A 57,931-nucleotide genomic window follows, 5' to 3' on the forward strand; every position below is an offset into this window, starting at 1 on the left:
AAAATTAACAAAAAAATAAAAATAATAATAAAAAAAAGGAAAACTGATAAAAAACATAAAAATTTCATAAATAAAATAATAACATGTATGAAGAGTAGGGTTATTATAAAAATTTCATACAAATAAAATAATAACATGTATGAAGAATAGGGTTAGTAGAAGGGAATTAAAGAAACTTAGAAGTTAGTCAGTGAAATCCAAAAACTAGGATTTGTTGCTTCTTATAAACGTGGAATAAGTATAGAATCACCCAAAAATTGAAGCGTTCAAAAAATTTGAACTTACTTCAACAAACACATCCTTAAATTAAATTCAAGTCCAAGAGCACAGCAGGGGTGGCAACGGGTAGACTAGAATAGGATTTGGAGTCTACTCTAATATTATTTGTGAGTTGAGAATATCTCAACTCTAAATCAGGGGTGGAGCTAGAAGAAACATTAGAGGGGGCTAAAAATATTTACACAATAAAATAATATTAAAATAAATTTTTGAGAGGGGCTAAACTGAAATTTACATATAATTTACATGTAAAAAATTAAAATTAGGGGGCCGTTGCCCCCCTTTCGCAGTATGTAGCTCCGCCCCTGACTCTAATCCTACCCATTATTAACTCGTGGATACGTGACTTTACCCACGAGTTAAAAAAAATACAACATTATTATATAACTTGATGATAATTTAAAATAGAAGTGACTTTTATGTAAAAAAAAATATTAAATTATTAATTAATGATTTTTTTTAGTGGCTAAGGATCTTTTGTATTTACTATTTAGTGAGAGGTTTTTGGTTCAACATCTACTTAAAACATTTTTATAGGGAGCCACTAAGATAAAGACGTCTAAAATGTCTTTTTTTAAAAATGTTTACTAATAATTAAAATTTAACACATAAAATCCATTAAATCGTATTATTTTTGTCAAAATTAGGTCATATAAATTAATTTGACCGAAAAAATGGTGAATCAAATCTTGAATCGGTCTAAATTAATAATATTTTTTTTAAAAAAATGACTACAATATCCTTATTATAGAAAATGACTAAAATACTTTTATTATATATATAAATTTTGAAAATTCTAAATCCTAACCCTATCATAGCAGAGAAGTAAAGAGTTAGAATTTAGAATTTTCAAAATTAATATATATAATAGGAATATTTTAGTTATTTTTTATAATAAATATATTGTAGTTATTTTCTATAAAAAATAATATTAATTTAGACCAGTTTAAAATTTGATTCACCATTGTTTCGGTTAAATTAATTTGTCTAGTATAATTTTAACAAAAATAACACAATTTAATCGATTATATGTGTTAAATTTTAATTATTAAAAAACATATTTAAAAAAAGACATTTTAAATGTCTTTATCTGAGTGGCTCTATATAATATATATGATTATATAGGATGTGGGTTCACAGTAACAAAAATGCAGAATTTTTTTTGTCAAGAAAATGAACCTTTTTTTTCCCTCCAAATACTTAAAATTTCTATAAAATAAAGAATGCAATGTTTTTTAAAAATGACCTATTATTAAAAATAATAAATAAATTAGCATATTACAAACTTTAATTTTTCTCTCTTTTTTGTAAAAAAGTAAATGTAGCCTATTTGAAATATTTTAAAAAATATAATTAATCTGAATAACAGGTTATTTAAAAAAATCCATTTATATAAAATATAACTAAATAGAAAATTAAGATTTTTTTAATTAAGATTGCAACACTCTCTAGTCTTTAGTAAAAAAATGTTCAAGAATAACCTAAAAGATGATATTTAAGTATATTAGTGTGTAGTGATTATCATTAAACTTTTTTCTTAGACTTTTATGTAGTTGTGTTTGTGTGAGTTGTGACCCTTAATTGGTTCCACTTGGGTGCTTTTGGTTAACATGTTTAGAATTTGCATTTGGTTTAATTCGGATGATGCAACTTTTGTATTGTTGTGGTCAAGAATTATGACATGCTTTTGTTTACTCCGCTTGCTTGAAAATGTAACTAACTGTTCTTCTCCTTAAGTAGCTCGAGTTGGCTTAATCAAGCTCTTAATAATGCTAGCAAACCAGTCTTGCTGAATAATAATAAATAATAATAACTGTTCTTTACGCCTTAACAACCTTTGAAAATTATTTTCTGTCGGCACGTGCGATAGTGACTGAAAACCCAGCTTCCAAAAATCAAAACTATGTGCTCCAATTCTTCTTTTTCACCACCTCAAATAGAAGGTGGAATATTTTTGCAACGCCCCCATTAAAGTATCCAATTGCCAGGTAAACGGGTAGTTGGGACTAATTTAATTAAAAAATAAATAAATTCTTGACTTTTTAATACGCATACATTTAAATTTTTTAAAATTTAAAAATATATTTAAATTTTTTATCTTTTTAAAATTGGACATATCCATCCCTCATGTTTATTTAGGTCTGTCAAACTCAATAGAAAAATTAAACGTGACTCCCGTTATACTAACCTGGTTGATATAGATGGATACGTGACAGAGTTTTTAAAATTAGACAAATTAAACTCAGAGATCGATATGTCCAGATTTTGAAGAGATCAGAAATTTAAATGTAATTTTAAATTCTCAAAGATTTAAATGTTTGCAAACAAAAAATTCAGAAATCGATTTATCCTTTTTTTAGGGGTGAGCACGGGTCGGTTTGGTTCGGGTTCAAGGTAAAATTAGAATCGAACCGATCAAAAAGTAATTGGTTCGGTTTGGTTCGGATTTACGTTTTTTTGTGCTTGTACCCGAACCAAACCAAACCGATTAAGACCGGATTGGTTCGATTCGGGTAGCGGATATCCGATGACTTTGAAATTCATAAAAAAACCAAATTGGCAAATTTTTATCTTAAAAATTCAACAAATACAATAAACATGTAACATCAACAGAAATAATGCAAACATATTAAACACCAAATACATTAAAAACTAAACTCAACAAAATCCAAACATATTAATAGTGAATAATCTTGTCTAATGAAAATATAAAAGTGCAATAGAAATATTATAAGTTAATTACAAAAGTCTAGTGAATAATCTTTGAAAGAAGCTAAAACCAAAACACATTAAAATCTAAACATTAGAAGTTAAATACAAAAGTGCAATAGAAATATTTGTCTAGTTTTCAAAGTCTTCACTCCATAATCTTTCACTCCATCAACCAAGCATATTCAAGAGTTTACTCCATGGTTGCGCCGTTAGTGAGATAGTATTAGGGTTATGAGTTGGAAAACCGATACCCGAACCAATCATATTTTATTTAATTAATTATGATCGGGTATACGGGTTGGTTCGCGTTCTGCGCCCCCAAAACCGATACCCGAACCAATCACAAGTAAATGTCATCAGTTTGGTTCGAGTTGGACCCGATTACCCGTCGGTTCCAGAACCAATTTAATTGGTTCGGAATCGAATTCGGGTGAATAATCGGGTATCCGTTACCCGTGCTCACCCCTATTTTTTTTTTAATTAAATCCAGACTTAATTCTAATATTTTATAGAGTATATTTTAAATATTTAAATCTAATTCTAAATTAATCAAACATAAATTGAATTAAATCAGATTGACCTAATACATAATTAGTGTATATACTTATAAATTTTATACGATTAATTATTAAAATCTTACTCTTAAAGATGAATTTAATAATTATATAATATTTATACTAAAATAAATTATTGTAAATAAAAAAATAACAAAATATAATATAAAAATATTAATTAAAATATAAACTTATAACATTTCATTAATAATTTCATTGTAAAATTTGTATTTTAGTTATAAAACATAACTTTGGATCGGACCAAATTTACTCGAAACATAATTCGAATTTGAGTCGAAAATTACATCAAATAAAAATGAGAAATCTAAATCCTACAAGGCTAGGGTAGAGTTTCAAAGCGAATCAGGTCTTAAATACCCCCTCAATTCCAAACGATTCTTGATGTAACGTTACATTATTTTTCCTCTCAATAATAATATAATCTTGAAGAGTTCAACGGCGTAATGTTATTTATTTATGGTCCAAAGTCTTCAGTAATATAATTCGTTACTGTACAATGGTCCCAGACCAATGGCTTTGTGAAGTACTTTGAAATATCGTAAGAGTCAACAAAGAAGAAAGGAGGAAATTACAGCATCCTAAATAGTCAATTGATTTTCATATCATAGTATAAATTACATTATACTATACCTGGTCATATTTTCCTTCCCCACACCCACGCATTAATTATGTCCAGTGTATAGTATAAGGTCTGAGGTTGATATTTAAATTTATATGCCAACTTCTTATAAAAGGCACTAAGATAAACTTTGACCAAGTACTATGTTTCAATAAGAAATGCTTTAAGGCAAAAACAGCACTAAAATATTTTAAGTGAGGGATCATACTCAAAGGAAAAAAAATTACTCCTCATACCTAGTTTATTATTTAACGACACCCAAAATAATAAAGTCCAATTAATAAAAATCGGTAGGACGGACACCTATTCGATCTCATAGAGGTCGAATATAACGATACGAGTTTAGTTTTATTTATCTAAATAAGTAATCGATTTTTACTATCTTTTTATTTATCTAAAAATGAGATCTCAACAACTTTTTTAACAAAAATAAATAACAAACTCACCATAAAAAATAAAATTATTTTAAAAGTAATTATTAACTCTACATCTACACTTATTATCTTGACACTCAAGTATTTTTCGAATTTCAATATACTGAAAAAATCTGTTTAAAATCCTTACTAACTTAAATATCGAAATTTCTTATAAGTATCATCCATACCTCCTCACTAGGGTTGGCAATGGGTAGGATAGAGTAAGGTTTGGACCCTACCCTAACCCTATCCGCGGGTTGAGAATCTCTCAACCCTAACCCTACCTGTACCATAAAATTCTAAACCCTACCCTATCCTACCCTATCCGCAGAAATATCAAATTTTTTTAAAATAAATATAAAATTCAATCATTTTGAATTTTATACATATTAATAACATAAAAAATAAAAACTAATGCTCTAAATTACTAAATTAACTAACTAGTTTAGTGGTTGTTCACTTATTGTAAGTCATTACATAAGGGAGGTTGTAGATTTAACTCTTACTTCCTTCACTATAAATCTAATTTTTAAAAAATATGTGTTGTATATGAAGTGCGAGTAGGGTAGAGTAGGATACACCCTAAACCTGTACCCTACCTACCTGCAGCGGATAGGATAGCCTACTCTAACTGAACGAGTTGGACCGAATTAAGTACCGCGGATAGGATATGAATTACCAGCCCTACTCCTCACGAAAAACTCGGACATTACTCCAACAGCTTCATCCTTACAAAAAAAACATCGAACTTTTCGTCCAAAAGCATCTAAACTTCACGTTCAGTCCAAACCACTCTGATTCTAAATAAGCCTTAAAACAATTACCAATATGATGTTCAAACTAATTCAATTATAAACGAACTAAACTAAAAAAAGAAACAGAGAGTATATGAAGTGTGAATACGTTGCAATAGACAATAGTTATATATAGAAAGATGACTTGGTTTGCATGATGAGGCTGTTGCCCATTGGCCAGTATTAATAATCATATTAAAAAGACCGAAAAAACCCAGAAAAAAAATAACAAATCCAAAAATTTAAAAGTTATCATATAAAATTTTGTTAGTTCTCTAAGTTTATCCATATAAAAAAGGTCTTAATTTGGTAAACCCCAAGTGATGTGAGGATGATACGATGAGGTGTAGAATTATCGAAACCTAACCATTTATTGACTCTTGGCAGCCACATATATATGAATCCTAACTTTTGTTGGCCTCACAAGTTATTTTAATTGAAACTAGAACTTTCTGTCTTATAAACATGTTCATCATGAAATTCACGACCAAAATAAAGAATGTATACGCTAAATCCTGGATTAGGCACGTCATTATTATTAGCTATTAAGTATATGATAATTTAATGACCATTATTTTGGGGGCAGGGGTGAATATGTATTTCCTTATCACACGCGTTAACCACTTTTAAGTAGTGTTTGTTTTGAGGTACTGACACAGAGATTGAGAGACTGAAATTTAGTATTGTATTTCTTAGTCGAGAGACTGATACTAAAATGTCTCTAAAATTTCAGTACCTCCAAAAAGTATCAACACAGAAATTGAAATATTTAGAGATAAAGACTGAAACTTTAATAACATTTTATACCTAAAATACTTTCATTTCAATTAATTAATTCTAATTTTACCCTTTGTGCAAATTAAATTAGAATTTCATTCTTATTTCAATTTCTGTCTTTCATTTTGCACCAAACACAATACTGATATTTATTTCAATCCTTATCTCTTAATCTCTGTCTTTCAGTCTCAGTCTTTCTGTCTCTTCACCAATAGCTAATTATATAAGTTCTTGTTCTATGCTTTTTGTTGCTAGAAATACCAAAGAATGACTTAGATGTAATAAATTTATGGATTAAATATATATATATATATATATATATATATATTATTCTTAACAATAAAGTATTAATATAAAAATTATACTAAAACTAGTCTCTCATATATAATATATTTTAAAATCATAAAAAAGTAATACATATAATGTAAATATATAGTAACTATTTTTTTTATCATAATATAATATTTTTTAATATAAATTTGATTTTCAAGCTTTCAAGTACACATTTTGTTGACCAAGACCACCTCAACATACATAGCTGCAATGAAACCCAACAATGAGTTCAAAGAGTGATGCATTAACAAGGAGACAACCTCAACACATTTTCTTTAATTTTGATGTATTAATTATTTAATTATATTTTTTTATATTATTCACATAATAAATTTAAAAAATAATTATTTTTAATAATATAATAATACATAATTAGATACACAATTAACTTATATTTTGATATATAAAACCCCCCTGATTAGCGTCACTGATATGAACACATGTTACTTCCTGGAAGCTACCCTCTCCACTTTTTGGATTTTAGTTTCATTCTCAATTCATAGAATAGTCAAAGCCTGAGACAATCTTAACCTTTGACCAAACACAAGCTACTATAAATCCATACACTACCAAACCCACCATCCTTTCTTTCAACCAACAACCACTACTCTTCTCTCTTAGCTTCTTAATCAACTCATAGTTAGAGTAACTATATATATATATATATATATTCATGAGTGGTGCCATGGCTGCTACTACTACTGATCATCATAAGTGGATGATGCAGTTGTATGAGCAGCCTCAGATGGATTGTGATGGAAGCAACATGGCTCCTCCTATCATGGAAGCATTTTCTGATGCAACTGTGGTGACAACTATGTCACCAGAGAGCAGCAGCATGATGATGTTGAGCCAAATAAGCAATAGTAGTAGTAGTACTAGTATTAGTAATGTTCAGTTGTTAAGTCCAAAGAGAAATAATAATAATAATAGTGCATTCAAACCAATCAGAAAGAGATCAAGAGCTTCTAGGAGAACCCCAACAACCCTACTCAATGCTAATACCAATAACTTTAGGGAATTAGTTCAGAAATTTACAGGCTGTGGTAGCACTCACATGTCTCTATCAATCCATAAGGGACCTATTACCTTGAATTTCCAACAAGGAAGCAATAATAATGATAATAATCACAAGATGATTCTTCATCATTATCATCATCAGCAGCAGCAGCAGCAGAATAGTACAACAACAAGTGGAACAGTTTCACCATTTGGCACCAGAACTAGTAATTATTATTTCCATAATCAACAAGCTCATAATCATGATGTAGCTGCAGTGATGCCATCATCACAAGAACAGCAAAGTGGTGGTGGTGGCTTAATCTCTACCTCCTTGGACTCTAATCTTCCTTCTTATGATGTTGATTACTTATCATCATCAAGGCCTACCAGCATGGATGCCTCTGAAGACTTTGGTTTGCATCAACTAACTGTGAATGATTTCTCCAACAATGGAATTAAGGGGAGTGGTTTCTTCATGTGATGATTGGTTTTGATTCATTTATGAAGAAAAAAAAAAAAAACACATATATATATATGTCTTAGTTATTTATTAGCAAGAGAAGTATGCACTTCTCTTTAGTCAACTGTTGTATGCATATGCTACATATACATAAAACAAGAATAATTCCTGTTTCTTTTATTATTATCAGTTCAATTCAATTTGTTTTGTTGTGCTGCTTTTCTAATGGAGTTCAATTTGTTCTCCTTCAATACAACAATTTCTTATTCTGTTGTTTGTACAGTATGTAGTTTATATATATGAATATTGTTTCTTTATTTGTAATCTCCATTGATATAAAAAAAAAAGAGCTTCCATTATCCAGCAATTGAATTGATATTATATTTTATTGATATGATAACTAAAATTGTGAAGATAAGATCATACTCTTTGTCTACAAGCAAATAGCATAATTTAAAGTTGAGTAACTTTATATTATATTGCTCCAGATGAATTATTGGTCACTTTGCATGGAGTTGTTGTGAAAGAGTGTGTGTGTGTGTGTGTGAGAAGCTTTCCATCATAGTTGTCTTGATTCATGAAGCAGGTTTCAAATATTCAGTAAGATTGAATAGAAGAGGTTTCAGAAAGTGATGTGATTGAGTAGTCATAAGGTATGGTTTACTTGGTAAATTAACTACTAAGAGTAACTTTGACCATAATTAACTTAGGAATAAAAACTCTTATAAATAGATTTATAATAAGGGAAGAATTCCTAGAGATTTGTGTTTATAATGATTAGAGGTTGAGAAGAAAATTTTTAAAGATGGTGTGTGAACAAAAACACTCTACATTTGATCTAATGACAGCATAAAAATTTTATTATTATCATCATTATATCATAACTTATCTTTTGTTGTAATATTTTATTGAACCCAAAGTTGCACCCCATTTGTTTTAAATTTAAAAAAAGAAAAAAATGGATGGAGTTTTGGTCAACAAATGGACAAATTCAAGTGAGGAAGGTTGCAATGTTGCAGAATTGAATTGGAATTGCTAACTGGTTTTGGCTTCATCTGTATATAATTCCTTATCCCACAAGTCTACCCTTATCTTCTTATTCAAGCCATCATATTCATATTTGTCTTTTGTTATGCCGCTTAGTTAAATTTTAGATAATTCCAAGTTTGATTAGTTTAGTTTCACGTGCAGTTTACAATATAACGTTATTCTAATCTTTGAAAATAACAATAATGTTTGTTTATTTGTTCCCCCAAATTAAAAGATGAGTAATTATCTCCACAATTCTTATTTATTAGTAAGAGAGTCAATTTGTTACAAGACGTACAACGTGATGTCTTTATTTATTTATTTCATAGTCTTTTGAACAGAAACTACTTACTATGCTTTACATCTCATCAAATTTGTATTTATAATAGTCAACGAAAAAGAAAAAAAATTATTTGTAATTATAATTTTTAATGTAAAACTAAGAGAGTACTAACTAAAAAAATCATTACTATTAAAACTTAAAAAGGCATATTCTTTCTTTACGTTTACGACGTAAATAGTTATAAAAAAACATATATAATTAAATGATTGTGTAAAATATTTTATACTAATAATACATTAAAATTAAATTTATTTTCAAATTATATTATTATAGATAAAATACTATTTTAAATCTTAATATTTGAGTTAATTTTTACTTTTGTCTCTATCATTAAATTTTTTTATATTTACCCCAAATACTTTAATTCATCTTATTTTTATTCTCATCAAAATTAAAACTTTAAACAAAAAATATCATTTTTCTCTTGTTGTTATCTTTTTTTCCTACCAATTTCATTCTCATATCAAAGTATATTTAGTCTAGTATATTTTCGACGCAAAATTTTAAAGATAAAGACTAATTGAAATAGCGATTAACAACATAATTAACTTTGTTAAAGCTGCGTTTATTCTCTGAGACTAGAACTGAATATTATGTTTGGTGGTTGCAGATTAAAACTAAAATTTTAGTCTTGGGACACAAAATTTCAATCCCTTTAATACATTCAAAAAATAAAGACACAAAAAAATAAAATTTTGAGACAAAGACTAAAACCTTAATATTTATTTTCAAAAATATTCTTATTTGACTTTTCAAATCTCAAATCTATCCCTCAATTTCATATTTATTTTAAATCAAACATGGTATTGAAATATAACTCGGTCTATTGTATTTTATATTAAATATAATATAGAGACTTAATTTAATTTCTGTCTCTCAGTCTCTATTTTCTAGTATTTGTCTCTCAATCTCAATTTCTCTTCCAAACAAAGCTTAAGAGACTATAATAAAAGACATTTCATTGACATCTATATTCTTACTAACAAAAAGATTATAAGTGAGAACTATTTGAAGAGGAGAATTTTATAAATGTTAGTAATATATCATATAACTATTCATGTTGTCTCTTCTTATCGACTTAAACTTTAGAAAAAGTAATATCATGATATTCCAAAAGAAGAAAAATAACATAAAGCAAATAAAAGAAATCTATAAAAAAATAAAGCAAACTTAAAAGAAAACTCTTGCTTAAAAAGAAATATTAAAAATATAATTATTTATATTTTCTTTTTCTATCCGCATAAGTTTTTGAAAAAAAATTGTATAATAACAATAAACTTTCAGAATCTATTTTATTTTGCATCATAATAACTGAAAAAAAAAATTGAGTTTTAACTATTCTTTCACTTAAAAATCCCTATTCAAAGTGTCTATCAAATGACTAGTCAAATTTCTTAGACACCAAAAAAAAAAAAAAAAAGAATGATTAGTCAGATTAATGATTATTCCACCTTGCAAATTGTTTGAATCTGGAGCAATTTTTCCAGTGAATTAGACAATGGGATCCAGCACATACCTAAGAAAAAAGATAACCTTTCGTTGTTTGTTTCCCAAATCCACGTTGCTCTGCTAAGTCAACTCTTCTAGATATGTTTCCGTACTAAACGAGTCTTAACTCTTAAGTCTTAAGCAACTAAACTTCACAAATTTTGTGAAGTTTCATATTTTGAGAGACAACAAAACTCTATTTTCAATTACAAAACTGCTTCCTTTTTATTATACTTTTCATTCTCACGTTAACAAGCAAAATCATCGGCAACCTTCTGATGGAATTAACAACAGAAAATGTTCAACCAAAATATGAGAGAAAAGACAAGGGAAAGAAAAAAATAAGGAAAGGAGAGGGGGGGGGGGGGATAATAGAAATAAATAATGTATAACGGCATAAAATTGATTCCCGATTATTCAACTTAACAGCATGCCCATGTAGATATCAAATTTTTTAAAACCAAAATGGAGTTTGAATCATCTTCTGCTCGTTGTGGCCTGTAATAGGCTAAGAAGATATGATAGAGTAGCATGAGATGAACAGTTACAAGATTGGTAACGAGCATTATGACTACTTCAGATGGTGCTCAAACAAAGATGCCATCTCAATCTGTATCACAATTCATGACACGTTACTCAAAATAACTACTTAAAAGCCTGCAAACTTTACAAGCAGCCAAACAAATTGGTAAATGACATTTCTTCAACCAATGCTGCTTAGATCTTTACCAAGTTCATGAATAATTGAGAATGTTTGCAATCTCTGGATAATTATTGTCACACTTCGAATTCATGATTCACTACAACCACATTGAGTAAGTTGCATAATACTTATCCATCAATTTAGAATGAGAATTTATTTATGCTTTGATTGTGTAGGCTTAGATTAACTTGATGCACTTCTACAATTACCAGTTTATCCCAAAGCTAGTTGAAGCTCTAGGTTAAACCGGAAAAACCTAACTAACATGCCCCATACACCCTTCCTAAATCTAAAAGCACACATACTAGGGTGTCGTCAGTGGGTGACATAATGTAAGATGACGTAAACAACTAACAAGAGATAGCTTCATATAAAAAAATTAGATGATTATTGCATAATAAAATTATACTATGAAAGCTAAAAACTTACAGCAGTCAGTGCGGCCTCTGCACCCTTATTCCCAGATTTTCCACCAGCACGATTTAGGGCCTGCAGTCGGCAGAAAGAAAGAATAAAAAAACTAAATGATCTTAATAATCATTAGCAATACAGAAAATTTCTAAGCTAAATATATGGTACAGCATAAGTTTACCTGATCCATATCTTCACAAGTTAGGACGCCAAAAATGCATGGAACCCCTGCAGTCACCCCAAAATGCATCAGTTTCCAAGTTGCATATTAATGCAAAAAAAAAGGTAGCTGAACAACAATCACTGACAATCGTAATTTACATCCCAAATAAAAAAGAACATGGGCAGGGGGCCTCAATCGTTCTCATCTATATTAAGACCGAACAAGCTTGCATTGAATTAAACGTTTCAATATTTTGCTTAGTGAGGACCAAGTGAAGTGAATTTACCAAGGCATTTGATGTAACCCTCACACTTTTACAGTCTCTTTCCAACCTAAATTCTACTTAACATTTGAAGGATCAATATGCCAGTTGAATACTCAAACATGATTTGTTTGTATCTGAATATTACAATTGACATTAACAGAAAACAACCTGAATTGAGACCAGCTGAAAGCACTCCAGATGCTGCAGAGTTAGCAACTGCATCATAATGGGTTGTATCTCCTCTTACCTGTTAACAGCAAATATTGGTCACAACAGAACTACAAAATATTAAAAAAAAAATAAAGACTATTAAAAGTTTTCATATATTTGTAGATATTTATCATACCACAGCTCCTATGCATACAACTGCATGATATTTGCCTGATTTTCCCAGTCTTGCTGCAACAACACCAATTTCAAAACTGCCAGGAACCCACACAACCTAAGGGAGAAGGGAAACAAACAAAGTTTCAGTCAACATTCACCCCAAAAGATAGGAACACTGAAATTTCTAACAGACTGAACAGAAAAAATATGACTCCCTTTGCTCTTGTGATTTATTTAGTACAATCTAAGCACTACCATAACATTTCAAAGAGAAGGGATCATTTGTAATCCGGAAACAGGGACTTCTTGTGGGTCAGAACAACTTACATCTATCACAACTTATGTACTGCAACTGACTTTTTTTTTTTGAATATATTGATGTCGACATAATATGATAACAAACACACCGAATTAGACATGCATAAATGAAGTAAATAGAAAAATATTTCATTAAGGGTAGAGAATGATAAATGCTTTCCAACGTTTCATTTTAGATTACTACAGAAAGCATGCACAATTTTGTATAGATTCCACTGAAAACACATTTGTCTTAGCTTATCATGTATATTGAATCCAAAATAAAGAAATGGAAAAAATATTGAACTCAAAACCATAGAAAAACAGAAGGGAAAAATGTAAAACAAAATAAATTTTTAGAGATCAAATCAAACGATACTAAGACGAATTCCATGAAGTTTAAATAAGATAGCTTACTAACATCAATGTCCTCGTCTTTAACTGAATAATTTTTGAAAGTACCCAAAGCTCCCTCCAATAGCGGCTTCGTAACAATTTCATTAAACCGTGCAACAACCTAAAAGTAAAAATTAGAAATGAGCAAAGAAGCATAAAACAAAAATACTCATGACTACAATCTTGAAAACTCCTTTTAAAAAAAGTTGAGGAAGGGTGTTTCTTCTATTAGGAGGTAGAATTACTCCCATCCAAGCCTTGTTATCTAGCATCCCATTGTTAGCCTTTGCTACTTATCTTTCTTTGATATTCTAGGCTTGGGGTGGTGGCATCCTCTATACCAAAGGTAAACTTCATGGGTCAGTAATCTTTGTTTCTCTGCTACTACACAACTCCTGTCTTCTTATTATTTATCAGCCCTCAACCATTCTCCATTTGAAATTTCTTTTTTCTCGTTCTTGGTATTTCCATTGTATTCAAAACCTTAGTCAATCACCACAAAGCTTAGAATTGGAGTATCCACTTGTTCTGCCACTATAATTATCCATCTTCACTCCTCTACTATGTCCAAACTGATGAATTTATTCATTAATTCAAAAGTTCAGGAATGCAAGATACCCTCTCAGGCGAGGTATTTCATTAACTCTCTCCTAATGTTTGATTCATTCAAAGGCAGGTAAATAGATTTGTAACGAAGGCATCTTAGCATTAACATTGTGGATTACTTATTTACTCACCACAGCAAAACGAAGTCCCTGCGTTTTGGTAACAGAACCAGTCAGATGCCGCACAGCAGCCGTCTGGACAGAGGATGATCGACCCTTTCTCCGAACAGCAACTTGAGGCTTAATATCTGAATCAAAATTAAGAAGCTAATCTACATAATTAATATTCCAACCAGCAAGAATAAACAAATTGGATTCTTCCTTATATTTATCACAATACAGAAATCATTAAAATAGACAAAAGAACAAAGAACACCACCTCGCAGGGAACCCGCAAATGAGAGAGACTGTGGAGTTTTAGAGGCATCTTGAAAGTTTACGATGCTATTGCCAAAAAAAGAACGATCTTGAGCCTCATGATGCACAAATCCAAGCTGAGATTGATGGGTAGGAAGGAAACATTCGGTAGAAACAAATAACGCCATTCTGTCGATCTCCAAAAGTTAGCACCAAGAACGAAAACTGCAAAATAAACAACCCAAAACGAATCAGAGAACCAAAGTGTTTAGCTCAAAACAGAGTATCCTGTATAAAACTAATATCCACGCTAAAAAATAAATAAAAAATGGGTCATAGTCATAGCACATTAGCACTTCACAGCTGAAATTATTTTCTGTCAGAAAAATCAGGAAATCAATTAAGAAAGAATAACATTTCGAATTTGAAATTCATAAATTGTGCTGAGTATAACATAAATCACATATTTTTTCCAGCTTGAATTAGCATGAGCTAACAATCCAACAGCACGCTTCATGGAGAAAACGTCACATTATGAATAGTGAAGCATACAAAATCAAATAGAGAAAACTCACCGTAGAATGTAGTAAAAGGCGACGCTCCAAGTGTGGACTAAGGAGTAAGGAGAGTGCGAATAAAGATGATGATAATTGATGTGTGTAAAAAGGGGCAGGGTTTTGACTTTTGATGAAACTCGAAACGCACCGTTTTCGGTTTCTGGGAAAAGCGGGGGAAAGGTAAATAAAAGAGACTTATTTTCAATTATAGAAGTTGGCATTCATTGGATCTTTTTTCAGATTGATTAAATCCAATTAACACCGATTTACTGTAAATTCAACCAATACCCTTTTTTTGGTTTCTATGGTATTTTTCAATCCCCCAGACTAAAAACGGATTTATCACATATAGAAACTCTATTTACAAATTGAATAATGTTAGGGAACCAAAAGATATTAGCTAAAAATCAGTCAAATATTTTGGGTAAATCTAAAATTTCTACAAGTTAATATATATGGATGTTTTTTCTGTTAAGTATCAGAATATTTTTTTTTCATACTAAATGGATGTTCTTTTATATATTTTTCGAATCTTTTTGTATTGCAAATGTGAATGTCTCTATTTCTTTAAGAATTTCATATATTTTTTAAAATTTTATAGATATTTAATTATTTTTGCTAAAATATAACTTAATATTTTTTTTGTTAAGTATTAGGATGTTTTTTTTATATTAAATGAATGTTTTTTTTTATATTTCTGTAAGTGTGTAGTTTGCAGTCTCTTTAATCATCAAAACGGCATCTAATAAACCCTAATTACAAACATGTGTGTTGAATACAAACCAATCCCATCTTCCTCCATCTTCTCCAAAACTCTGGCAGAGGCAGCCATGTCTCCAGCGTAGCAGTGTGCAACGAGGAAGTAGTTGTGTCTCGTCAGATCCAGATTCACGCTAAGCGTGGTCCACCACGCTCCGCGCGTGGTCTATGACTTTCTGGCGCGTTAGGATGTTCAGGACGAGGTAGGAGGTGGTCGCACTGGGGCAGCAGCCTCCAGCGTCGATACATACCATATATTCGATGACGTGGAGCGCGTCATCGACGCGCTGGAGCTTGCAGAGGCGCGTGATGAGTGAATCGAACGCGTTCTTGCGAGTGAGGCAGCGGTTGAGGGTGGATAGGGTTTGAAGGAGGTGGTTGAGGAGGAAAGAGGAGAAGGTTTCGTCGGTGACGAAGTCGAAGGTGGACTTCGTGTTGAAGCAGTTGTCTTGGATGCGCTTGTTAAGGGCGTCGCGGAGAGCATGGAAGTCGCCGGAGAGGTCTGTGTGTGTGATTGTTGGAGGTGAGTAGGTTAATGTGAGAGAGAAGAGGAATGTTTTTATAGGTTTTAATTAGATTTACTTAATCAATTTTAAATTTTTTAAATTTTGAATTTAAAAAATTTAAAATTAATTATTAATATAAATTAATGTGGTTTTGTTTAGTTTTTACTGGTAACTTCTTGGTTCCAAATATTTTTTCTTAAAAATTTGTTGATAGCCAATGAATTACTACATATGTAAAACGAGATTTAAACTACGAATACTTACTTAAACATACTAGAGAGTTATTTACTATATCAACTCAACTTAATTAAATTCAACCAATACCTATTTAAATTTTTTTCTGTATTTTACATTTGATTTAGACTATATCATAAATATTTTTTTATACGATTGAAATGAGAAATTTGTATAAAATGTATTAAAGTATAAAATTCATAACAAAACTAAATTCAAAATAGATAAGATTAACATCAAATTGTTCTTTAGATGAAGGTTAAAATGTTTTATTCTCAAAAGATATAGAAATAAGATTATGATATTAATTTTCTTATGTTAATATAAATCTGTTTAATTTACCCTCACATAAAATAATTATATAAAATATATTTTAATTTTCATTGAACAAATACAAAATATTGATAGCTAGCTACTATAAAAAATGTCTTTTAAATAGTATAACAAGAAGCATGCACTGGGGTTACAATTTAATTTCAATATGTGGGAAAGATAAAAATGCTTTAGACAAATATTTAGTATGTAGTATTTATCGTGCATTATTGTGCTAGTAAAATTATTGAAAAATCCAATAATTAATCTAAAAATATTATTAATGATAATTAAATAATAGTGAAATCTTTTGATATTGACACTACGTCATTTTCTTATGTTCCTAACATAATTTTTTATTCGTCAAAATATGATTTGTTAAGGTAAGGGATAATTTTTTAATTAAAAAAATCCTTATTTTTTTTCTTTGTTGGAATAGAAGTTTCCTTAGCATATACGTTTTCCTCGTCTTTTCTTTTATAGAGTCCTTAACATACACGTTGCAAAATTACCCCCTATACTGAACTAATTTAATGGGTTTATGAACCGATAAAATAATTCAAATCTCAAAATTAAGATGCACCCTAAATATTTATTCTATTTATTTTATTTTTATTTATGTTTTTGGACAAAATAAAAAATTATTGACACATAAGAGTAACAATACAACTTTTGAACAATCAGTAAGAAACAAACAACGCCAACAGTTGTAAGATGTGGAATGGGAGAGATACATCCAGAAGAGAAAATATATTTATCCTTGTGAACATATATTGTTAATTTGTTATTGTGTGCTTATCTTTTATAATTACGTGATTAACTCAGAGTTTCAACAAATTAATTAAATTCACAGAGTTTAAAATTATCAATTTAATCAGTTATGATCAGATAAATCATAAAATATTTTAAAGTTGAAATAAAAATATTTCTCTCATTAAGACTTTGTTTGAATAGAGAAAAAAAATAAAAAGAAAGAAAAAAAAAAAAGAAGAAAGAGTGGAATTATTGAAAGAAAAAACCATTTTCACCAAAATATCAATTTAATTATCATTATCATCATACATTTTTTTTTCTAAAATTAGCTAGGGAGCATCATGTTAAGTACATTTCTATTTATTATTGTATACTCATTAATTATTATTATTATTAGCTAAGCAGTCATAACTCATAACTACATTTCTAAGTTCTAATTTTCACTCCTAAGTAACTACATTATTGCATTAATTTTTGTTTTTCTTTTCAAAAGAAAAAACATGAAGCATACGAACATACGTGTTATAATAAACCCATTTCAACGCATATATAACTTTTAAAAATAAAATTATTTTAATGTATAACCAAAATATACTATTTTATTATATAATTAAATATTATTATATAAATACCTTTTAAAACAATAATTATTAAAATTTAATACAATGCAACTAATAATATATTAATTACTAATGAATTATAACTCAAATAGCTATAATTTTTCCATACTCATTTAAAAAATTACATGTTTAACTCTCTATCTTTAATTAAAAAACAAAAACTAATAATACACTAATTCAATTACTCAATATCTTATAAATATTATTATCCATACTTATAATAAATTTATACATCTATACAACTTTTGAGAAAATTCTATAAGAATCCAACTTTTATGATTTAAAAATTATATCTTTAACAAGATCTTAACTCTTAAGTTTATTTATTTTTAATTATTAGTGACAAGAGAATGTATCCAAAAGAAGTTTTATCATAAAAGGACTAAGATTGAGTTTGGGGAATTTTCTTCCACTTTTAAATTTTGATGTTTTTTATTCTTCTAAATTATATTATGATGATAAAAAACATACATGTATAAATTAATTCCAACTTCTCATTTTGATATTAACATTTTATTTTTCAAACTTAATTACTATATTCTTATTTATATTTTACTTTGCGTGTAATTATTATGTTTGTTTTGGTCTAATATTAAAATTTAATCGAATTTAAAGAATTTAAATTTTTTAAATTTTAAATTTTATTTTAAAATATAAAATATAATTTTTACTATTTATTTCATAAATAAAACTAAAAAAATATAAAAAAATATTTAAAAATAAAAAATTATACTTATACTCTCAAATAAAAATTCAAAATTTAGATGATTTAAATTAAAATTTAAAATTTAGTAATTAATTTGTTTGGTTCTCCAATAAATATAGGTGAAGATGGAATTGTGAACCACGCTATTTATATTTTCTCTTCTTTTTCATATTTGTTTATTGAGCTTCTTTTTCCCATTCTTCACTTGCACTTGGGTTTTTTTTCTCCTCAAATCCCTCTCTCCTTTCTTTCTCTCTCTACTTTCAACTCTCACTCCCAACAATCACTCCAATTCCCTCATTCCTCCCTTCAGGAATTGGGGTTTTTCCTCTGATTGATTGCACGATCAATTTCGATTGATCCACTCCCTCAATCTCAATCAATCTCTTATTTTCTGTTTGGTTCTGCGATGCTCTGTCCGAGATGAAGCTCAAGAGAAAGCGGGCACTTGAAGTGGTAAGCTTTTTTTTTTCCCTTATTTTTGGGGATTTTTTAAAATTTGTTTATTTTATACTTTGATTCTATTATCTGATTGTGCCGGTATTTGATTTTATTTTTTCCCAAATTTATGATTTTTTTTTCTTATCAATGGAGTCTTTTTTTTTTTTTTTTCATTGGGGTTTATGATGTTCATTCTCTTTTTGTATAGCTGATTTTGGGAGGTTTAAGCTGTTCTACAGTGTGGTTTTTGGTGGCTAATAAAGTTTGTGTCTTTTCTGTTCCCCGTTAATTTGCTTTAGTGGTTCCTGTTTCTTGATTGAGTTTCTGATGTTTACTTTTGGGGCTTGGAATATTTAGATTTTTTTTGCATGGATTTTACATTTTTCTAAGCTCCATTCATAACAAAATTGTTGAAATTCTTGTTGGAATCTGGATGACTCTTCCGTGCACGATATACATGATCTATTTTCTGAAGAGTTAACGTGCAAGGCTTTTTGATTATTTGGTCGTTTTGTTGATTAAATTTTATCTGAAGAGATTTTTAGCTAAATGGACCCTGCCATTGGCATTGAGTACTGGAAAAATAAGTCGATACTTTTTATATATTTACAATTTTATGGTGATCAATTGTTGTGATGATAGTTCGTTGGGCTTGACTTGCTAAGTGCTTCATAGGATGGAATATTTCTTCTTCTTGTTCTTCTTCCCCCCTTTTTTTTCTGCTGCAATGTAATCAATGTAGAAATGACACTTGAACGACAGCATGTACATTTTATTCATAAATTCATTTATCTTGGTGAAACAACCACACATGAAAGGTAGGGTTTGCTTTGCTTGTTGTATACTGTGTTCAAACAATTGATGGCCTCAACATCTGTCCACTTGTTTGTGTTGTTGTTTTTCTTGTTTTCATATGGCGAAGAGCAATTAACTACATTTGTTGGCCTGATTTGCATCAATACTCAGTATTGCAATTCTTAATGCATTGCACTTACAAATATCCATATTTTAATGTTGATCAAAATATATTTAAGTATTTAACTTATAATGCTGAGTTAATTGAAGTGTGTAGGTGACACCTTCAAAGATGCATTATATATTGATATTAGGCTTCATGTTGTTGATGCATTTTATTATTTATTATTGTTGGAAATGTCGATGAAATCCATATTTATAATCAATGCATTTACCAGTGAATTCATGCTGCTATATGCTTTTTCCTGGTAATGCATTTAGCTTAAGCTGTCTCTTATTTCAAATCTTAAATGTGTTTATTGCTCCAGATGTAACCAACTTACAGTCCTTCATATGTAATTATGTTCTTAATTTATTGCTCATTGTACTTCGTCATCTTTAAATTTGTGTATGAGTTTTGCCGAAGTTATGTTGATACACTGTTTCACTTCTCTAATATGAGAGAATGTACACATCATTTAACCAATGAAGATATAATAACTTTTCTTTTTTACTTTGACTTGTTGCAGCCTCCGAAAATTCGTTCCTTCATTAATTCTGTTACATCAGTCCCATTTGAGAAGATAGAAGAACCTTTAAAAGGCTTCATTTGGGAGTTTGATAAGGTGCCATTACGGCCTTCTCGTCTTATGTTACTAAATGTGTATGTATATATTTGCTTTGACGTGTATGATTCATTGGCATTTTTTTTCTCTGAACAGGGAGATTTTCATCACTGGGTTGAACTATTTAACCATTTTGATTCATTCTTTGAGAAGTACATAAAACCCAGGAAGGATCTACAGATTGATGATGAATTTTTGAACTCTGATCCTCCCTTCCCTAGGGAAGCTGTTCTTCAAATTCTTCGTGTCATTAGAATAATTTTGGATAATTGCACAAATAAGCACTTCTATAGTTCTTATGAGGTATGACATCTTCCTCGTACAATATATATATATATATATATATATCTTGGTTATCTTCAGAGGAGAGCCAAGGCAGGCTTATTGCTTTTGAGTGTGTTTAGAGTTAGTTTAAATTTTTATGTTCTCTTTCTTGTGGTGATTTGAATATTTTGTTGAAACTAATCATATAACCTGCTAGAGATATCTTACTATTTACTGTTTCATGTCCTACCACTGATATTATGGCTTTTTTAATTCGCAGCAACATCTTTCAGCGTTGCTTGCTTCTACTGACCCTGACGTGGTTGAGGCTAGCCTTGACACATTGGCTGCATTTTTGAAGAAAACAGTTGGAAAGTACTCAATAAGAGATGCTTCTTTTAATTCAAAATTGTATTCTCTTGCGCAAGGATGGGGTGGAAAAGAAGAGGGACTTGGATTAATTGCATCAGCAACTCCTAATGGCTGTGATCCTGATCCTACTACGTTGGAACTGGGTTGTACTCTTCATTTTGAGTTTTATGCAGTAAATGAATCAGAAAGAGACATCAAGGGAGCTGAAGCCTCTGCCCAAGGGTTGCAAATTATTCATTTATCTAACATCAACAAATGTGTGGAAAATGATCTGGAGCTTTTGCACAAGTTAGTTACAGAGTATAACGTACCTGCTAGTTTAAGATTTTCTTTATTGACAAGATTGCGGTTTGCTCGTGCTTTTGGTTCTTTGCCTTCAAGACAGCAACATACTTGCATTCGCCTGTATGCTTTTATAGTTCTGATTCAAGCATGTGCTGATGCTGATGACTTAGTCTCATTCTTCAATGCTGAGCCTGGATTTATCAATGAATTAGTTTCATTGCTGAGCTATGAGGATGCAGTTTTGGAGAAAATTCGTATTTTATGTTTGCACTCATTAGCTGCTCTTTGCCAAGATCGTTCCCGCCAACCTTCAGTGTTGACTGCAGTTACATCTGGTGGGCACCGTGGCATTTTATCTAGCCTGATGCAAAAAGCCATCGATTCTGTTATTAGTGATACCCCACGATGGTCAGTTCATTTTGCAGAAGCTCTACTCTCTCTTATCACTGTGCTGGTTTCGTCATCGTCAGGGTGCTCTGCGATGCGTGAAGCAGGATTTATTCCTACTCTACTACCTCTCCTGAAAGATACAAATCCGCAGCACTTGCATCTGGTTGAAAAAGCTGTGCGCATTTTAGAAGCATTTATGGATTACAGTAATCCAGCTGCTGCATTATTCAGAGACCTGGGTGGTTTAGATGACACCATCTCTCGCCTAAAGATTGAAGTCTCCTTTGTAGAAAATGGTGGAAAGCATCTTGATGAAACTTCTGTTTCTAGCGGAAGGAGTGCACAAATGGTTGAAGATTCTTCAACTGGGCAAGATGCCACACAACCCTTGTGTTCTCAACCCTTAATTTCTTATCACCGTCGATTGCTGATGAAGGCCTTGTTGCGTGCTATATCTTTGGGAACGTATGCTCCTGGGAATACTGCCCGTATCTATGGATCTGAAGAGAATGTTCTGCCTCATTGTTTATCTATTATTTTCAGAAGAGCAAAAGATTTTGGTGGTGGAGTTTTCTCGCTTGCAGCAACTGTCATGAGTGACTTGATACAAAAGGACCCTACCTGTTTTCCTGTCTTGGATGCTGCTGGTCTTCCATCTGCCTTCTTGGATGCTATTATGGATGATGTTCTCAATTCTGCAGAAGCTATTACATGCATTCCCCAGTGTTTGGATGCTTTATGCCTTAATAGTAATGGTCTCCAGGCTGTGAAAGATAGGAATTCATTGAGGTGTTTCGTGAAGGTGTTCACTTCTAGAATGTATTTGCGTGCTCTTACAGGTGACACACCTGCATCTTTGTCTAGTGGACTGGATGAATTAATGCGACATGCTTCTTCATTACGTGGACCGGGAGTGGACATGTTAATTGAGATTCTGGAAACCATCTCAAAAGTTGGTTCTGGAGCAGATTCCTCATCTTGTCCTGATCCTTCCACTTCAACCTCAGTTCCTATGGAAATGGATAGTGATGACAAGAATTTGTTATTGCCTGATAATAAGGAGTCAACCAAGGTGGATAGGACAGAGCACTTTAGTGAGCCATCTCCTGATGCATCAATAACGAATATTGAGTCATTTCTTCCAGATTGTGTAAATAATGTTGCTCGCTTACTCGAGACAGTTCTTCAGAATGCTGATACATGTCGAATATTTGTTGAGAAAAAGGGGATTGAAGCTGTTCTCCAGTTATTTACCTTGCCTTTAATGCCTCCTTCTGTTTCTGTTGGGCAAAGCATATCTGTTGCCTTCAAGAACTTCTCCCCCCAGCATTATGTTTCTCTTGCTCGGGCTGTGTGCTCCTTCTTGAGAGAGCATTTGAAATCTACTAATGAACTTTTAGATTTGGTGGGAGGAACTCAGCTAGCTCTAGTTGAATCTGCAAAGCAGACAAAGGTGTTGAAATATCTTTCTAGCCTTGAAGGTGTCTTATCTCTTTCCGTATTTTTGTTGAAGGGAACAACTACAGTGGTCTCTGAGCTAAGCACTTCGGATGCTGATGTATTGACAGATATTGGGAAAACTTATAAAGAAATAATTTGGCAAATATCTTTGTGTAATGATTCCAAAGAAGATGAAAAGAAGAACACTGATCCAGAACCTGAGACATCACAGGTGGCTTCATCTACTGCTGTTGAAAGAGAGAGTGATGATGATGCAAATATTCAGACACTGAGATACACAAATCCAGTTTTTGCTAGGAATGGTTCACATTCCCTGTGGAGTGGAGATCGTGATTTTCTTTCTGTAGTTCGTTCTGGAGACAGTTTGCATCGTCGTAGTCGGCATGGGTTATCTCGTATACGGGCAGGAAGGACTGGTCGTCACTTAGAAGCTCTAAATATCGATTCTGAAGCATCTTCTAGTGCACTTGAGGCACCTTCATCCCAAGATCTTAAAAAGAAAAGCCCTGAGGTTCTTGTTTTGGAGATTCTTAATAAGCTGGCTTCCACTTTGCGCTCTTTCTTCACTGCTCTTGTAAAAGGATTCACTTCACCCAACCGGCGCAGAGCTGACTCAGGGTCACTGACTTCAGCTTCAAAGACTCTTGGAGCAGTCCTAGCTAAGAATTTTCATGGGGCTCTTAGTTTTTCTGGGCACTCTACTTCTGCCGGACTTGAGACGTCGCTTTCTGTAAAATGTAGATATCTTGGGAAGGTCGTGGACGATATGGCGGCACTAACATTTGACAGCAGGCGCCGGAGTTGTTATACTGCCATGGTAAACAATTTTTATGTCCACGAGACATTCAAAGAGTTACTCACAACATTCGAAGCTACTAGTCAGTTACTTTGGACACTTCCATGTCCTTTCCCATCATCAGATACTGACATGGAAAAGAAAGGGGAAGGAACTAAACTGTCCCATAACACATGGCTGCTTGATACATTACAAAGCTACTGCCGCTTGCTTGAGTATTTTGTAAACTCTTCTTTACTGTTATCCCCAACATCAGCATCTCAGGCAGAGCTTCTTGTTCTTCAGCCAGTTACTCAAAACCTGTCAATTGGGCTCTTTCCAGTTCCTAGAGACCCAGAAGCTTTTGTTAGAATGCTGCAATCTCAGGTTCTGGATGTGATCCTACCAGTGTGGAATCATCCCATGTTCTCCAATTGTAGTCCTGGATTTATTGCGTCTATTATTTCACTTGTTACCCATATATATTCTGGTGTTGGAGAAGTGAAGCGAAACCGTAGCAACATTATGGGAAGCACAAACCACCGGTTCATTCCCCCACCACCTGATGAGGCAACTATTGCCACTATTGTTGAGATGGGTTTTTCAAGAGCAAGGGCTGAGGAAGCACTAAGAAGAGTTGAAACAAATAGTGTTGAAATGGCCATGGAGTGGCTATTTAGTCATGCAGATGATCCTGTCCAGGAAGATGATGAACTTGCACGGGCACTTGCCCTTTCCCTTGGAAGTAGTTCTGAAACTGCTAAAGTTGATAGTGCAGAGAAGACTACAGATGTGCTAACCGAAGAGGGGTGTGTAAAGAAACCACCAGTTGATGATATCCTTGCTGCATCAATGAAGTTGTTTCAGAGTAGTGATTCAGTGGCATTTCAGTTGACAGATTTACTTGTAACACTTTGCAGTCAGAACAAAGGCGAAGACCGTCCAAAAGTAATATCTTATCTTCTGCAGCAGCTAAAAATTTGTCCATTGGACTTCTCCAAGGATAACTGTGCATTGAGTGTGTTAGCACATATTATAGCATTGCTTCTTTTTGAGGATGGAAATACAAGGGAAATTGCAGCTGAGAATGGCATTATATCTACCATCATAAATATCTTGTCAAACTTCAACAGCACACACTTGGCAGGGAAAGAGATACTGGCCCCGAAGTGCATCAGTGCTTTATTGCTTATATTAGAACAGATGCTGCAATCGAGACCAAAAACTGAAAACACTGAAGGAACCAAAACTGGCTCCCTGCCTGATTCATCTGGTGACCATGGTTCTCTGCAAATTTCCGGTACAGCTGGGCAGAAGGATAATAACATTAATGTGAATGAGAAAGAACCGGGCATGGATTTGGAGAATATACTGGGGAAATCTACTGGCTTTGCATCTATTGATGAGAGTCACAAGTTGCTGGATATAGCATGTGACTTGATAAAACTGCATGTACCTGCTGTGGTTATGCAGGCTGTTTTACAGTTATGTGCTCGGTTAACCAAAACACATGCTTTAGCTTTACAGTTCCTTGAAAATGGAGGCCTGGCTGCACTTTTCAACCTTCCAAAGAATTGCTTTTTTCCGGGGTATGACGCTGTTGTATCTGCTATAGTACGTCACCTCCTTGAAGATCCACAAACATTGCAAACAGCTATGGAATTGGAGATACGTCAAACGCTTAGTGGAAATCGGCATTCTGGGCGTGTTTCTCCTCGATCATTTTTGACATCATTGGCACCTGTTATCTCTAGGGATCCCGTGGTTTTCATGAAAGCTGCAGCTGCAGTTTGTCAGTTAGAGACATCAGCAGGGAGGGCAGTAGTTGTATTATCAAAAGAAAAAGAAAAGGAAAAATCAAAAGCATCAGGTGTTGAGGTTGGTTTATCTTCAAATGAATGTGTCCGAATTCCTGAAAGCAAATCTCAAGATGGATCTGGTAAATGTTTGAAGAGCCACAAAAAAGTTCCTGTTAATCTCACTCAAGTAATTGATCAGCTTCTTGAGATTGTGCTTAAGTACCCGCCCTTGAAAGGACAGGAAGAATCTGAGTGTGGTTCAACTCTCATGGATATAGATGAACCTACCTTGAAGGTGAAGGGTAAATCAAAGGTTGAAGAGACAGGGATGTTAGAACCTGATTCTGAAAAATCTACGGGACTGGTGAAGGTGACTTTTGTGCTTAAGTTATTGAGTGACATTCTTTTAATGTATGGACATGCAGTTGGTGTTATACTGAGACGTGATACTGAAATGTGTCAATTTCGTGGATCCAATCAGCCAGCTGGACATTGTGGTATTATCCATCATGTTTTGCACCGTTTGTTACCCCTCTCTGTTGAAAAGTCTGCAGGACCTGATGATTGGAGAGGTAAATTGTCTGAAAAAGCTTCATGGTTCCTTGTAGTCCTGTGTGGGCGGTCTGGTGAAGGGCGCAAGCGAGTAACAAATGAACTTGTTAAAGAGCTGACATCTTTCTCAAATCTGGAAAGCAATTCAATGAAAAGCACCTTATTGCCTGATAAAAGGCTTTTTACTTTAGTTGATCTTGTATATTCTATTTTGTCCAAAAATTCATCATCCGGTAGCCTACCTGGTTCTGGATATTCACCTGAAATTGCAAAAAGCATGATAGATGGTGGGATCATTCAGTGTCTAACTAGCATCCTGCAAGTGGTTGATTTAGATCATCCTGAAGCACCAAAAATTGTGAATCTTATACTGAAAGGTTTAGAAGGCCTTACTCGGGCTGCTAATGCTAGTGAACAAATCTTTAAATCTGATGAAATTGAGAAGAGAAGATCTACTAGTCTAAATGACAGACCTGATGATCAAGTAACAACTCCCTCTGCTCCTGTAGCAGGGACACATGATCAGAATGTGAGCAATCAAGAAGCACTGAGAGATGGAATGGATAATGCACAACATCATAATGAAACTTCTCAAGGTGATGATCATGCTGAGGATAATACAAATCATACCGAGGAACAAGATATGAGAAGAGAAGAGGAGGAGACAATGGCTCAAAACCCATCAATGGATCTTGGAATGGAATTTATGCGTGAAGAGATGGGTGAGGGTGGTGTCTTGCACAATCCGGAACAAATTGAGATGACTTTTCATGTCGAGAATAGGGCAGATGATGATATGGGTGATGAAGATGATGATATGGGAGATGAGGGTGACGATGATGAGGATGATGATGAGGGAGAGGATGAAGATGAGGATATAGCTGAAGATGGTGGGGGCATGATGTCCTTGGCGGATACTGATGTTGAGGATCATGATGATACTGGCTTGGGAGATGAATACAATGATGAGATGATTGATGAAGATGATGATGATTTTCATGAGAATCGTGTAATAGAAGTGAGGTGGAGGGAAGCTCTTGATGGGTTGGATCACTTGCAGATACTTGGGCAACCTGGAACAACAGGTGGCCTTATAGATGTGACTGCTGAACCTTTCGAAGGGGTCAATGTGGATGATCTGTTCCGGCTTCAAGGTTTTGAAAGGCGCCGGCAGACAGGTAGGTCTTCCTTTGAGAGATCTGCTTCTGAAGTTAATGGTTTTCAACATCCTTTGCTTGTAAGGCCACCACCATCTGGGGATGTTCTCTCAATGTGGTCATCAGGTGGAAACTCTGCTTCCAGGGATTCCGAAACTTTGTCATCTGGCAACCTTGATGTGGCCCACTTCTACATGTTTGATGCACCTATTCTTCCATATGATCATGTGCCAAGTAGTCTCTTTGGAGATCGTCTGGGTGGTGCAGCACCTCCTCCCCTGACTGATTATTCTGTGGGTATGGGCTCATTGCACCTTCCTGGAAGAAGAGTCCTAGGTAATGGTAGGTGGACTGATGATGGTCAGCCACAAGGAGGTGCTCAAGCAGCTGCCATTGCTCAAGCAGTGGAGGAACAATTCTTAGCTCAATTGAGCAATGCAGCTCCAACAAGTAGTCCTGTTGAACGACAGTTACAGAATTCTGGAGAGCAAGAGAAGCAATCTGACACTCTTCAGTCACATGATGGTCCAATTTTGGGTGCAGGGACTGCTTCTACTTGTCAGCGGATTGAAGGTCAGGAACAAGAGAATGTTAATGGAACCACTGTTCAGCAAGACAACGTTGCAGTTGGCAGTATTCCTTTTGTGGAAGAGATAAATGCAGACTCTGGTATTCGAGATATCAGTGAAAACCTGCAAGAAAATGAGCCTATGTCAGTGCAGCCACTTTCACTGAACATCATGCCAACTGATGTTGAGTGCGCAGAAGCTGGAGGAAGTGTCACTGCTGGTGAGTGTGCAACCACAGATCGAGCTTTTGTTGACTCATCTATAAATTGTAATGCTGATGTACAATGCGAAAGGGGTGCTGACATACCTGCTATGGACAATAATGTGCCAGATGTGCCCATGGGGTGCAATGGGTCATCTGTTGATGGGAATCCTGCTAATATTGATCTAGTGGGTTCTGATTTGGAGACACCTAATCGAGGTAATTGTCATGTATCATCAATTGATGCTAGTGATGATGTTAATATGGATGGTGTTGATGCTGAGGGAAATCAACCAGAGCAGCCAACTGTTTCTGAACAGGGGGGCGATCAACCTTTACCAACGCAAAACCCAGAGGTTGCCCCTAATGCCACCCAGGCAGATCAAACTAGTGCCAATAATGAAGCTTCTGGTGCTAATACGATTGATCCTACCTTTTTGGAGGCTCTTCCTGAAGATCTTCGAGCAGAGGTACTTGCTTCACAGCAAGCTCAATCTGTACAACCCCCAGCTTATGCACCACCTTCTGCTGATGATATTGATCCCGAGTTTCTAGCTGCTCTTCCTCCTGATATTCAAGCAGAAGTTTTGGCCCAACAAAGAGCTCAGAGAGTTGCTCAACAGGCTGAAGGACAGCCAGTTGATATGGATAATGCATCTATAATTGCCACTTTTCCTGCTGATTTGCGTGAAGAGGTTGAAGTCTTAATTCTTTCTGTTTTCAGCTTAAATGAGTTTCTATTCTCTATTATGAATTATAATGCTTGTATTTTGCTGTATACTAGGTTCTTTTAACTTCTTCCGAAGCAGTTTTGTCAGCACTGCCATCTCCATTGCTTGCTGAAGCTCAAATATTACGGGATCGAGCAATGAGCCATTATCAAGCTCGCAGCCTTTTTGGGGGCAGTCACAGGCTTAACAATCGGAGAAATGGGCTTGGATTTGACCGGAGGCCTGTGATGGATAGGGGTGTTGGAGTTACTATAGGGAGGAGATCTGCTCTCACAGATAACTTGAAGGTGAAGGAGATTGAAGGTGAGCCATTACTTGATGCAAATGCTTTGAAAGCTCTGATCCGACTTCTGCGATTGGCACAGGTAACTTCATTTCTTTTATATACGCCCTTTATTTAAAAATAAAACAAGAAATTCTAATGTACAGTTTTTATGGTGACTTGCTAATATATTTGTGCCAATTTTGCCAGCCCCTTGGAAAAGGTCTTCTGCAGAGGCTCTTGTTAAACTTATGTGCACATAGCATCACAAGGGTGACTCTTATTTATCTTTTGCTGGATATGATTAAGCCTGAAGCTGAAGGGTCTGTATGTAGACCGGCAACATCAAATTCCCAGAGACTTTATGGTTGTCACTCAAATACAGTTTATGGCCGATCTCAATTGTTGGATGGTAATGTTTTCACCTAGGGAGGGATAGGAACTTCATGTGTTAATCTCAATAATATTGTCTACTGTGCACTGATCACACTCATTATGCCTTCATTGCAGGTCTTCCTCCTCTTGTGTTCCGCCGAATTCTTGAGATTCTGACTTATTTGGCTACCAATCATTCTGCTGTTGCAAAGATGTTGTTTCACTTTGACCCATCAGTTATTCCAAATTCTTCAAGTATGGCTTCGATGAATGAGAAAGGGAAGGAGAAGGTTATCGAAGGAGAGCCATTGCCAAAGCCATCTGGAGCTCAGGCTGTAGACGTTCCACTAATCCTCTTTTTGAAGCTGTTAAATCGACCTCTGTTTTTACGCAGCGCTGCACATCTTGAGCAGGTCATGGGTCTGATTCAAGTTGTAGTTGATACTGCAGCATCAAAATTAGAAAGTCAATCCGTCTCTGAAAAAGGAACGGTAAACACCCAAACTATGCCAGTCAATGAAGCCGTGAATAATATCGAGAAGGATCCTTCCTCAGTTGATTCAGACTCTAATAAACAAGATAAGAAAGATGATACAAATCCATCTCATTCTCATGGGAGGAAAAATGTTGACATGTACAATATCTTCTCGCAATTGCCACAGGCTGATTTACGGAATTTGTGCAGCCTTCTTGGTCGTGAAGGGTACTGTTCCCAACCTTAAAAACTTGTTTTCTTTTTGTTTGGATTCTTCATTTGTTTGGCTTCCATCGATTATCTTCATAATTCTTGGCTGCAAGTTTGCATTCCTTAGTAATATTCTACCTGTTTCTGGTTTTGACGTATATATATTTTTCTAGGCTTTCGGATAAAATGTATATGCTTGCTGGTGAGGTGCTGAAGAAGTTGGCCTGCATCGTTCCTTCCCATCGAAACTTCTTCACTGTAGAGCTTTCGGAGTCGGCTCATGCCTTGACAGGTTCGGCTGTCAGTGAGCTTGTTACCTTGCAGAAAACAAATATGCTCGGCTTGAGTGCTGGCTCCATGGCTGGTGCTGCCATTCTACGTGTGCTGCAAGCTCTGAGTTCACTCATTTCATATAATGGTACTGGTGATATAGAAACCGAGAATGATGCAGATCGGCATGAAGATCTAGCAACTATTTGGAACTTGAATAGTGCACTTGAGCCATTGTGGCAGGAACTTAGTAATTGTATTAGTGCAGCTGAGATGCAACTTGGTCAGAGCTCTCTCTCCCCTACAATGTCAAACATAAATGTTGCTGATAATCTCCAAGGTTCCTCTACTTCACCACCTCTTCCTCCTGGAACACAGAGACTCTTGCCTTTCATCGAAGCTTTCTTTGTTTTGTGTGAAAAGCTACAAGCTAATGAAGCCATCATGCAGCAAGACCATGACAATGCTACTGCTAGGGAAGTCAAAGAGTCTACTGGTTCTTCTTCTTCAATGAGTGTAAAATTTGGTGGAGATTCACAACGAAGGCTTGATGGTACTGTTACATTTACAAGGTTTGCCGAGAAGCATCGTCGACTTGCAAATGCTTTCGTTAGGCAGAATCCTGGCTTGTTGGAGAAATCACTTTCCATGATGCTCAAGGTACCAAGGCTTATTGACTTTGATAATAAACGAGCCTATTTCCGCTCAAGAATCAGGCAACAACATGACCAACACCTGTCTGGGCCACTGCGTATAAGCGTAAGAAGAGCTTACATTTTGGAGGATTCGTATAATCAGTTAAGGATGCGTCCTACTCAAGATCTCAAGGGGAGATTAAATGTGCAATTTCAAGGTGAAGAGGGTATTGATGCTGGTGGTCTCACTAGAGAATGGTATCAGTTACTGTCAAGGGTCATATTTGACAAGAATGCTTTGCTTTTTACAACGGTGGGCAACAATGCAACTTTCCAGCCAAACCCTAACTCTGTGTATCAGACTGAACATCTCTCATACTTCAAGTTTGTTGGCCGAGTGGTAAATTGATGATATTTATATTTTGTTCTTTTTTCTTTTTTTTTTTGCGAGGGGGGAAAAAAGGAAAAGGGGGGGGGTGGGTGGGTGTTGGAATTGATCTCAGAATGATTCCCTCGCTTCTTTGAATCCCTTAATTGTACTGGCCTTCATTTGGCTTGTGTTATTGTGTGGTTCTTTGACAGTTGTTATGATATTAAATGCAGGTGGGAAAGGCTTTGTTTGATGGTCAACTGTTGGATGTTTATTTTACCCGATCTTTCTATAAGCATATACTGGGTGTCAAGGTGACATACCATGATATTGAAGCAGTTGATCCTGATTACTACAAGAATTTGAAATGGGTGTTGGAGGTGAGTGTTGATCGACAATCTTCACTCTCTTTTGTCCTTGTTCTCTTTAGAGGCTTAGACGCCATGTAAAATATAAAGGTCATGGAACAGTGAATCATGAATTATCTACTGGATAATAATCTTTTACGGCCCCGTGTTTTTTTGTAACCTTGTGGATGACACTACTATCTCCCTTCTATTTATAATATCATTTCGTTTGCGTGGCTTTGTTTTTTACATGAATCACTCAGTTGTTCTACCCTTGTATGCATATAACAGAATGATGTGAGCGATGTTCTTGACCTGACATTTAGCATGGATGCTGATGAGGAAAAGCACATACTTTATGAGAAGAACGAGGTAAATGAACATTTTATTTTTGTCCATGATGTTTTCTTTTTGTGCATAAAGGCTGGAAAATTTCACTTGTTCTTTAGAGTCTTGTCAAAGCTTTAATCATCTTTCATATTATAAATTTTTTGGGTGATATTCATATTTATTTATCCCATGGTAGATTCTGATGTGCTCATTGTTGATTGATTGGTTCGTTTCCTCTCAATATTGTGAAACAGGTCACTGACTATGAGCTTAAACCTGGAGGAAGGAACATAAAGGTCACAGAAGAAACAAAGCACGAGTATGTAGACCTTGTTGCTGATCATATTCTGACAAATGCAATCCGTCCACAAATAAATTCTTTTCTAGAAGGTTTTACTGAATTAGTACCGAGAGAGCTTATATCCATCTTTAATGACAAAGAGCTTGAGCTGCTCATCAGTGGTCTTCCAGAAATTGATTGTGAGTTGCCTTTCATCACTGGTTAAATTATGTAGTGTGCTTTGATATCCTTCTAAGCATTAATAAGCATCAATTTCTTTTCAGTGGAAGACTTGAAGGCCAATACAGAATATACTGGCTATACTGTGGCGTCAAATGTCGTTCAATGGTTTTGGGAGGTGGTCAAAACTTTTAACAAGGAAGACATGGCAAGATTTCTGCAATTTGTGACTGGAACATCAAAGGTGATTTACTGTGAACATTGTTAATTTTCATACTCTACTCTTGTTTTGTTTGTAAAAGTATGGTGTAAATGGTTGTGCTGTTGTAGTTGTGTGTTTTGTTTTTTGTTGGCATAGACTTATAGTTTAAGCTTGTTGGTAATCAGGTTCCTTTGGAAGGTTTTAAGGCCTTGCAAGGCATCTCTGGTCCTCAGAGGTTTCAGATTCACAAGGCATATGGAGCTCCGGATCGATTGCCGTCGGCTCATACATGGTGAGTTTTGTATGCAGTTTTCTTTTCCATATGCTACAAATCAGACGGCCATCCCATCCTAATTTCTTTTTGCCTTTTCCCAATTACTTTCTACAGCTTCAATCAACTAGACCTTCCTGAGTATACCTCTAAAGAACAGCTTCAAGAACGGTTGTTACTAGCCATTCATGAGGCCAGTGAAGGCTTTGGTTTTGGTTGACTTTTATCCTTCTCCCATATCTTTGCACAGCAGTTCTACCATTATGTCTTCAACCTGTCATGTGGAGGTATTGTTTTCATTTCTTCAAAAATTTCGATTTTTTTATTTATTTTTTCGCTCTTAAAAATGAGTCAGTTACGAAGAGTTCCCTGTTTTTCAGATGATGATGAATGTGACTCGGCTGGGCAGTTATTTATTTTTGTTGAGGACAGGCAGCATCGAATGAGGAAATTTATGATGCTGTGTTGATGTGTTAAATTTATTTTGGTGCTCCCTCAGTAGAAATGGCTAGAATATAGTCTTCTCTTTTTCAATCTCTCTATAATTCTGCCCGGGGTTAGTTTTGGGATCTTAAAATATTATTGGATGATGGCCTTCACAATGTACCAATCTTTTGTAGTAAGCTCCAATCGCTTTTTTTGTATGTGGCCAAACAGCCTTTCGGTAGTTCTATAGTTCTTTCCTTTAATAAGATTTGAGGATGTACATATTCTGGAACTGGATTACATTATAAAAATTTGGATTACATGGTCGATATATTCTCAAGTATGAGTTTTAAATCGTTAAAGGAAAGCATGCTAGAATTATTATTTGGAAATAAAAATTATGTCGTTGAATTGGGGATTACTGAATCCATTAGTAAATTAAGAGCAATGCTACTTGGTTAGAATATTATTATTTTTGGCCAAATAATAATAATTTATATTCATATTTATAGAAATTCTATATAAAAAATATATTTTATTTTTATATTTATTAAAATTTGTATATATAAATTAGGATAAAGGACAAATAGGTTTCTGAACTTTTAATTGTGGATTTTTAACTCTCAAAAATGAAAAATACAAAATGATCTCTGACCTCTCAAAATACTATACAAATGGGTCTTTCTGTTCTATTTGTTTCGCAACACGTTACGGATTTAGGTTACTTGGCGCCTATGTGGTGTGGCAATGGGTATGTGTCTCCAAGATGGTGTGAATGGGGCTGACGTGGTCAACTGCAAAAATGTTATGGGACATTGTGATCTTTGGGTCCTAAGACGATGTCGTTTCGAAAAATGTTTTGCAATGATTCTTATGACTTATGAGATATAACAATGGTGCTCATATCAGTCACAAACAATTATAGGAAGCCTTAGCACTACTAACCTTTTCCCTCCAAAATATACAACACTTCGTCTTCGTGTTGTCGTCGTTGCTGTTTCGTGAAGCAGTTCCATATTGAAGCTTTGTGGTTATACCTGCGTCTGCCGTGGAGAGTGGTAAGTACATTGATGTTCAAATTTGTTCTGCTTATGCCCGTTATTTGTTATCAATGTTGTAGGATGGGACTAATAGGGACTGTAAGTGATTGTCGTAGGTGATTAGTTGTGGGGTTAGTCATTTGTCATGTATTGTTTAAAGAGATTTTGGAGATTTTGATAATAAGGGTTGGTTTTGTGTTGTGTTGTGGATTGAAAAATTTTGTAGATGGTTGATGTATTCAGTGTTCCCGTGTTCCATCATGGGGTAACTTTTCAATGGCATCTACAGGTGAGTTAGTCTATCTACATGGTCAAGTTGAGAAGTTTTCTCCGACGGACTTGGATTTTGTCAATTTCGGATATCTGGTCACGATGTTCAAAAGACTGGGTATCAATCGTATAAGGAAGCTTACTAGTATGATCCAAAAAGCAAAGATATGGAGTCAGGGTTACATGTAATGAGGAGGATGCAGGGATCAACTAAATGCGACAGTCTAAGTTGAGGAACAAGGATATTGAAGAGTTTTACATTTTTTTTACCATCCTGTTGACCAACCTAAGATCACAGATGATGATTGTGAGAAAAATGATGAGGTTGAGGAAGAAGTCGATCCAAATGACTTGGAGAAGTTGGATGACTCGTCTACTGACGATGATAGCGATGGCAGTGAGGAAGATGAGCTGTATAAACCACCACCAGCTGGTTATGAAAGTGGGAGTGAGAGTGGTGAAGATGATGAGGGCAGAAGCGTTAGAGCTGCTAAAGGGAAGAGGAAACAAGTGTCTCCATCGTCGAGGAAAGGGGTTGATCCCAAGGAGAAGCCAAAAAAACAAGCAACACAAGAGTTTAAAAGGCAGAGATTTAAAGCAAGAAGGGTGGGCTCAGCTGGTGAAGGTTCCTCAAGGTCTATTGGGCCTGCTAAACAAACCAGCACAAGTAGGCCAGAAAGACAGCCCAATAGATCTAGGCCTACTAGGGAGCCCAGCATGAGGCCAGCCATTGCAGAGTATGTCAGTGTTTGAGTATGAGTCTGAAGAGCTACTTACCCCTGTCTCATTGGAGGATGAAGGGAACAAACCACACTGGCCTGAGTTTGATGAACAGTATGACTTTGGAGAAGACATATTTGAGCTAGGCACAAGATTTGCTACAATAGAGAGGTTCAAGGAGGTTGTGAAAGATTCATTTATTGCTGAGGGGAGGGAGTTGGTATGGATTAAAAATGATAAGAAAAGGGTTAGAGTTGGCTGCAAGGGTGAGGATTGTCCCTAAATTGCTCATCTCTCATACAATAAACAGCTGCAGTGTTTCCAAGTGAAAACCTATAGGAGTGAACATACATGCACAAGAGATTTGGAAAGCAATGCAGCTAACCAACACTGGATCAGCAAAAAAGTAGAGAAAAGGATGACCACCCATCCCCACATGAACAGACATGAAGCTATTGATTTTTTAAGAGAAGAGTTTGATCTAGTTCTACACCCTAAAATGGTTTACAGAGCTGTGAGGAAAGTCAAAGACAGGATCATGGGCAATGAGATAGAACAGTATGGGAAGCTGAGGGACTATCTAATGGAGATACATAGAAGCAATCCAAGGTCTACTGCCTTACTGGACGTTATTCTCCAGCCACAAGCACCCCCAACATTAGACAAAATATATATGTTTCGATGCCTGCAAGATGGGATTTAAGAGTGGATGCAGGCCGTTGATTCATTTGGATGGAGCATTCCTCAAGACCTATCATGGGGGCCAATTGCTGTCTGCTGTGGCACGGGACGCTAATAACCAGTTTTATGTGATTGCCTATGCTGTGGCAAGGTCTGAATCAAAAGAGTCATGAAAGCGCTTTCTGACCCTATTACAAGAGGACATTGGAGATGTGCAACAACATGGTTGGAATTTTATGGCCAACCAGCAAATGGTTAGTAAGTGACTTTCTCTACCTAATTTAAATACTTATCATGCAATTTGATGAAAGTTTTTCTTGAATCAATCTATGTTAGGGCCTGATGCCAGAATTGAAAGAGATAATGCGGAATGCACATGTGCGGAATTGTGTCATGCACATGTGGAATAATTTCATCAATCGTTTCAAGGACTTATACATCAGGAAAATTGTGTGAGACTGTGCAAAATGCACGACTGTGCCTGAGTTCAAGGCAACAATGGAGTGACTGAAGGAAGTTAATGAGGATGCCTGGTCATACCTGATGAAATTTGAACCTGCAACATGGGTAAGGGCCTACTTCAGTCATGGTCCAAAAGTTGACAACCTGACTAGCAATATGTGCGAGTCTTTCAACTCTAATATCACCAAGTACAGGTGCAAGCCTATACTCACAATGTGCGAAGAAGTGTGCTGCTACCTCATGAGCATATGGTTCAGCACAAGAGACTGATAGACTGCCATCACAGAAAGCTTGCACCGGTTCAAGAGAAAAGGTTGAAGCGACTTGTCAAGTCAAGTAACAAATGGACTGCGGAGTGGATGGTGATAACGAGCGCAAGTGATTTGAGGTCACATACAAGGGATCTAAGTTGGATGGGACCTGATTAAACATACATGTACATATAACAGATGGCAACTTTTATTCATCGAAATTTTATAGAATCAGGTGTTTATTATAAAACGGTTTTTTCAGTTGAACCACGATTGAATCGATTGAACCAATAAATTAGTGAACCAGTAACTAGAACGGTTCAATGACCGATTCGGTTTTCTGAACCTTGTATAGAACACTTTTGGCCTGAAACATTATTATGTGCTCTCTGGGGTTTGTTGTTGGAGATTATGGGAGGAATTGGAAAGAAGAGGAAGAGAGAGAAGCAACGACCCACCATTCACCCAGACAACAAGTACGCTGAGACCCCACCAGACTTCGCTCACTTGGCTTCTCTCTACCCTTCCTTCCGTCGCTACGTCAACTATTCCACACACGGCGGCACCGCCCGTCCTTTCCTCGACTGGACCGACTTCAACGCCACCCGCGAACTCACCCGCGTCCTCCTCCTTCACGACCACTCCCTCCACTGGCAGATCCCTGACGGCCACCTCTGCCCTACTGTCCCCAACAGGTCCAACTACATCCACTGGCTCAACGACCTTCTCTCTTCTCACATCATTTCAACCAACCTCGTTTCTTCTCAGCAAGGGAAGGTCAGGGGTTTTGATATTGGCACTGGCGCCAATTGCATTTACCCACTTCTTGGCGCTTCCCTTTTTGGTTGGACCTTTGTTGGATCAGGTATCTTGTCTTTTTCTCAGTTTTTGGATTATTTTGGTTTTTCCTGTTTATGCACATTATGTGTTTGATGAAATGAAAATGCATTTTGTAACGCAACTTTGTTTATACGAAGATGTGACTGATGTTGCAATTGAGTGGGCCACCAGGAATGTTAACAGTAATCCACATATTGCCGAGTCGATTGAGATTAGAAAGGTTGAAGACAACGAAAAGGCTCCGTGTCTTGAAGGGTTCCATGATGGTGGAACCATGATAGATATTTGCCAAGAGGTAGGGCCGTCTTTGCCTTCATTAGCTCTTCATTCAAATGTCCATGAGAATAAGAACTATGATGGACCCCCCATACTTCTTGGAGTAGTCAGGGATGATGAGAAATTTGATTTCTGCATGTGTAATCCACCCTTCTTTGAAAGCTTGGAGGAAGCAGGACTTAATCCGAAAACTTGTTGCGGTGGCACTTCCAAGGAAATGGTTTGTCCTGGCGGTGAGAAGGCCTTCGTTGCTCGAATTATTGAAGACAGTGTTGTGCTGAAGCATCAGTTTCGGTATTACTTTTCCACATAAGAAATATCATTCCGTCAATGTTGTTTTACCTGTAATAAAATCATACTCATTTATTTTGATGTGGTCATAGGTGGTTCACTTCAATGGTAGGCAGAAAATCAAGTCTCAAGTCCCTTGTTTCAAAACTTTGGGAGGTTGGTGTCACCATAGTGAAGACGACTGAATTTGTCCAGGGCAGAACATCCAGATGGGGGCTTGCTTGGTCTTTCTTGCCACCCATACAGAAGCCATCGATTTCTTTGCCTCAGAAGAACATGTCCTTCATGCTTGAGGTATGGTATATTCTTTTTCAGTCTGGCAACTGTATAATTATTACAGTGACAAAACTAAAGAAATTTTCCACTTGTGTTTCGTCTCTGGCAGATGTCTTCCTTTATTTGAAATAGATGCAAAGTTGTCTTCAAATGCTTATCAGTTGAGCCTATACCATATATTGTTGCATGTCTTACACATTTTGCGTTGCACCTAATTTTAGATTACATGAATCAAATTTATTTTTCAGGGTCTTCCGCGCCAACATGGTGCCATTAATGTCTTGGAAGCTGTAAAATCTTACTTCTCTATGCATGGCCTGTCATGTACACTGAATACCTCTGCTTTCACAGTGGATGTAAGACTACTTCCTCTAAGTCTCAGATTTTGATTTGGTTTCCTTGTGATGGCTGTGCCTGTTAAGCGTGATTGCATTTCAATAGGTTGTAGCATCCAAAGATGAATGTGATTCAGTCTTGAAGAATCATTCACCTGTTATCAATAAATCCATCAATTTTCAACCTACAGGAGAGACATCAAATGGATCAAGACTAAATTTATCTTCTGATAGGTGGAGCCTTCGTATTTTGGTATGATTGCTTGTTCACTGGCTTTAAAAATGATTTGATTGGAAGAAGTGACATTAACCTTACATTATTTGATCCGTCTAATAGGTTTTTCAGCAGATCCCTGGGACACTGTTAGTGAAGGGTTCATTGCAGGATAGAAGTAGCCCATTATCAGGTTTTTTCACTGGTCTTAGTTTCCAATTCGTATTGTTCTAAATAAATTTCTCGTTGTTTTAGTGGTATTAGTCTCTAGCCGACTCTATAAATGACTTTGGAGTTATGCGTTATTTCCCTCTCTTGCTGAAAAGCCAGTGGTCAATTGAAAGGATAAATTTTATGAATGAGTGCTTCCTCTGAATTATATAAACACGTTCAATATTATTATTTTTCCGTGCCTTCAATGGATTTATCATCTTTTATTCTTGTGCGAGTCGGCTCCTCACATGATTTGCAGTGTTGCAGCCTTCCTATGGGTTGAGTGAATAAAAATTATTTAGCCTTGTGGTGTTCTCTTTGCAGGGATGTTTGCAGCTATATTCCAAAAACTGGAGGAAGCTTTGCGCCATGAATTTTGTACGAAATCAGCATAGGAGTTTTATTGCTTGCCTAGCTTATTATATGGGATGGTTTTATTGGATATGATGATAAATTGTGGGATGATGGAAAAAAGTTAATGAATGCTAATTTCTATAGTTCAAGGAAACAAGCGATGGTGCTGTTTGGGTGTAAAAAGGAAATAGAGAGACAATCATTAAGGATTTTGTTTAATCATCTTTAAATGTATTTTGTGCACCAAACCCAACAAGAACACTATCCACTTGGTTTACAAGGATCCTATAATTTTCAAGTGTTATTATCCTATAATTTTCAATAAAACATTCACATTTGTTAAAGCTTTAAAGTAGTAATAGACAAATTAATCCAAATACTTTAATTGGTTTCTTTATATATGGTTAGTTAATTGTCTATGGACCGTGTTTTCGGTACTCAATAAATAGCACATATGAATAGATGATATAGATCGAACGAGAATTGGCTTTCGTCTGGTAAAGATTTTAATAATTTTTATATTATCCAGTAAACAAATTAGCACAATTTGAATGTCATTGAGTTGTTACAAAAAAAAATTATTAAAAATAAATCTTTTTATTTTTTAATATATTTAACAAAATTTTAATAATAAAAATACTAATTTTTTAGAAATTATATTAAACTTTTAATATTATAAATAAATAAAAGAAAAGTCTAGGGAATCAGCAATTTTGTTAAATTTTGGTTAGCATGTAACCAGCAAAGAAAAGTGAGCTATTGGATGAAATATCATACCAATCTCATACCATTAAAACTATCATTAATGGCTATTTGATGGTTACAAATTACAAAAGTTGCTGGTCCCTAGCATTCTTCATAAATAAAAAGCATTTTTATATTATTGTATCTAAAGATAATGGTTAAATAAAAAGATATTTTTATATAAAATATTTAAATATAAAATTATTTATATTTTTAAATTTTTTTTTGAAAAAATCACTTAAAACAAATCTTTTGATAAAAGTTTAACCAAGCAAGCCCAAAAACCTAAGAAAGTAAGAAACATGGCTTCCACTTCCACTCCCATTTCCCAGGTCACAATTCTGGGAGTTTGGACACTAGAGCTCTGGTGACTGAGGATTTTTGTGGCTTCTGTGGTCTGAAGAAGTAACAACTGCACTGATTTGATGAACATGGTGCTGGCTTCGTTCCCTGTATACCCAAAACCCTTTGCAAGCGTTAGAGCAGAATTCCACACACAGCAATCTTCTTTTCTCAAGTTCGCACCTCATTCCTATCCTCTTGCAAGCAAAATCCTTGTTAAGAGTAATCATCTCATCTCTCTCTCTCTCTCTCTCTGCTATATTATGCTATTTGTTTTTGCTGTTCATGTGCCTTGCATGCCCTTCTCTCTCTCTTGTTGATTGAGTCTTTTTCGGCTTCCACACGCTTCAGAACAAGCAAAATTTTTTATCCTTTTTCTTTGCAAAGTAGCGATTTTTATGCGAAGGCTTGTTAGAAATTCTCCACCCAATAGGATGCAATGCAGTTTTTTTATGTGGGTTAATGTATAGCACAAAAATGTATAGGCAGCTGAAACTTAGTCATTTGAAGGAGTATTATTAATGTGGTGGATATCTTGCCTAAATTGTTGGAGTGGTTTTTGATTGGCCCCTGATAAATTTGTGAGTGTTTGCTGACATTAAATCATAGTGGGCAAACAGATGTAACGGCTGATGGATTTGTATGCATGATGTTAGGAATTGAATTGGTGATAATTACATGCAAACTTCTAATCTTTTCTTTAAGCTTGTTAGAGTGATCTGTATGCAAGGTTGTGGGATCTCTGTCTTTCACATTTGTACCCTTCCTTTTAATAAATCATTTTATCTTATATGCTTTCAACTTCTAGACAGATGGGCTTCCAGTAACACAGTGAAACATTATGTTATCAAGTTCTAAGCTTCTGTTTAGGTTTAATCTACATAATTTTGAGGGATTATTTGGTGGAGTCTTCTGTAATCTTTTCGTATGCCTTAAGTAATTTTTTTCCTTGTGATATCTACATGCTTCAGCACTTTGTTTCTTTTGGAGCCTTAAATGTACTTTATAGTAACTTCAATTTGTACTTATTTGGAGGCAGATTTGCCATATAATACTGGTGAGACTACTTTGCAAAAGGAATTTTCGAATTTTGGCAAGATAGCTGAAGGTAAGTGCATTTCTCAACATCCATATTGTAGGATTTGGAATTGAGCTCGGTACTTACCTTGACTCTTGTATGCACTGCAGTTAAGGTTGCTAAAGATGTAAAAACGAAAAGATCAAAAGGATATGCTTTTATTCAATACATGTGTCAAGATGACGCCATGCTTGCGCTAGAAACAATGGATCAGAAGGTTCAAAATTTTACAACGTGCCTCGTCCTAAGATTATAGACAATGGCACCAGAATGTGCTTGTCTAATTTATTTATTGTCGGTTGTCTACAGGATTTTTATGGTAGGACGATTCATGTAGAAATCGCAAAGCTTGGCTGGGATGATTATGGTGCACGGCCAAGGACCTCAGGGCCCCAAAAGAAATGGACTTTGCCAGAGCCAGAGCAAGAGGAGGTGGTAGATTGCTGGTACTGAACTAAATTTTCTGAATCAGTGAAGTTTCTGAAGATTGAAGAAGCTAAAATGTTGGAAGTTGTAGTATGCTAGGAGGATGGCTGTTGATGCAACAATTTCAGTTCATTACCGATCATCTTGGCATAAAATAAATGCTATATCTTTGAAGTTATTGAAGATCATTTGCATTAACTATATTTTGTATAAAACCATTTAAGGAGTGGGATATGTAACATGTTACAAAATGGGTGTGCTTTTCAATAACACCTTAGCTTTTTGATGTAAGGACTAAGGAGATTATTTGAGATCAAAACAACTTATGTTAGGTTTGCTCTTTCTTTTGTATATTATGAGCCTCTTCAAACACTCTTTTATTAAGTAAAGAGGATTGTATTTTTTGTTAATTAAACAAATCTTAAATTTTTACTTATTATATTTTATATCAATGGTTCAAACTTTTGGATTTAGGGTAGTATATTCTTTAGGTATAGGGCTTAAAATATAGGATTTGTTGTATTATATATATGTTTTTTTTCATTTTTAATAACAAGTTAATTTTCATTAAGTCTTGTACACTCTATTTTTTTTAGAATGCTTAGCATTTGCCTATGTTATGTTTGACTTATACCATGATCACTAATTCACTATTATTTCGGACATAAGTTAGTCTAGTATGGCTATAAAAAACCAGTATACCAATCATTTTTCTAATAGAAAACTCTTGCATCATTTGAGCTAACCTTTAATTGTTAGCCTTTTTCCAACCTAAGACTATTGGTCATTGACATAATTACCTAACACTGGCATCAAATTATAAAAGATTATTAAGGATAAAAGCAACAAAAATCATATAACAAATTGAAAAGAGGGACTACAACAACAACAACAGGTCCACTGCTAATTTCGTGCACAAAGGAGGGAAAGCATTTTTTGTCTCTATTTAGCTACTAGGTATTACAACGATGATGATGGATACAATGCAACATACACACATTTATGTAAGACAAACACTAATAATTAATTAAATACAATTATATGGTATGAAATTAAATTCATAGTATCCATAAAATGATCCAACTACTGACCTTAATATCACATAACATGCAAATGAAGTTTTAGAGCTTCACGGAACACTAGAGCTTTTGAGTAACTTGAACAAAATAACTAATGTTTTCATTAATATTGCATTCTATTAATCAAATTAAGAAATGACAAAACAATTAACACTGTCTACAGTACTTTCATTGTCCATCAATAAAATAATTTAATTCGTCAATATTATACATGTGAATGTACTTGATTGAATTGGAACAGGAGCCTGTTAAGATGGAACACCTAGCACTATTTTTTTTCAAATTGGTCCAGCCAATTCTGGTTAGTTGCAATGTTTAGTGTTTAATTAGACCCATATTAACACACATGCATCCAAGATTAGACTTAAAATAATGGGATTATTTGAACAATATGTTCAGTGCATAAGACACCATAATGCTCTGCTTATACACTTGTCCACATCACATGAAATGCAATCAAGCCAACAATTATATTAACCTTGATTAATTTAAATTAAATCCTACCCTAACATATGATATATATATATATATATAGCCCGTGACATGCACAAGAAGAAGAAGACGCCAGCACGTGAAAGATGGGCTTTTAACTTTTAAGCCATTATTTGTGAGATCATGAGTTTCAGTAAAATGATGTGCTTAGGAGTTGCATGTGATAATATAACAGTGTTGGAAGTTGGAACTGTATTACTAGTATATCATTCAAAGAATCTTTCATGGACTAAAAGAACCACTATCTAGGCGCGTGTGGCGCGTGCACCTGACCCTTTGCCACGTGGCTTCACTGTCAACCACACACTCTCACCCCACACTGTGTTTGCAGGTCTAAAAAAAAGTACTCCCCAGAATCTCTTTGATCACAAAACTGAAAACTTCTCTTCCTCTCCCTTATTAAGCTTTCTACTTCCTATTTTTCAGTTTTCTTTATAAAAAAATTTAGGTTTAATTATTCCGATGATTCCTGTAATTTTATCAAATTTGTAATTAAATTTTTATATTTTTTTAATTTAATTTTTATACTACTTTTAATTTTATAATTAGGTTTCTTTTAGTATAAAAAATATTAGAATTAACTGAATATTTTTTCATAAATTAAAAATATTCATAATTAAAAACCTAATTAGATCTTTGGTCGCATTTATTTTAAAAAAATATTCTGTTAATTTTAATATTTTTAACATGAAAATAACATAATTAAAAAATTAAAAATAATGTAGAGACTCAATTGAAAAGAAAAAAAATATATAGATCTAATTAAAAATTTGGTGAAATTATAAGAATTAATAAAGTAATTAAACCAAAATTTTATAAGATGCCTCTCATTTTGGCTTCATATTCTTGCATTATTAAATAAAATGCAATATTTAAACAGAATTAAGTCTTCAAAATTATTTTACAAAACAAAAATTTTACAAAACATTTAATTTTTGTTTCTCCAATAATTGAGAATTATATTATTATATGTCAATTCTATATTTTCTACATAGGAGCTAAACAGGATTATGATAGAAATAAAATAATTTATTTTGATATTGTTGTCCTTTACTATGACACCCGTGAGGCTAATAAGCACGTGACATGCTCAACAATTTTATCTCTGAATAACCCTCTTCACACTCACACTTGATGCATGCATGCTTTCACTAACATACAACTTGCACGTCAAACACCATTGCATGCTTAGAAGAAAGCAAATTAAACCTCATCACTCATCAGGTGAAGTCACAAAAAAATATAATCCTCTTAATATCTATCATCACTTTTTCAATGGTCTCTTTTATTATTTTGTGTTGAGTTGTCACGTAAAGGGACATTCAGATATGTAGATAGAAGGAACCACAGGAGGGAAGGGTCATAGTTTCTAAGAGGGTCACTCTCTTATATGTGTCAATTGAGTAGTCTTTATTTATTTATTTATTTATTTTGGCATTTAATAATATGATACATTTTTTGATTCCACCCGTGAATGTGTTAATTCTCTGTTGTCGCCCACCTAATACTATTCCTTGGCCACAAGGAACTAAACAACAACAAAGAGTCACGGGATCCCTTGTATTTTCTTTTACATCATCACAACCAATTTTTATTTGCACTTTTTTTTTTTAATTCATCATTCTCTCAAACCTTACGTGTTCTCTTCTCACTGGAAAATTGAAAATAAACATTCATATCAGCAACACAACCACCAAATATTTTGCTGCTCACTAATTAATAATCATATATTCTTAAATGGCTGTGATGGGATAAGTGATGTGTGTGAATTGTGATAGCTTAATTCTTAGAATGCCCTGAAGATACGGTCAGCATATGAATGAATATGAAATGTGATATTAATTGCTTTGCCATCAATAATGCAAATCAATTAGAGAAAGCTTCTACTTCAAAAAATTGAAAGATAAAGTCTGCCATAGCTCAAATTAGAATGGTGGTTGTGATTCACCACATGAAACTTCTTACCATCTTTTATTGTATTCTATTGTGTAATTTAAACAGATCTGGTCCTAATAACTTGCAGCCATATATTTCACATGCATTATATCTTATCCTATTTATATAATATTATTGCCCTCTTTCAGGGGTAAAATACACCTCATTGGATCAACTTATGCTAAAAATTAAATACCACCTTTTATAATCATTCTAGTAGTTAGCTACCTTAACAAAACTAAAAATGTTTACTGTCTTTTGAAGGGTCTAATGTGTATTTTTCTCTATAAATATGTAAATCTATTTTCTTATCACTATTCTGCTATATATGTATACTTTCTACGTCCACTTTAATTAGTTACTTCATGATAAGTGACTAATGATCCAAATTCAGCTTATACCTATATAAAATTAAATCCTTTTTTTTTTTGCTTTGAGAATTTAATTCTGACACTTTTAATATATGTTGGGAGTGTGTAGCTCATAGCAGCAGAAAATTGTTCGGTGTGCAACATAAAATTCAGAAACTGTGAGCAGATAATGGCCAAGAGAATGGAAAGTGTAAGAAGAGAAGAACCAAGGCATCACATTCTGGACCACAATAATTCAACACTTTAAAGAAAAATAATTGCCTTGAGGGAAAAAAAATAGTTAAAATAAAAAATAAAATAAAGACTACAAGCTTACAACTATTAGAGTTGTTTAAAGTTTAAACTTTAAAAAGGGGTTTAGAAGGGTCCAATATTTTCCATGACACACTATACTTTCAATCAACATGGACTTGACACGTGGCAACTCCATGCTTGAGAATTTATTTTTTCATAAGAAAACATACATGTATGTTTCTGAGTATATAAATAAGACATGATCCTTGCTTGCTAGGCCACTCTGCTTCTACTTACAAATCAGATTCTACCTTAGCCATTCTTCCTCCTTCAATTTTCATTTCATTATCCTTTGCATTCTTTTTTTTTTAACTTAAGCTCAAGAACTTCCTTTTGTCTACATACAGAAGGGGAAAAAGGAAAAAACAACTTAGCACCATTTTGTGGTTCCACATTGGCTCATACACATTTGTGAGAAATGGAAACCATTCACTGGTTTTTTATGCTATGGATTACTATGATTCTACTCTTCAACCATAACAACATTGGAAATGTGGAAGGAAGATACCACCATCACACAAATAATCATAAGAGAAATTCCCCTGTTTCTTCTTCCCCTGTTTCTCCTTCCCCTGTTCCTACTAAGCCCCCTGCTTCTGATTACTCCCCTGTTCCTTCAACACCTTCCACACCTTACCCCAATGATCCTCCTCCTCCAGAGTCTGCTCCGGACGGCATCTTTGATTTGAGGTCGTTCGGAGCAGTTGGTGATGGCTTAGCAGATGACACAGCAGCATTCAGGGCAGCATGGAAAGCTGCTTGTGCTGTTGAGTCTGGTGTTGTTCTTGCTCCAGAGAATTACTCTTTTAAGGTCACTTCAAGTATTCTCTCAGGTCCATGCAAGCCAGGACTGGTACTCCAAGTAAGAACAACAATGCTCATAATAGTTACTGTGATTTTAATCATGTATGATTAAGATTAATGTTAACTAACAAGGTTTGAATGTGAGTAGGTGGATGGTACATTGATGGCACCAGATGGACCGGATTCATGGCCGGAATCCGATAGCCGAAATCAATGGCTTGTGTTTTATAGACTTGATCAAATGTTACTTAATGGCACAGGAACCATTGAAGGCAATGGAGATAAGTGGTGGGATCTCCCCTGCAAACCTCACAGAGTATAACCATCTTTCCATATTGCTGATCAATTCAACTATTTCGAGTTCAATTGGAAAACCCCATTAATTTCATTTTTGGATTTTCAGAGTGCAGATGGAAAAACAACTTCAGGACCATGTGGAAGTCCTGCTGTAAGTAATCCATTACTCAAGAAAATTTAGTTATTTACAATTGTTATCTTACCATTGTTTGTTTTATAAATAGATGATGAGGTTCTTCATGAGCAGCAACTTGAAGGTGAGTGGTCTGAAAATCCAGAACAGCCCTCAGTTCCACATGATTTTCAATGGCTGCCAAGGAGTACAAATAGATAGGCTATCCATTTCTTCACCCAAACTCAGCCCCAACACTGATGGAATCCATGTTGAAAACTCTAAGGCTGTCGGAATATACAATACCATGATAAGCAATGGTAATCATGCATATAATTAAAAACAGCAATCTTCTACTTACTATAATTATACAACTTATTACGATAATAACATTATTAATTATTTGACTAATTTTGAGCAGGTGATGACTGCATTTCAATTGGACCGGGCACTGCAAACGTGGACATAGATGGTGTCACTTGTGGTCCTAGCCATGGGATTAGGTACATACTTACCAGTTACCAATTATTGGTGATTACTAAAATAAGTGCCACCTAATCTGATTCTCATTGTTACTAATCATGTGTTGTATTACAGCATTGGAAGCCTTGGAGTGCACAATTCTCAAGCATGTGTGTCCAACTTAACAGTCAAGAACACCATCATAAAAGAATCAGACAATGGGCTAAGAATCAAGACATGGCAAGGTGGGATGGGATCAGTGACAGGTTTGAGATTTGAGAATATCCAAATGGAAAATGTTAGGAACTGCATCATCATAGACCAATATTACTGCTTGTCAAAGGAATGCCATAACCAAACTTCAGCTGTTCATGTGAATGATGTGTCCTACAAGAACATTAAGGGTACCTATGATGTTAGGACCCCTCCTATTCACTTTGCTTGCAGTGACACTGTTGCTTGCACAAACATAACACTCTCTGATGTTGAGCTTTTTCCATATGAAGGAGAATTGGTTGATGATCCTTTTTGTTGGAATGCTTATGGGACACAGGAGACTTGGACTATACCTCCAATCAATTGCTTAAGGGAAGGTGACCCTGAGACTGTGGCCGACCCTTCTGCTTTTGAATGCAGTTAAATCTCTTTTAGTAACTGTCTCAAGATAAAGACATTTTTTTTGTCTTATCTTTGTTTCAATCGTCTCAATATTTTTATATTTTCTATCTTGAGACAGTTGATATTAGAAATGTTAATTTGAGTTTTGGTTGGTCATAGAAGACATATATATATATATACTACAAGTATAGAAGTCAGAGAGCCATTACTATGTGTTGGTGGTTGTGGTTTCCAATTCCATATTAAGAATTAGGACTCGTCCCCATTTGGGTGTTCTTATCCCATATTGTGAGATGAAATATAGAATTGTTATAGTCCTCTTTTGGGACTCTTCTATTGTAATAGCTTGATTCAACATTTATATATATATTATATGGTTAGTATCATGTACACTTTTAGTTCCTTGACAAGATTAACTTCAGATTTTATATTCACGATGCCATCAACGTTCATAATTTAATATCTATAGGAACCTGTGGTGGCAAAATACGGATTGTTAGTACATCTTTACATATTACATTATATATAAAATATCATATATAAAATATCATTTTCATAATTATTAATTATAACTGGATCTACACAATGATCCTGTTCAAAGTGAGTTCTTGTTTGTGTTGTGTTTTGACAATAGCATTAGCATAATTACCGATCACCATGATCACAAGTGAATTTCTGACATGCACAATACTTGTGTTTTGCAATCTCGTGAGTGGTGAATATTCAAATTCGTCAACTCATACATGTTTTCTGGTTTATATGAGGAGATATCACCTAGCACCATATAATATGTTTAAATCCAAAGGCAATCTTGTGGATGTAATGGAGTCCATTCTGTGCACACGTGGGTTTTCAGTGCAATTGTGTCCACATGTTTTTTACAGCGCTGGCATAACAAAAAAGAATATGCATGAATCCTCTCAATAATATACAAGCATGTAAGTTGGTGGGGGCACAAAAGATGTTGAGTTTATGTTTTATAAAAATTAATTAACTCCATTATTGGAAGCCTGTGTATGTGAATTAATTTGTTCATATAATACACTTGCATGGTAGGAGCTCATCTTTTGTGAAGAAATAACAACAAAAGCCACAGAATAAAACAAATAAAATTGAAATCATTGTGGTAAAACTAAAACATGCATATGAGACAATACGAGTTTACACATACTTAACCATATCCGTGACACTGCCTTACTAGAATAGCAATAATATTGTGACATATCCAAATTAAGATTCAGATTCTGTTATAGTATAAGTGTATAACACAGTCAACAAAAGGATACATTATATTAAGTAGTGTCTATATAAAACATAACATTAGAGAAGAGGGCAACTCGTACTTAACCATATTTAGATTTGTGAGATAGCAAAATAAGATATGATATGATATGATATGATATCAAACTTTGGTGAAGCGCAAGTAGTTTTTCCCTGAAGGGAGATCCTTAGTTTCAAAACCTTGAGGGAACATGTCCTTGGCTTGTTGATCAGTAACACTTGGCTGAATGACAGCAGGGTCCCCTGGCTTCCAGTTTGCTGGTGTTGCAATCTTGAACTTTGAAGCCTTCTGCAGAGACTCCACCACCCTCACTACTTCATCCATGTTCCTCCCTGTTGTTGCTGGGTACAGAAAACTCAGCTTCACCTGAAGATCAGGCCCCACTATGTGAAGAGCCCTAGAAGGTAGATTATTGCCACTGGAATCTTTCTCATCGGGGTCCACCATGTTCAGCTTCTTGATTATCTCTCTCTTTGGGTCTGACATGATTGGGTAACTCACCTTGCAACCTGGCTGCATTATGCATGCAATAACTAAGCTAAGGGAATTCATTAAACAACAAGTATATATTGAAGGTAAATAAATATACTGACAGTGAAGGCTTCAATGTCTTTGATCCATTCATTGTGGGATTGAATGTCATCGCATGATAAACCCAATAGCTTCACTCCTCGCTGATTAAACTCTTTAGCATACTCAGCCATTTTCCCAAGTTCCGTGGTGCAAACCGGGGTGAAATCACCTAATAATAATCATGCATGAATATGGATAGTTATAATATATGAAACAAGAAGAGCCGAGAATATATGTATATACCAGGGTGAGAGAAGAGGATGGTCCATGAATTAGAACAGAAGTGGTGGAGGTTGATCTTGCCCTGGGTGGTTTCAGCTTCAAGGTCAGGGATTGTGTCTCCAATGGTAAGGCCTGGCATGATGATTGGAAGAAGAGATGAGGAGAGAGTTGCATGTGTGTTGATGTTGAATATAAAGGAAAGAAGGTAGTCTGCATGAAGAGAACGTGGCATGATTGTGGCTATGGACGTCACCCTTTTCTTGCGTACATGTCACTTGCAAGTTGCAACTCTCACACTTTTTCAACCAAAAAGTAAACGATTTTTACAAAATTTGAATTCCGTTGCCGGGACTCGAACCCGGGTCTCTCGGGTGAGAGCCGAGTATCCTAACCAACTAGACTACAACGGATTTGTTAGCTCAACTTATATTAATTTTATTTACTCATAAAAACTAAATTCGTCTATTCCTATTTTAGTTTTTTGAAAACTTTTTTCTTTGATTGGCTATTTTTTCTCTTTGTAGATGTAAACGTGATTCTATCATCTAATTTCTTCTCACTTAAAAATTAAAAATTTTAGCTTTTGTATTTATTTTTTGTTAAATTATTAATTAAAAAAATATTTTTTATCTATTAATTATGTTTTTTATTGTTTATACATAAATTTTATTATTTTTTCGTAACATTTTTTTAAATATTCTCTCATACATGTTATTATTTTTTTATAGAATTCTTATTAGTTTTGTTTATATGAATTTTTTTTCTATCGTTATTATTATTTCTTTCTTGTATAGAGGTTTTTTTGTTTTTGTTTTGCATTGCAATTCTATTATTTCCATTAGAAACACCAAATTAAATAAAAGGTTAACATAAATGAATTAGAACAGAATCTAACAATTTTCACGATAGTGTTTTGTTAATTTCTGATCTGTATCTTAAAAATTGTTTCAAAGGACTAACATACATGAATTATGTTTATAAAATTTAGAGTAAACACTTAATCCGGTCCTTGTCCATTTTTACGAAGGATAAAGCGATCCCTATCCAAAAAAAAGGGATACTTCGACCCTCAACCTTTTTATTTTGAGATAATATAGTCCCTCTGTTAAAAAATTTATTAAATAATAATAAAAATTAGTTTTGTGGGGGTTTTATTTGTATTTTGTGGGAGTTTTAAATCTCCACAATCTATTAATAACTTTGTTTTTAAAAAATTCCTTCATTAACGGTGGTTAAGTGAAGAAAAATCATTAATAAAAATGATGCCACAAAAAAAAAGTAATTATAGTACAATATCTTTTAAAGGAAAAAAAATAACATTGAATAAGAAATGAAAGAAGAGAATTTTAATGTTGATAATATTGATATTGGTGATGATAATAGTAGAAGAGATAATGATGATGATAAAGTATGGTTATACAATAAAAATAATAGAGGTAGGAGTGATAATAATGAGAATGGAAAAGATAACGATAGTAGTGGTAGTAATTGGTTATATTGTTGAAAAGATTTTTGTGGGGGTTTAAAACCCCCACAAAATACAATTAAAACCCTATAAAACTAATTTTTATTATTATTTAATAAATTTTTTAACAGAGGGACCGTATTGTCCCAAAATAAAAAGGTTGAGGATCAAAGTGTCTCTTTTTTTTTACAAGGATCGCTTTGTCCTTCGTGAAAATGGACAAGGACCGAATTGGATCTTTACTCTAAAATTTAAGAATTAAATAAAAACAATTAAAATTTAAAGACTAAATTGAGATTCGCATAAAAGTTCAAGAACCAAATATTTCACCAAAAAATATTAAAATTTATTTAAATATTTAAAATAAAATAAAATAATATAAAATAATTATTTAAATTTATATTTTTTAATTTTTAAGTAATATAATTTAAATAATATTTAATTTATTATACCTTATTTTAAATAAAAATTCTTAAATATAAACTATATCAACACCAACTCACTTTTAATTTTATACAAATTTATATTTACAAACATAAATTTCGTTTAATTTCTGTTTGGCTATGTTTATGATGAATTAAAGGCGGCACTCATGTAGTGGGGGACTTGTGATGTAATTAAAGTGTTAAACTGAATAGCGTAACTTAAAACAAAAACAAAATCTTAATAATATAATCTATCCTAAAAAAGTGATGGGGCTATGGGATTGGGAGCAATTGTGGCTTTATCACACACTCGCCTATGTCGGAGAGCGTATGCATTGTCATCTACAGCAACATGTTGGAAAGAATCCACAGATTTTTGGTGTAATATTCTATGCATGTTTGAGAGATTCCTTACTTTTGCGGGGTATATGTTTGGTGATTAGACATTTCAAAGTGTTTACTCATGCTCGCACTTAATATATATGACTTGATTTCTTACAAGTTGAGAATGAGTTAAAATTTATTTTAATCCTTGAAATTTTAAGTGGGTCTTAATTTTAATTTTAAAATTTTAAGTTATTCAATTAAGACTTTCAAATATTAAATCGTTACTCACGTTTAATTTTTATAGTGATTTTTGTTAACGGAACACTAAAATTATCATATTAGAATATTCAAAATGACACCATTTTAAAAGCGCGCTAATTTCCATTAAAAACAACGTCATTTTAGAATTTGAAGGATTAAAAATATTTGGTCTACACCATGACTATCAAATAGACTATATTTGACCCTTCTTGATCCTCTCGTATGTGTAAATTTCACAAAGAAAAATAATTAGCGACTGACATTCATCTTCTTCCAAACTGTTCAAAGAGGTTGTTAAAGAACTAGCATTAACGCAGCAACAAAGGCCGAAGAACATATTAAGAACTAAGGAAAATTCATAATATTTTTAGACTCTGTTTTATGTTTATCTGTTGATTTAGGATTTGCATTGTGTGTTAGCTTGTGTTACAGTATAGGTTTAGGATTTTGTTAGTTTGTGAATTTTAAATATGTTAGGATTTTGGATTTTTTTTTGTGTTGCTGAATTTAAAAATGGTAATCATTGTTTAAATGTTTTGTTTTGTATTTCTATAGACAAGAAAAGAGAATTGGAAAACAAACTTAAAAAAGATTGTATTTATTTTGTATTTGTATTATTTGCTCTCTGTTTTTAGCTCATCCAAGTGAAGATATATAGTATAAAATTGCAGAGATTGTTATCATTGTTATACAAGTAAAAACAGTTATTTTGAACTGTTAATAACTACAAACTCTTCAATTTTATTACTCTATCTTGAATAAAATATAAATCAAATTCGAAGTGTTTGGTTTAGTTGTGTAAAATTGGACTGTAGGGTATTAACACTATTGACATGTTATTTAAAAATATAACTGATGTCATTGTCATTGATTTTGAATTGCAGATGGATGATGGAATAACAATTATTTTTCGTCATAGAGGACAATTTGAGACCAATCAAGATGAAGATGTGATTTATGTTAGAGACCACATTGATAACTTGGTTGGACTGGATGAGGACATGATGGATATCTTCTCAATTTGTACAAAATGCTGGGTTATGACAAGTTGAAAGAGTGCTGGTGGCTAGTTCCTGGGAGGCCATTAAAGAGTGGATTGAGAGCACTCTCAAGTGACAGTGAAGTGCTTGAGATGTGTTTTCATGCAACGAATAATCATAGAGTTGTGCATGCCTATCTTGAGCATGGAGTATCTGAAAATGAGGCTGAAGAGGTTTTAGAGTTGATTGAGATGACTCCCATTTCAAAAGAACCTGAAAATTGACTCCAACTCAAGCACCTCATCTATCCCAAACACATCTCCTATCCAAAACACCCACATATATGCTTACCAGTCCACATCCAACTCCTATGGAATTCACCTCTACTTCTCCTATCCAGCCTACCTCTGTGAGTCCAGTCTAGCCCATAACTATATATCCAGTCCAGCCAACAACTACACTTCCGATACAGTTCAGCCCATACAATTACCTCCAACCTAGCCCACCTTTTCAGCTCCAGCCCAAATCACCTCTTCACCACCAATTTAGACCACATCCAAACTCCATGATAAGCATCCTACCAATCCAGTTTTTAAAGAAAAACCTAATCTTATTAAGAACTTCACACCAACCACCACTACTGTTAAGAATTTCACTCCAATTTTAACTAAGAAATTCAAGTCCACTCCAAAAATAAGTGCTACCAAAAATAACACTACATCAATACCTAGAAGAGTGACAAGATCAGCTTCTAGATTTGCTTCGAAAGAAAAGAAGGTTGCCGGTGAGGTGGTTACAGTGACACTCTCGAATAGCGAGAGGAATGACTCCTATAAAAGTGTAGAAGATGAGCTTTATAGGCTTGGACCCGAAGCTTTTGAGAACTCGAGTGACTATGATTCTGATTGTGAGGTGGTTACGGCAAGGATTAGGGAGTGTAAAAATAAAAAAGGTAAGGGAAAATTCAAGTTATGCCTTGAAGATTTCTGTGATGAGGATGAGGTCATTGTGCGAAATTCAGATGAAGACATTGATTTGGGTTATGTGCTAGGAAAAGTAAGTGATGTCCAGGAACCATATGATGCATTTGATTCCTACCATGATGACTCTGATGAAAATGATTCATGGCATTCTGAGGAGATGAAGACTCCACTAATTCTAATGAAGAATCTGATATTGATGATGATGATACATTTTTCATGTTCATAGAAGGGGCTAGATTTGGGAAATTAAAATTGGAGGTTGGTATGAAGTTCAATACAAAACATGATTTTATTGAGGAAGTAAGGGAGTTCACTATACAAGAAGGGAGGCAAATAAAATTCAAAAATAACGAGAGCAATAGAGTTAGAGCAATGTGTAAATACAAGATGGAGAGTTGTAACTGGATTGCCTATGCTTCCATTGATCATGAAGAGATTTGTTCACAGATCAAGACTTTCAATAATGACCATATTTATACTAGGAGGACTAATTAAGAACACAACAGTAAATAGGAAGTGGCTAGTCTCGAAGTTGGTGAAAAAGATAATAAAAAAAATACTCCAACCTAAAGCATGGAGAGGCTTCTGATTACTTCAAATGAAAGTGTAATCTGGACTTGAATAAGTTTTCTCTATCTAGAGCACTCACCGATGTAAGAAACATTGTTTACGGGGATGTGGCAACATAATATACATTGGTTAGAGAGTATACAGAAACTCCTCTAAAAAATAACCATGATTCAACTGTAAAGATTGGAGTCATACCACAACCAGAAGAGGATCCAATATTTGAAAAAATATACATCTGCCTTGATGGGAGCAAGAAGGACTTCAAAGCTAGATGTCGTCCTCTGATAGGGATTAGATGGAGCGTTTTTAAAGACTCAATTCGGTAGCCAACTCCTTTCTGTTGTAGGACAAGACGCCAACAACCACATTTATGTAATTGCCTAGGCCATTGTAGCAGTGGAGAACAGAGAAACTGGAGATGGTTTCTGAAACTGTTTCATGAGGATCTGGGTGACCCACATCAAGACAGTTGGTGCTTCATGTCAAATTTGCAGAAAGTTAGAGCTAACTTGAATTCATTTTGCTTCATTTTTCATAAGTTTATTTTAATCTACATAAATTTGTGTTGCTGTTTGCAAGGACAATTTAGATTTAACATAGTTAAATTTAAGGTGTGTATTGGGCCATACTAATTTATTTATTAATTCAACTTTTTATTTATTAAATATATGATAAATTATGTTTTCGGAACAAAAATATGCACTAAATCTTTTACCATATTTATTATAAATAGTAAATTATTATTAGTAAAAGTGAAACGTTGGGTTGAGGAGTTGCCACTGTGAAATGGGTTTGAGTAATTGAGAATTTTTTAAATTATTTATATGTTACTAACTATTTTTAAGTAATTGCTGGTAAATTGTTATAAGGATTAATTTCAATTGTTCAAAATGTATTCCCCAAAGTACAACATGAATTCTGTGTTCGGTACATGTGAAAGAATTTTAACTAGTAGAAAGAACAAAAATTGAGAGGTTTTGTGGTGGAAGTGTGCAAGAGAGACCACAAGACATCGGTTTAAATTAAAGATAGAGAGGTTTAAAAGAAAGAATGAAGATGCGATGCTTGGGCCTATCTGAACAAATGGCCAATGAAATCATAGAATAAACATACTTTAGTCATGGTTTGAAACTGAATAACATGTGTAATAATGCATGCAAAATGTTCAATGCAAGCACTAAGGAGTATAGACTATAGAGCTAAGCCTATAATTATCCTGTTGGTGGAGGTTCGCATATTCGTGATGAAGACAATTGCAAAAAACAAGGTTAAGCTACAACATCACATTGGCAAATTATTCCCTATACAAAAGAGAAGACTTGAGAAGATAAAAAAGGAGTCACAAAAATGGCGTCCAGTGTGTTGTGGAGATGATAATTATCAGAAATTTGAGATCCATGGTTATTATCTGACAAACATGGCTATTGATTTAAGCAAGAAAATTTGCACATGTAGATTCTGGAAGATTACAGAATTTAATTAACCATTTTCATATAATGATATGCAAATCTAGTGTATTCTAATACTAATTCTAATATATATCCACTCAATTTTAGG

General features: G+C 34.2%; 6 protein-coding genes and 1 non-coding gene across 10 annotated transcripts; 4 read left to right on the forward strand and 3 right to left on the reverse strand.

Annotated features, from left to right (window-relative positions):
* Positions 1–11,209: 11,209 nt before the first annotated feature.
* On the reverse strand, positions 11,210–15,089 carry LOC112734634 (6,7-dimethyl-8-ribityllumazine synthase, chloroplastic). 4 transcript variants are annotated; one of them, XM_025784040.3, is made up of 9 exons: positions 14,927–15,089; positions 14,374–14,576; positions 14,127–14,242; positions 13,415–13,510; positions 12,716–12,811; positions 12,538–12,616; positions 12,123–12,169; positions 11,960–12,019; positions 11,210–11,437 (listed from the first exon to the last, which is right to left on the reverse strand). In XM_025784040.3, exons 2-9 carry the CDS (start codon positions 14,537–14,539, stop codon positions 11,399–11,401), a joined length of 699 nt encoding a protein of 232 aa, XP_025639825.1. In that variant the 5' UTR covers positions 14,540–14,576; positions 14,927–15,089; the 3' UTR covers positions 11,210–11,398. The 4 variants fall into 4 exon arrangements, with proteins under 4 accessions (XP_025639825.1, XP_025639827.1, XP_025639826.1 ...); XM_025784042.3 differs by having other exon boundaries at positions 11,210–11,627; positions 14,927–15,087; XM_025784041.3 differs by lacking the exon at positions 14,927–15,089 and adding an exon at positions 14,815–14,922.
* Positions 15,090–18,938: 3,849 nt separating this feature from the next.
* On the forward strand, positions 18,939–34,336 carry LOC112734635 (E3 ubiquitin-protein ligase UPL1). The gene is made up of 15 exons (XM_025784044.3): positions 18,939–19,254; positions 20,724–20,819; positions 20,916–21,122; positions 21,364–29,340; positions 29,430–29,741; positions 29,849–30,050; positions 30,149–30,716; positions 30,872–32,003; positions 32,207–32,353; positions 32,612–32,692; positions 32,905–33,130; positions 33,215–33,354; positions 33,498–33,604; positions 33,701–33,870; positions 33,964–34,336. The coding sequence occupies exons 1-14, from the start codon at positions 19,222–19,224 to the stop codon at positions 33,801–33,803; spliced, it is 11,331 nt and encodes a 3,776-aa protein (XP_025639829.1). The 5' UTR covers positions 18,939–19,221; the 3' UTR covers positions 33,804–33,870; positions 33,964–34,336.
* A 3,248-nt stretch (positions 34,337–37,584) lies between these two features.
* LOC112734636 (uncharacterized) lies at positions 37,585–40,576 on the forward strand. Its single transcript, XM_025784045.2, has 7 exons — positions 37,585–38,298; positions 38,411–38,843; positions 38,933–39,134; positions 39,365–39,472; positions 39,558–39,704; positions 39,789–39,858; positions 40,203–40,576. The coding sequence occupies exons 1-7, from the start codon at positions 37,845–37,847 to the stop codon at positions 40,271–40,273; spliced, it is 1,485 nt and encodes a 494-aa protein (XP_025639830.1). The 5' UTR covers positions 37,585–37,844; the 3' UTR covers positions 40,274–40,576.
* A 481-nt stretch (positions 40,577–41,057) lies between these two features.
* Positions 41,058–43,261, forward strand: LOC112734637 (glycine-rich RNA-binding protein 4, mitochondrial). Its single transcript, XM_025784046.3, has 4 exons — positions 41,058–41,540; positions 42,358–42,426; positions 42,507–42,613; positions 42,706–43,261. The coding sequence occupies exons 1-4, from the start codon at positions 41,402–41,404 to the stop codon at positions 42,847–42,849; spliced, it is 459 nt and encodes a 152-aa protein (XP_025639831.1). The 5' UTR covers positions 41,058–41,401; the 3' UTR covers positions 42,850–43,261.
* Positions 43,262–47,028: 3,767 nt separating this feature from the next.
* Positions 47,029–49,672, forward strand: LOC112734638 (polygalacturonase At1g48100). The gene is made up of 6 exons (XM_025784047.3): positions 47,029–47,855; positions 47,946–48,113; positions 48,201–48,245; positions 48,319–48,526; positions 48,628–48,709; positions 48,804–49,672. The coding sequence occupies exons 1-6, from the start codon at positions 47,412–47,414 to the stop codon at positions 49,306–49,308; spliced, it is 1,452 nt and encodes a 483-aa protein (XP_025639832.1). The 5' UTR covers positions 47,029–47,411; the 3' UTR covers positions 49,309–49,672.
* Positions 49,673–50,549: 877 nt separating this feature from the next.
* LOC112734639 (1-Cys peroxiredoxin) lies at positions 50,550–51,632 on the reverse strand. Its single transcript, XM_025784048.3, has 3 exons — positions 51,385–51,632; positions 51,162–51,310; positions 50,550–51,081 (listed from the first exon to the last, which is right to left on the reverse strand). The coding sequence occupies exons 1-3, from the start codon at positions 51,593–51,595 to the stop codon at positions 50,689–50,691; spliced, it is 753 nt and encodes a 250-aa protein (XP_025639833.2). The 5' UTR covers positions 51,596–51,632; the 3' UTR covers positions 50,550–50,688.
* Positions 51,633–51,700: 68 nt separating this feature from the next.
* On the reverse strand, positions 51,701–51,773 carry TRNAE-CUC (transfer RNA glutamic acid (anticodon CUC)). The gene has a single exon. It is a non-coding gene; the product is annotated as a tRNA-Glu (tRNA).
* Between the last annotated feature and the right edge of the window lie 6,158 nt (positions 51,774–57,931).

This window comes from Arachis hypogaea, chromosome 3 (assembly GCF_003086295.3).
Source record: "Arachis hypogaea cultivar Tifrunner chromosome 3, arahy.Tifrunner.gnm2.J5K5, whole genome shotgun sequence".
In the NCBI taxonomy this organism is placed as follows: Eukaryota; Viridiplantae; Streptophyta; class Magnoliopsida; order Fabales; family Fabaceae; genus Arachis; species Arachis hypogaea.

Coding starts and splice junctions, on each gene's coding strand:
- LOC112734635 (XM_025784044.3), top strand. CDS start 19,222: ATGAAGCTCAAGAGAAAGCGGGCACTTGAAGTG. Junction 29,341..29,429: donor CTGCTGATTTGCGTGAAGAG/GTTGAAGTCTTA, acceptor GCTGTATACTAG/GTTCTTTTAACTTCTTCCGA. Junction 33,355..33,497: donor TTGTGACTGGAACATCAAAG/GTGATTTACTGT, acceptor GTTGGTAATCAG/GTTCCTTTGGAAGGTTTTAA.
- LOC112734636 (XM_025784045.2), top strand. CDS start 37,845: ATGGGAGGAATTGGAAAGAAGAGGAAGAGAGAGAAGCAACGACCCACC. Junction 39,705..39,788: donor GGTGGAGCCTTCGTATTTTG/GTATGATTGCTT, acceptor TCCGTCTAATAG/GTTTTTCAGCAGATCCCTGG. Junction 39,859..40,202: donor TAGAAGTAGCCCATTATCAG/GTTTTTTCACTG, acceptor TTCTCTTTGCAG/GGATGTTTGCAGCTATATTC.
- LOC112734637 (XM_025784046.3), top strand. CDS start 41,402: ATGAACATGGTGCTGGCTTCGTTCCCTGTATACCCAAAACCCTTTGCA. Junction 42,427..42,506: donor TTTTGGCAAGATAGCTGAAG/GTAAGTGCATTT, acceptor TATGCACTGCAG/TTAAGGTTGCTAAAGATGTA. Junction 42,614..42,705: donor TAGAAACAATGGATCAGAAG/GTTCAAAATTTT, acceptor GGTTGTCTACAG/GATTTTTATGGTAGGACGAT.
- LOC112734638 (XM_025784047.3), top strand. CDS start 47,412: ATGGAAACCATTCACTGGTTTTTTATGCTATGGATTACTATGATTCTA. Junction 48,114..48,200: donor TCCCCTGCAAACCTCACAGA/GTATAACCATCT, acceptor TTGGATTTTCAG/AGTGCAGATGGAAAAACAAC. Junction 48,710..48,803: donor GGTCCTAGCCATGGGATTAG/GTACATACTTAC, acceptor GTTGTATTACAG/CATTGGAAGCCTTGGAGTGC.
- LOC112734634 (XM_025784040.3), bottom strand. CDS start 14,539: ATGGCGTTATTTGTTTCTACCGAATGTTTCCTTCCTACCCATCAATCT. Junction 13,511..14,126: donor AGGGACTTCGTTTTGCTGTG/GTGAGTAAATAA, acceptor TTTTACTTTTAG/GTTGTTGCACGGTTTAATGA. Junction 12,020..12,122: donor CTTGTGAAGATATGGATCAG/GTAAACTTATGC, acceptor TGCCGACTGCAG/GCCCTAAATCGTGCTGGTGG.
- LOC112734639 (XM_025784048.3), bottom strand. CDS start 51,595: ATGCCACGTTCTCTTCATGCAGACTACCTTCTTTCCTTTATATTCAAC. Junction 51,311..51,384: donor CATCCTCTTCTCTCACCCTG/GTATATACATAT, acceptor GATTATTATTAG/GTGATTTCACCCCGGTTTGC. Junction 51,082..51,161: donor AAGACATTGAAGCCTTCACT/GTCAGTATATTT, acceptor TGCATAATGCAG/CCAGGTTGCAAGGTGAGTTA.